We start from the raw sequence: 72089 nt of genomic DNA on the forward strand, positions 1-72089 counted from the left end.
TCCAGCTGGACCAGCATGCGGAGACCATCAAGGTCCTCGCCAAGGAGTGTAGGGATCTTCGCCAGCTGGTCTCGAAGAGGGACTCCAGCATCCACCGCCTCCGCGCCCGGATCGCCACACTGAAGGAGACTGTCGCCACCCAGGCGGAACAGCTCCAGGCACTGGAAGAGGAAGGCGAGGGAGAAGACATCCAAGGGGATGGCTACTCCTACGTGAGCAACAACAACGACTACGAGGAGGAGGAAGATGAGGATCTGGACTTCCACCAGCGCCTGCCTGCCGTGATGGATACCACCTTCCCGATCCGCATCGATGGAGAGTAGTTCCCCCTTCCTATGAGCACCTGCGTAGTATGAGTTGTATCGGTCCTTTGTATCACCCCCTTGTATCGTAGATTGTTGAAAGGGTTCTTCAAACCCTCCGGTTTGCTGGCTTGTAATATTTGCTACCTCTATAACTATGTTTATGTGTGTAATATTATAATTATTAGTATTATGTTAAGAATCAAGTGTTAAACTTTATGAAATTTCATCCAAAATGAGCCATAGACTTTTCCCTCTCGTCTCATGATCCCTATCACTGTTCAGATGGCACCTCCAACCCGCAACATGACTCAGGAGGCAATGCTGCAGATGTTGCAACAGATGTTGGCCGATAGAGAGGCTGAGAGAGCTGAACGACAAGCCAACCTAGCGGCACTTCAACAGATTGCCCAGGGAAATCAAGGCCACGGAAACCACGACCATCCAGGGTCAAAGTTGAAGAACTTCCAGAACACCAACCCACCTGTGTTTAGCAAGACCGAGGAGCCCCTGGACGCGGACGATTGGCTCCAGACCATGGAGAACAATCTTGAGGTCGCCGGAGTGGAAGAAAACGAGAAAGTACTGTTTGCCACCCATTATCTAGCGGGACCTGCCCGTGCCTGGTGGACAAGTGCCCGCGCATTGAATGCGGGGCAAATGATGACTTGGGCAGATTTCAAACTCAAGTTTAGTAAATATCATGTGCCACCGGGCTTGATCAAGAAGATGAGGGATGAGTTCAGAGAGCTGAAGCAAGGTCGTCTCACCGTGGTAGAATACCGCGACAGGTTCCTCACTCTGTCAAGGTACGCCCCGGAAGAGACGGACACCACCGAGAAGAGGAAGGAAAGGTTCTTGAATGGTCTGCATGACGAGATGCAGACGGTGCTGGTCAACATCCCTTTTGCTGACCTGGAAGCTCTTGTTGACTCCGCCATCCAGATGGAGGGGAAACTCAACCAAGCCAACGAGAACCGCAAGCGCAGAATGATGCACCAGAGTGGGCCTAGCAATACCCCCAGGTATCGCCCCAGCTCAAGTGGAGGCTTCACCCCCAGAAACAACAAGCCACCTATGCAGCACCCACGTCCGGGTTATCAGAACCGGAGTGGAGGAAACCCTAGGCCAGGAGGCCACCCCAAAAACAGCAACTACAACAACAACCTCAACAACTTCAACCGCGCTCCACCCCGAGCCCCCAACCACCACAACAACACCTCCAACACTGCTCCGCGGACTGGAAGCAACGCGGTTCCCATCACCCCCAAGGACAAGTCCACCATCACCTGTTACGAGTGCGGAGTGGTGGGGCACTACTCCAACGAGTGCCCCAAGAGACTCGCCAAGACTGCTACCAACACCTCTGGCCCTGCTCAGCAACAACGCCGCGTTGCCAACGGCAAGAAGTTCACCCCCAACAACCCGAACAACCGTAGCGGCCGCCTCTTTCACATGAGTGCGGAAGAAGCTCAGGAAGCCCCAGATGTCGTGCTGGGTATGTTCTTTGTTAATTCAATACCTGCAAGAGTGCTGTTTGATTCTGGAGCATCACATTCGTTTGTTACTGAGGATTTTGCATGCACTAGTAAAATTCAACCGATCAGTTTGAAGCATGTCATGATAGTTCAAATACCTGGTTCAACAACTAAATCTAGAAAAATTTGCAAAGATGTGCCTATCATAATCCAAGAAATAGAATTTTATGCAAATCTGATTGTTCTGGGAACCCAAGGATTGGAAGTAGTCCTGGGTATGGACTGGATGTCGAAACATCATGGACTGATTGATTGTGCCAAGAAGGCCATCACCATGACTAGTAGCACCGGAAGAATAGTCGAACATGTATCTGAGAGAATGCCCAGAAAGTTTACATGCAACCAGAGTCTAGCCAAACCCACCTTGGATCAGATCAGGGTCGTTTGTCGATATCCTGATGTATTTCCTGATGATCTACCCGGTATGCCCCCAGATCGGGATATCGAGTTTATTATCGAGTTAATCCCTGGAACCGGACCTATAGCCCAGAGAGCCTATAGTATAAACCCGGCAGAATTAGTGGAACTGAAGAAGCAACTGGATGATATGCTATTCAAAGGTTTGATTCGACCAAGTGCGTCGCCTTGGAGGTCACCGGTTTTGTTTGTAGACAAGAAGGATGGTGCAAATCATTTATGTACGGATTACCGTAAGCTTAACGATGTCATCATCAAGAACAAGTATCCGTTACCGAAGATAGAAGAGCTGTTTGATCAATTGACCGGTGCCAAAGTGTTCTCGAAGATTGATTTGAGGACAGGTTACCACCAACTGAAGATTCGTGCCACCGATATCCCCAAAACTGCCTTCACCACCTGATATGGATTGTATGAGTACAATGTCATGTCATTTGGATTAACCAATGCCCCCGCTTATTTCATGAATCTCATGAATAAGATCTTTATGAACTTCCTAGATAAGTTTGTCGTTGTTTTCATCGATGACATCCTTATCTACTCCAAGTCCGAAGAAGAACATGAGCATCACCTGGAAGTGGTCTTAGATACCCTTCGGGAGCACCAGTTGTACGCCAAGTTCAGCAAGTGTGAGTTCTGGTTAAAGGAAGTAGGATTCCTGGGTCACATCTTGTCCGCCGGAGGAATTGCCGTTGACCCCTCGAAGATCAAGACTGTTGAAGAATGGAAAGCCCCAACCACTCAGACCGAAGTCCGTGCTTTTCTCGGATTGGCGGGATATTACCGCCGATTCGTTGAAGGATTCTCGAGCATAGCAAGACCAATGACACAACTGTTGAAGAAAGATAAGAAATTTGAATGGACAACGAAGTGTGAAGAGAGTTTTCAACAACTCAAGCTTAGATTGACCACAGCCCCAATACTGATCATGCCGGACATCACCAAGCCCTTCGACGTCTATTGTGATGCATCCAAGATTGGTCTTGGATGTGTGTTGATGCAAGAAGGCAAAGTGATATCTTACCTGTCAAGACAGCTGAAGCAGCATGAACAGAACTATCCAACCCATGACTTAGAACTAGCAGCCGTGGTTTTAGCACTGAAGGTATGGCGTCATTACCTCATGGGTAATCGATGCGAGATCTATTCAGATCACAAGAGTTTGAAGTACATCTTCACCCAGAAGGAGCTGAATATGAGGCAGCGCAGATGGATAGAGCTAATCAAGGATTACGACATGGAGATTCACTACCACCCCGGCAAGGCCAATGTGGTAGCGGATGCTTTGAGTAGACTACCGTGTCAGTTGAACTCCATGTTAGCAAGCGAGCAACCTAGCCTGTTTCAAGAGTTTGAACAGTTCAGACTTGAACTTGTTAGTGAAGGATATCTCGCCAGCATTGAACTCCAACCCACCCTGATTAGTCAGATCAAGGAAGCTCAGAAAGGAAATGCCAGCATTGAGGGGATAAAAAGCCAAATAGCTGCGGGAAAGGCACCGGGATTCACCGTAGATGAAGAAGGAGTGCTATGGTATAACGGACGCCTTTGCGTTCCCTCAGATTCAGAGTTCAAGCAAGTTATTCTGAAAGAAGCCCACGACACCCTTTACTCCATTCACCCCGGAGGAACCAAGATGTACCAAGATTTGAAAGAACAATTTTGGTGGCATGGAATGAAGAGAGAAATTGGAAGCTACATAGCTAAATGTGATATCTGTCAGCGAGTCAAGGCAGAACATCAACGCCCCGCCGGACTGTTGCAACCCCTACAGATTCCCGAATGGAAGTGGGATTCTGTCGGAATGGACTTCATCACTGGACTGCCCAAATCAAGTAAAGGAAATGATTCTATCTGGGTAGTGGTCGACAGGTTGACCAAAGTCGCCCACTTCACCCCCGTCAAGACCACCTATCAAGGACCGAGGCTAGCAGAGTTATATATCTCCCGGATAGTCAGCCTGCACGGAACACCGAAGTCGATAGTATCTGATAGAGGATCCCAATTCACCTCTAGATTCTGGCAGAAAGTACATGAGGGACTCGGAACCCGATTGAATTTCAGCACAGCCTATCACCCGCAGACGGATGGACAGACTGAACGAGTAAATCAAATACTAGAAGATATGTTGAGAGCTTGTGTACTGGAGTATGGATCCAAGTGGGAAGACTGCTTGCCGTACGCAGAATTCTCGTACAACAACAGTTATCAAGCCAGTTTACAGATGGCCCCCTTTGAAGCCCTGTACGAAAGGAAATGCCGTACCCCCCTGAATTGGTCGGAAGTCGGAGAGAGTCAAGTCTTTGGACCAGATATTTTCCGTGAAGCGGAAGAGAAGGTTCACAAGATCCGCGAGTACCTCAAGACAGCCCAATAAATACAAAAGAGCTACGCCGACAAGAGACGCCGAGAGATGACCTTCGAGATCGGAGATTTCGTATATCTCAAAGTGTCCCCCCTTAAAGGAATGCAGAGATTCCAGCTTAGAGGAAAGCTTGCACCCCGATATGTCGGACCTTTCAGAGTCCTGAGTCACCGAGGAGAAGTGTCCTATCAACTGGAGTTACCGGAAGAAATGTCAGCGATACACAATGTGTTTCACATCTCGTTACTTCGGAAGTGCTTAGAAGTACCGGAATCCACAGAAGTCTTCAAGAACATCGATCATCGAGCTGTGGATATCAACTCAGACTTGACCTATCACGAAGTGCCTATTCGCATACTGGAAGAAGCCTTCAGAACCACCAGCACCCGAAGTATCAAGTTTCTGAAGATTCAATGGAGTAACCACACCGAAGAAGAAGCCACTTGGGAGAGAGAAGACTTCATGAAGACTGAGTACCCAGATCTCTTTAGTACCTAGTTTTCTTTAAGATCTCGGGACGAGATCTTTTGTAAGGGGGAAGGGTTTGTAACATCCCAAGTTTCAACAATATTAATCAAGAAAGAAAATTTCCCAAAACTCAAAATTTGCAATTAACAAAAACTTTTTCTATGCATATAGTGCCACATATAGTTTCATGCATTTGAGTGAATTCTTTTGTGCAATTGCCATGATGAGTGTTAGTATGTTGAACCATTACTATGGAACCCTAATTCAAGATCACCAAACCCTAATTTGAGAAGAAATGAAGAAAATGAGAAAAACCCATTTCTCTCTTACATACACATTATGCCAAATTGCAAATCCTCACCCTAGGCCATAATTGCTTGCTCTCTTGCTTGTAGAATACTTAGATATGATAAACTAACACAATTGCATCAATGAATCAAGAATCAAACACAAGGAAATATCAAATCCTTCATACATATGATAATGGTCATATGTCACAAAAATATTTTCTTCACTACTTTACCCCTCTGGTTTTCTTCATTCTTAAACTAAACTTGGTCAACCAAAGCCATGTCATCCAAGACCATGTCAAGGTGAGTAACTTTGATGTTGACCACCATGGCTAGAGTTGACTAGGTTGACCAGTAGCAATGTGACAAGTAGTGATGCTGAATTAAAGAGAAGATCATGTCACTTTTGCCATTTTGCAAAACAACTCCAAATTGAACAAAACCACCACCAATCCAACACACTAATTATATATTTGAGATCCACCAAAAAGAAAACCAAAATTCAAACAAAAAGTTCATGCGACCAATTAATCAAACACTTGGCAGGCATGTTTTCCAAATAGTGTTACACTCTATTATCCAATGGTTCTAAGCCTAAACCAACTTTCTCTGGTGATCATTAGCTACCTCTGGCTCCCCTTCATCAAGCTTGGTACATGCTAGGGCTTGGTAGAGTGGAAAGGTGAGGAGAAATGCCCATGCCAAGGCACACCCGGCCACCTTTGGCATCCATCTCTCTAGCCCTCCTCTCAACGCTTCCCCTTGTCCCAGAGCATCTCTGCAGCACGAGGCATCTCACCGTACACGACCCAGCAATGCCGAGCCACGGCATTGGCCAGAATGCGCGCGCCCAAAGCATGCCAGGACGTGCCAGCACGCGCGCTCACCGCGCTCTGGCCGCGCCAGTACGTCGCGCGCTCGATCGACGTCGTCCTCCCCCTGCATCCCTACCACTGCCCGAGCATCTCCTCCCCGCCCTCTACACGCTAGACACTCGCCCAGGCCTGCCCCTGCTCCGTCGCCGTCGTCCTCTTCACTTTACTGCCGCACGCCGCGCCACAGACATTGGATGCGCTCGAGCAATCCTGTCACGCTTTGGCCGCGCCAGCCACAGGTTGAGCATCGCCAGGACATCAGCTAGCCCTAGCCGTCCTCGCCTTGCCCTTTCGCTCGCCACAGAAGCCACGCCATGGCCGTTCCTTCTCAGCACCCGCGGCCACCTTCCTCCCTCTATAAATAGCGACGATCGGCACCTCCTCTCTTCACACAATCCACTCCCCTCTCCTCACCGAGCCTCCTCCCCCAATCAATTTCACCTCTCGCCGCCGGAGCCGCTCGAATCGCGAGCTCAAGTCCGCCGGAGCTCGCGGAAGCTCTGCTTCGCCTGGAGCCTCCCCGAGCGCCGCCGCTGCACCAGGCTCTTCCCCATCGACTACCACTTCTCTCCGCACCCTGCCAGACACCTGCAACGGCCTGGTACGCCCTCCGACCCCCTAGGCTCGCCGCCAGGGAGCTCGCTGCTCGTCGGAGAAGACGACGTTCACACGCTGTCGATCTCCATTCTAATCCTACGGTCTAGATTTAAAATACCGTTTCGCTGTGTTAAAACACAATGACGGGTGGCCCCCACCTCGTCAGTGCGGCCCAAGCACACCAGATGCTTGTTGGGCTGCGCAGTGAAATTAAATACCGTTTCGGCCCAGTAACGTTTCCCGCCTAAGCCCACGAATTCAAATATGGATTTATTCATATTTCAAATGTGCTGCAGATGGTTTAGTAAAATTTGAATAGTTTGAAATCTGCCAAACCAAATTTAGCAAACTTTATACCGTTGGAAAGCCCATGAAATTATCTAACAAATTCCACTGGTCCCACCTCCAATTTCAAAGTAGAATTAACCTGATAAAAATAACAAGGCAGGGACTTTGGTACTTTAAAACTTTATTTAAAATTCAACCATAATAGATTTTGAATTGATTCCAACTCTAATAAATCACAAATGATGACCTCTAATTGATTATGTAATAACATAGACATGTTGTTTGTATGATCATGGACTAGATCAAAATAAAGGGCTATGTAGTCAATTCTAGTGCAACTAATCTTGAAATTTCAAATTCAACAAATAGTATGAGAGAACCCCTCTCATTTAAATCTTGATCTTAAGTAATATAAGAAGAGGTAATGACCTTGGGTAGTCAACCTCTGATTGTATTTACTTAAATATTTTAAATCATTTATATGTTGAGTTTAAATGGCATAAGGTGTAGCACCTTATTTAATTTGTTTTCCCTCATAATAGATATGAAATGTTGACCATGGTCAACCTATATTTCATACCTTATTATTATGAGTGGAGATTAGATCTTGAAAGGATAGAATGAGAGGAAATTATGTTTCCTCCAAAAGATTAAATAACAACTCAAATGAATAATTATAATAAGAGGAAATTATTTTTCTCTTAAATAAGAAAGAACTAAGTAATTCACCATGCCTTGAATAATGTGATGATTTACTTGAGTGAACTTTGTGGTGTGTTTTAGTTAGTATACAAGATTGGTTTGGTGTTTATACCTCGTATTCGTATATAGACGCTAGTAACGAGGATTACCAAGAGGAGGAGGGCTACATTCAAGAAGAAGAGGAGAACTTTGACTCCTATCCCCACCAAGGCAAGCTAACCCTTGCTAAACACCATGATGCTAAGCTCTACAAGAGCAAAGCACCATCACCCTTTTATTTTATGTATTTACCTATCCCATGTTTTTACCTTGCAATTATTTTTGCTTATTTACTTTCAAAGTACTTTTTGAATTATGACTCACTTGGTCTAAGGTAGAACCTTATTAAGGTTAGCTTAGAGCAATTCAAAGCTAGGTAGCACCCCTCATGAAATAGTGGCTAGTGCTAATCAATTAAAATTGACAACTTTAGATGGGAACATGGTGAAGTGAAATGACTTTGAATGAATGAAAGTTGAAGGTGATTGTGACCAAGAGAAGATGGTGATTTTTGATATAACTGATGATTGGGTTTGAATGCGATACCCTTCCAATTATACAAGTACCCCCACAATACCTGATTATGGGTAGGGCTTAACCAGAAGCTTGTGTATTTTAGTATGGGTTCCCTCTAAACAAACATCATAGGGGTTACGCCGAGGCTGCCTCCGCATATGAGAAATGATGTGAATAAGAGGTGAATGTACGACCCAAGCCCTGTGCAGTTCCCGGGTTAACAGTTGGTTTTCACCGGGAGGCCAAGCTCATGGGAGAGGTGCCTATACTAGTATATATAAGTGAAAGGTTATGGTTGATGATCCGCGTACAGAGTTACAATGTTTCGGGGTTATCCTCGACGGATGTAATCAAAAGTTGTGGCACAAGAGTACAACCTCTGCAGAGTGTTAAACCTATTCGAATAGCCGTGTCCACGGTTACGGACGATTGGAAAGTCCATACTGTTCCGTTATCAGATTTTTGATCTTAAAAAGGAATGATGAATTGAAAGGTGATTTTGAGATTGAATCACAAATGATTTGTGGGAATGACACTAATGTTCCCACTTGAGTTAGTCTAGCAAATGATAAGTCTTTACTAAAGGTTTGATGAACTAAAACTTGGCTTTCTGCAAATAAACCTAGAGCTTAGTACCCCTTAATACCCCTCTTAAGTAATTACTTTAGTATTAGTTTGCGAGTACTTTAAAGTACTCATGGCTTTGCTCTGGCTATTCAAATGCCAGACTTTGAAGAGGAGCAACAGTATCCGGATGACGGACAACAAGAGGTCTACGATAACTAGGATCGTCTCCGAACGTCAAGCGTTGCCTATGGGACAGATAGTCCGCTATTACTACGCTTCCGCTACTTATGTGTGATGTTGAACAATCTATTTGTGTAATATTGGATCATGTGATCCGTGGTTGTAAAACAAGTATGTGTTGTAATAAATGATGACTCTGAACTACTTACTATTATGTCACGCAAAAATAATCTTCCTGGGATTGCGATGGATGATATAATGGGCATCTGGACATAAAAATCCGGGTGTTGACAGGGCGGCCATCACGAACCACTACTACCTCGACCTCACGCCGGAGCAGCGGATGAATCCCCGCTGGCATCCCGATAACCAACATACTTGGGACGCCTTCTTCATCAATCGGCGTGACAGGGCGCTCGCTAGGTATGAGGAGGACGGTCTGCCTCCTGGGAACTTCCACGAGGCCGGCCGTCGGCTATGGTGGTACGGCCGGACTCTGCAGAGCGTCATGGACTACATCACGGCCGGCAATATCCCCCGCCTGCGCTACCCTCAGTTCGAGCCACGAGCGCCGCCCGACGACAGCGACGACAGCAGCGACAGCAGCGACGACGACGGCGGCAACTTAGAAGGCGATGACTACCAGTACAACGGCGCCGGCTATGAAGACTACGAGTATGCATATTATACGCCTAGGCAGGAATATGACTAAATCACTCCAAATTTCATGTATCATCAGTGTGGTTTCTCGAATCAATCGAATCATTCGAAAATGGACACCAAACACATCACGGGTAATATAATTCACATGATCCATTCAATAAAGTTTGGTACAAAAAATTATTACACATCATTTCTTCCCTTGTGTCCCTGCTTGCTTACGATTGTGCCGTATCCATGGAGCATCCTCATCATTTAACTTAATGCTTGGGTCGGTGTTCACTTTGAAGGGCGGAATTTCAGCAAACATATTATAATCTTCTGACATGTCTGTCTTGTCCTCCACTCCCACGATGTTTCTTTTCCCTGAAGGAACAATGTGGCGCTTTGGATCATCGCATGATGTACTGATCGTTTTCTTATCTTTCCGTTTCCTCGGTTTGCTACTCATGTCCTTCACATAGAAAACCTGAGCGACATCTTTCGCTAGGACGAATGGTTCGTCAAGGTAACCAAGATTGTTGAAATCCACCATTGTCATTCCGTATTGCTGGTCCACCTTTACCCCACCTCCTGTTAGCTTGAACCATTTGCACCGGAACAAAGGGACCTTAAAGGAGGGTCCATAGTCAAGTTCCCATATCTCCTCTATGTAACCATAATATGTGACCTTTTGCCCATTCTTGGTTGCTGCATCAAAGCGGACACCACTGTTTTGGTTGGTGCTCTTTTTATCTTGGGCGATCGTGTAAAATGTATTCCCATTTATCTCGTACCCTTGGAAAGTCGTTATAGTCGAAGATGGTGTCTTGGCCAACATGTACAGCTGATCTCCAACATCATTGTCATTCATTAAATGTTTTCTCAACCAACTGCCGAAAGTCTCCATGTGGGCCTTCCTAATCCAGGATTCAGGCTTCCCCGGGTTGTCCGAGCGTAAAATATTCTTGTGTTTCTCAAAGTACGGAGCCACCAAGCTGGAATTGGTCAGAACTGTGTGGTGTGCTTCAGTCATAGAATGGCCGTCCATACATATCGTTGATTTCCTTCCGATCGTGCCTTTTCCACTTAGTCTCCCCTCGTGCCGCGATCGAGGAAGACCAATCGGCTTAAGGTCAGGAACAAAGTCAACACAAAACTCAATTACCTCCTCATTTCCATAGCCCTTGGCGATGCTTCCTTCTGGCCTAGCACGGTTACGAACATATTTCTTTAATACTCCCATGAACCTCTTGAAGGGGAACATATTGTGTAGAAATACAGGACCGAGAATGGAAATCTCTTCGACTAGGTGAACCAGGAGGTGCGTCATAATATTGAAGAAGGATGACGGGAACACCAACTCGAAACTGACAAGACATTGGACCACATCGTTCTGTAACCGTGGTAGAAATTCTGGATTGATTACCTTCTGAGAGATTGCATTGAGGAATGCACATAGCTTCACAATGGCTACTCGAACATTTTCCGGCAGGAGCCCCCTCAAAGCAATCGGAAGCAATTGCGTCATAATCACGTGGCAGTCGTGAGACTTCAGGTTTTGGAAATTTTTCTCCGCCATGTTTATTATTCCCTTTATATTGGACGAGAATCCAGACGGGACCTTCATACCGCTCAGGCATTCAAAAAAGATGACCTTCTCTTCTTTGGTCAGAGCGTAGCTGGCACGACCTCGAAACCATTCCGGATGCCGGTCATCAGGGTCTTTCAAACGTTGCTGGTCCTGCCGTGCTTCCTTTGTATCATTTGTCTTCCCATACACGCCCAAGAAGCTTAGGAGGTTCACGCAAATATTCTTCGTAACGTGCATCACGTCGATTGCAGAGCGGACTTCTAGGACTTTCCAATATTCTAGCTCCCAGAATATAGATTTCTTCTTCCACATGGCTGCGTGCCCGTCAGCTCCCTTCGGAACTGATTGTCCGCCAGGACCCTTTCCGAAGATGACTTTCAAATCCTTGACCATATCAAATACCTCAGCACCAGTGCGTTCCGCAGGCTTCGGCCGGTGATCTGCCTTGCCGTTCTAATGCTTGCCTTTCTTTCTTACTAGATGAATTTTCGGAAGAAATCGACGATGCCCAAGGTACACGTTCTTCTTACAATTTGGCAAATGTACACTTTCAGTCTCATTGTATCCCTTATTTGACAGTCCCGAAAGGTTACTAAGAGCAGGCCAATCGTTGATGGTTATGAAAAGCAACGCTCGTAGGTCAAATTCCTCTTCTTTGTGCTCATCCCACACACGGACACCAGGTCTTCCCCACAGCTATAAAAGTTCATCAACTAATGGCCTTAGGTACACATCGATGTCGTTGCCGGGTTGCTTCGGACCTTGGATGAGCACTGGCATCATAATGAACTTCCGCTTCATGCACAACCAAGGAGGAAGGTTGTAGATGCATAGAGTCACGGGCCAGGTGCTATGGCTGGAGCTCTGCTCGCCAAAAGGATTCATGCCATCTGTACTTAGACCAAATCTTATGTTCCTTGCGTCAGCTGCAAAATCTTTGAACTCTCTATCGATCTTTCTCCATTGTGTTCCATCTGCGGGGTGTCTCAACTCCCCGTCCGACTTATGGTCCTCTTTGTGCCACCGCAACAACTTGGCATGCTCTTTGTTCCTGAACAGACGTTTCAACCGTGGTATTATAGGAGCATACCACATCACCTTGGCGGGAACCCTCTTCCTGGGTTTCTCGCCCTCAACATCGTCACCAGGGTCATCGCCTCTGATCTTATAACGCAATGCAGTGCATACCGGACATTCATTCAAATTCTCGTATTAACCGCAGTAGAGGATGCAATCGTTGATGCATGCATGTATCTTCAGAACCTCTAAACCTAGAGGGCAGACAACCTTCTTTGCTTCATACGTACTGGCGGGCAACTCGTTATTCTTTGGAAACATATTCTTCAACATTTTCAGCAAGTTTTCAAATGCCGAGTCAGCTACACCTGCCTGTGCCTTCCATTTCAGCAAATCCAGTGTGCAGCCCAGCTTTTTCAGACCATTATCGCATCCGGGGTACAGCGACTTTCTGTGATCCTCTAACATGCGATCCAAATTCTCCCTCTTCTTTTCAGTTTCGTAGCGTCTCCGTGCATCAGCAATGGTTCGACCAAGATCATCAACGGGCTCATCACGTGCCTCTTCTTCACCTTCCCCTTCACATTCCCCTTCACCTTCAGCATCCTCCATGAAAGTATCACCGAAATGAGCAAGATAGCTTTCATCGAAGAAATCATCCCCTTCTTCATCTTCTTCCATTATAACCCCTCTTTCTCCATGCTTGGTCCAACAATTATAGCTTGGCATGAAACCGTGACGAAGCAGGTGCATGTGAACTTCTCTTGAGGAAGAGTAACCCTTCTGATTCTTACAGTCAACACATGGACAGATAACAAAACCCTTCTGCTTGTTGCATTAGCCACTACGAGGAAATCTTTCAAACCCGTAGTGAACTCGCCGGAGAGTCGGTTACCGTACATCCATTGCCGATTCATCTGCATTATTATCATATAAAATATATAATTAACCATCATGCATTTGTTAAACTAACTAACTATAAACAATAGAAATTAAACAATAAACTACACACATGCATATTTTATCAATGACACATATGAAAGGTTCAACTTGCTAACCGCGATCGAGGAGGAAAAAATAAATGAGGAAGCTCAAGTGTGGCTCCGACACTTCATATCATGTTTGTTTCATGCTCTTGGGGCATTTCATCAAACACTTTGTGTGCATAAGAGGAGCCAAAAGCAAACCTAACACCCCCTTGTGAAGTTTGTGAAGAGAAGTGGCACCAAATGACTAAGTGAGTGTGCTGAACTGGTATATATAGGGAAGGAGGTTTAGTCGCGGTTGGCCTGGCCAACCGCGACTAAAGGCCTTCGGGCAGGCCAACCGCGACTAAAGCCCCTCACGTGCACCAGCTGGCCACCGAGCGCCCTGGACCCAGGCCTTTGGTCGCGGTTCGCCTGCCGAACCGCGACTAAAGACTTCATTAGTCGCGGTTCCTACAGTTTCGCGACTAATGGGGCTAGACGGAAGCCTCGTTTTCTACAGTGTACCCAATCCATGAAGGGAAGAATAATCTTGCTGGTGGCTATAAGAGACCTGCTTTGGATGTAAGAGCATTCCTTTTTTTATTGGGTTGTGATTGGTTTCTGCTCGATGCTGCAGGAGCAATCCAACTATGGTTCAAACACCAATCTTGCAGTTAAGAAGTGACAAAAATCGAGAAGTAGATGGTTAAGTAAAAGAAAAAATCTCCATCCGAAGAGAATTCAGCTTGATTCGTAGAGGGTAAAAAAAAACTTTTCTTGGAAAAAAAAACTTCAACCGCTCCAATCTTTGACAACCTAAAAGAGAAGTCTGTCGCATTGCCGCCTCTGTCGCCTCAATCTTGGACGGCTCGACTTTCTTTGTCGGAGAGAAAAACCCCCAATTGCTCCCAGAGAAACTCCATCAATATCTTGTGTTCGCTGGATTCGGAGCCCTCGGCGGTTGGTGTCGATTCGTTACCACCGAGGAAGCGAACGATGGGCTATACTGTCGCCTCGCCGAGACGGCCTATCGATCCGATCTTCTTGAGACGACCAGCAAGGCTGCACACAAGCAAGGATAGACAGGTTGCCGGAACAGACGACACGGTGGGATCAATCTGATTTGCCATGGCATCGTTCCTGAGCTCCTAGCCGTGTGCGCTGCCATGACTTGCCTACGCGTGCTTCGCGCAGTCCGTCCCTCAACTATGAAGGATCCTGAGCCTAGCTACCTGTCACGGGCATAGCCGTGCGCGACGCCACCAGCGGACAGGAGAACATCCCGTTTGCATCATGATTGATCTCGTCTCAACCTCACGTCTCTCCTTAAGCTCAAGTTAATTTATATAGGAAACCAGGGTGTGTAAGCTAGAAAACGTACCCAATACGAAAGCTAATAGTACATCGATCTGGAGTTGTTTTCCTGCACGAGAGCTAATAGGAAACTAGTGAGGCGGACGAAGACGTATCTTAAGTTGGACGAAAGCATATTACAACGGACCAAACCAAGGAAACGTTAGCTCCTTTATTATTAGGTATAGACTAGCAAAAGTACCCGTGCGTTGCACCGGGTGAAACAAATATTCAAACGCTTCAGTAAATCATTCGTGTTGACACTTCTCTTTTTCACCGTCGTTGATTGTGGTCACGAATATATAGCTATTTGGAAACTCTTATGTGAAAAACCAATAGCTGACGTCCAACCCGCTCAAACCATAACATCCGAATCATATAAAGAAAACTCTTTTGACTCGAGTACCTTCACCCTCCTACCGATCCTCGAGAGAACTTCGTCAGTGCACCACGTCTTGCACCCATGCGCGGCCTCCCGCTTTTCGCCGGCATGGTTCTGCCCTTGTTCCTGCTCCCTGGCTCCACATTCCCATGTCCTATTTCTCTCCAACTTCATCCCTCCTCGTGCCTTGGTCAATTATTCGCTTGGCCTACATTCCTCTACTCTAGCATCAGCTCACTTTGTACCGTAGCACCTAAAAAGTGTGTTAATTAGCAAAGCAAAGCATCGCTCACGAGCCCTGCCCTAAGTCGCTCGTCTCCCGACCACTCCTTACTCGATCACCGCCATCAGGAATGAAAGCATCATGTCTCTGCTTGCCTCCCTCCTCCTCTGCTCGATCTCTCACTCGCTTCGTCCTTCTGCTAGCCCTCTTTCGCCCGAACTCCTCGTCCCTAACATCGGCCATCCTGCACGGACGTCTCTGACCAGCCTCCTGCCTCCCTCCGTCTGTCCAAGCCAGCCATGACGTTGTCAGGCTCCGCCAAGTATTCCCCTCCGACACTCCAAGTCGCCGTCGACCTCGCCTGCAAGCTCGCCCACCTTGGCCCAGGCTACAGCCAACCTGCCTCCCTGCGTGTTCGTTCGTGTGACGACACAATTCCGTTCGTGAGGTTGTTTGAGAAGGAAATAAATGAAGCGGTACAGGGGTAGATGTGCAGTATTATGGGAATTGGTGGTAGGGTAAGTCGGTCTAAAAAAATATTGAACGAAATATTTTGACAGAAATTGTTCCTTTATTATTTGCAAATCTTGCGTACCTACAAACAGTTTTTTATGATACAAATTGACTACTGGTTTATTTATCTTTATAGGAGTAAGTTGCAACATTTCATTCGATAAACAAATGAGAATGAGAAACGGAGCTACTGCTTTGAACCAATGGGACTTAATTACAGCATCAATAGACTGTTCTTTGCACCGTGGCCATCAGAACTAACATAATGCATCCTTGTCGTGTCTCTCACAAGCGTTTAATTTCTCCAACTTGAACATTCAGTATCTCCTGCCGGCTGATGTTAACTGAGTTAGTCAGCACCAAAAGAGCATTGCCTCGTATCTCTCTCTAAAATGTTCAGTTTTTTCATAATCCAACAACACTACTCCTCAAGCGTGGGCACAGCCGCACAACATCAAAACACGCAGCTGGAGGTGAGTGGTAAAATTAATGTCTAAAGTTCAGAGTTCATCTTCTCTAACTCGATCAATGCCCACATCTTTTTGGCCAAAACAGATGAGAGTAGGCACAGGTGTTTTTTGCTTCAATCCTCAATCTCCGCATAGATGTACGGAACTCTGCAGCCATACACAAGGAGCACTATCCAGTTGCAGTAAGTTCAGTACTGACCAGAGTAGATCTTGTGGAGGAGCTGCAACAAATCCAATCGATATCCAGGAGGGAAAAAATTGATCGGACTGGGCAGCCTCATCACCGACACCAGGCCCGAGCGGAGCAGCATCATGTCGAACCAGTGCGTTCATCGACACGACCAACGCTCTCTCCCAGTCTACCGATAAAGAGGGAACGGAACGGACAAATCCTTTGCAGTCTCCGATCCGGCCGGGTTGTCGGCGATGCACCATATCATCCAATATCATCCACCTTCGAATTCAAAGAAGTCTGCTTCCATGTTGGTAGTGATATGGTGCCTCCCGGCCGGCTCTGCATGTGTCCTATCACCGGCATTGTGCTCCTGCACGGCGTTGCGCAGGCCGAACAAAGCAGCTGTGTTGTACGACGCAGGATCATGTCGCTGATCAATAGCTGCGATCGGGCATGGATTCAGCCTTCAAGAAAGGCGCTGGAATAATCCATCGGCGTGGACCTTACTCGTCCACCTCAGGTCGCTGTCGCGCAGGCCCAGGCTTGCGAGCATAGCGCGGTCCAAGAAACCCTTGTTGCTGTCAGGATGCGTTCCATCTTGGAGGTCAATCCGGCGAGTAGCTAGATCTTAAGAAGACAATGCCATCATACGGTATAGGCTCAGAATCATGCTGAACTAAGCAGATCGCAGGGCCTGACGCTGCCTACTGATCTCGCAGGCCGTCCCGCTGGTGATCCCCGCGGTGCTCCTGTGGCGGCGCGGCCTCTTCGAGCAGCACGACGTCCTTCTTGTCCGCCTCCAATGTGAATACCTCCTCGTCTGGTGCCAATCGCCGGAGCAATATGATGTGAGTTTATACCATGGGCGCGGCCGCGCAGGCTGCCTGTATGTTTATACCTGACGCCAACTCGTTCAAATCCTAGTTCAGTTCGTGTAAGTCACGGTCTCCTTAACCCTTTGATAGTTTGATGTACGTGAACTTGCCTAGGCTACGACTACAACTGTGGGACTCTTTTTCACAGCAAGGTCGGATACCCGACCCAATACAACACGGCAAAACATGGGCACACAGCAATTGACACGTATGAAACTCCAATTTCACGAGCTACGGACGACGGACGACGGACGAAGCAAACCAAGAAAATCAAAACGGACCGAACCACGGAAACGCTTCTCCCTTTATTATTAGGTATAGATATAGATATAGAAGGTATAGATATAAATATAGATTCTAACGCGGGGCCGCTGCCACCTAGGATCACCATCAAGCTCCAGGACAGGAACGGACGAGTCGCACATCTACATTTTTCAGTTACCAAGCGTTTCCTCCCCAAATTGATTCCGGACGTTTTAAGGCACCATTTGATGCACCGTTTGTTGCTACTTAAGCTCCACTCTCTCCTCTTCATTTTCCCTCAAACCGCATAGACCGAGAGCCTCTAGGCTGCTCGAATTTTTGCCTCGCAATTCCGCGGTACCGTCGCAGTAAATTGTCGATTGCGGTGAGCACGGTCCATCTTTTGATCTGTAGTTTCTTCCAAACATCCTATTTCTTCCTTGCGCACATCTCAGACTTTGTTTCGTGATTTTTGGTGCACCACAGTGACGACGCCATCTTTGTTTGTGAGCATGTTCGCGGGATAGTATTCCGGCCAGTTTCCAGCGAGCGTTTCCGAACAAACCAGTCGATCTCCACGTTCCTGTCTTCGCCAATTTCTATTTGTCAAGTCAAGCGTCGTTGCCTGCTTCAGCATTACCAGGAAACATTGTCGAAGAGCAAAACCATCATCGCTGCGTCAACATGTGTTCATGTACGTGAGTTGCCCCTGGTTCATTTGTTTTTCTCATTTATTCCTTTTTTCCTCTCAACCACAGGATCTAGATCCTAAGGCTATAACTAGACCACTTAGATGAAGGGGTATGAACCAATCAGAATCAGCCAATTGTCATATCCAGTCTAATTTTCGTATATATTGGACAGAGAAACATAGAACCTTGTAAAAATCATATCTTTAGTTCCGTTCATCCAAATTTAGCAAACTTCGTGCCCCTGGATTCATAAAAACATGTAGAATACAGCAGACACATAATATTGCACTTTTACAGCATTTTTTTACACAGTTTTTGCAGAAACTCAAATAGAGTATTTTGGCCATATAAATAGTTCTACAAAATATTTTTAAGTAATTCCTTTTGCATTTAGCAGAGATTTGAACCCCCCTGTACAGTAGCATTAGAAAATAAAAATGTTACCTATACATTTAGCTTGTAGTATTTGTTTAGTGTTGTAGATCGTTTCTAATGATAGGAAATGTTTTTAATTATTAATTCAACACTAAAATTTTGCCATGGCATCATGCATATAGTTCAAAACCAGAGAACATGTTAAGTGTGTCGTTCATGTTTAATCCACATATTGCATACATATTATATTTGTGGTTGTCTACATGTTGTTATGTGTTTATGGAGTGAAAATTTTGTTTGTAGATTGTGGTTGTGTTGATTGCAACGAGTGTTTCTGCGAAGAGTGTACCAACTCCTCCTCTCACCAAGGCAACAGACACACACCAAAAGTCCCAGTTTTAATTCTTGCACCGTAGTGTTTTTATAGTAGACATGTCTGGGATTTATGCTTTTTGTCTGCTATTAAATCCTAGTAGTTTAGCTACACCACTCCTAGACTCACTTAGCTGCCATTAAATTTAGTTGTTACCTGCTATGCCATGGAAAAAGGTTTGATAGAGGTTAAGTAAAAAAACTAAGTTTAATGGATTACCTGGGTGAATGGTGGAGTTATGGAGAGGGTGGCTATATCAGGGGGCAAGACCCTGGTGCTAGTGCACACTTGCGGAAAGTCACCCAGGCTTAAAGAGATTGTAGACAAATCTTGCTCATTAGCTTCACGTACAACCACATGCTACTATGGCTCTGGCTTGACAAAGTATGTTGTATGAACCCGGATCCTAGGGGCCAGGTGGTGGTAGAGGGATACTGTAGGTGGAACGGGGCCCTTAGGGAATGGTTCGGGTGATTACACACAGAAGGTCTCGGCCACGGTCTACACCTGTCCTCTAGCAAAATGTGCATCGAGGTAGAAGGATTGACCTGGCCATGTGGGTAAAGGTGTACAACCTCTCGAGAGTGTAAAAATCTAAGTACTTAGCCGTGTCCCCGGTTATGAACAACTTGAGTGAACTAACAAGTCACTTGTTCGAAGATCCCCTCATCCCAATTTTCTTAAATAAAATCCAGTGGGTAAAAAGGGTAGGAAGGTACATTGGGGCTTTACCAATGCTACTGTTAATTTCGTACATTGGGATTTTACCAATGTTACTGCTAATTAGATTGAAAGAAAATATTTTGATAAATGATAGGGAAAAATTGGCTTTATGCAAATAAGCCTGAGCTCTACCAGCCAAATGTACACTTAAGTGTTAGGTTGCCATTTGAGTTCACTATAGTGTCATCTTGCCAATACAATTAAAATGTATTGACCATTCGTGGCTGCAACGTATCATGTTGCAGGTTTTTCAGTCGATCAGTAAGGAAACGTTAGGGGTTGCGAGTCTATCCCCAACATGCTCACCTGTGGCACATGAAGATGAAGGACTCCATGCTGTCTATGTTTATTTTTTGTAAAACTCTGATGACATGCTAACCCTGTGCTATGCAATTTGTAATCTTTTATGTAAATTCTGGATCATACGATGTAATAAAGACCTTTGTTTCTTGGTATTACATCTTGTACTTTGTGTGCTAGCGATCGATCCAGGGACTAGTACAGATATGCACAGAGATCGGCACCTTGAAAAGTGAGGTCGCTACAATTGGATCTTACTCGAAAATCCCAAACCACATAAAATATGCAAACACCTTTTAGAGGCGTCTAACTTATTTTTGCAGGGGCATGTGATGTGATATGGGGATGGTGACTATATTTGATGTATGAGATGTTCACTATTGTATTATGGTAACTGGCAGGAGCCGAATGGTTGTCTTTATTTTTGTTAAGACCTGCGTGTCTATTCATCATGTAATAGCTTTATTTCAAGTAGTTGTTATAGTTGCTATTAGTGATGGACAACCATGAAGCGGCGCCACTGACCTTGACGCCATGCTGGTGATGATGGAGATCATGTCCGTGCTTTGGAGATGGAGATCAAAAGCACAAGAAGAAATGCCATATCATATCACATATTATGAATTGCATGTGATGTTAGTCCTTTATGCATCTTATTTTGCTTAGATCGCGATGGTAACATTATAAGATGATCCCTTTCACTAAATATCAAGATAATAAATTGTTCATCCTTAGTATGCATCGTTGCTAAGACTTGTCGTTTTGAAGCATCTCGTGATGATCGGGTGTTATAGACTCTACATGTGCATACAACGGGTGCAAGCCAGATTTGTACATGCGGAAACTAAGGTTAGACTTGACGAGCCTAGCATGTACAGACATGGTCTCGGAACACGGAATACCGAAAGGTAAAGCATGAGTCATATGAATGATATGATGAACATTTTGAATGTTCGCTTTGAAACTACATCTTCTCTCGTGAAGATCGGACTTGGTGTAGTGGATTTGGTTCGTGTAATCACTAAGACAATGTGAGGGATGTTGTTTTGTGTGGGAGTTCACCTAGTTAATTTAAGAATTAAAATGAATTCAATTTATCATAAACTTAGTCTAAACTCTTTGCAAATATGTTGTAGATCATGGCGGCCCCCACCATCAATTTTAATCAGTTACCAGAGAAAGAAAAGCTTAAGAACAATGGAAGCAACTTCATGGATTGGTTCCATAATGTGAGGATTGTCCTCACTGCTGGAAACCTGCAATATGTGCTCGAAGCACTGCTAGGTCCCCCACCTTCCTTGACTGCTACCATGGATGTAAAGAATGTTTACCAGACTCGAAGGATTCACTACTCCCAAGTTCAGTGCGCCATCCTGTACGGCGTAGAGGCAGAGCTTCAAAAGCGTTTTGAAACCCACGACCCTTGTGAGATAGTTCGTGAGCTCAAAGATATCTTTGAAACTCATGCGGCTCGGAAAGCTATGAAGCCTCAAAACAATTCTTTGGCTGCATGATGGAAGAGGGAAGCTCCGTTAGCGAGCACGTGCTCAAGATTTCTGGGCACGTGAAGAAGCTCGATGACTTGGGAATTGTGATTCCTAACCAGTTGGGTATTCATCGTGTCCTCCAATCACTACCACATAGTTACAAGAACTTCGTGATGAACTACAACATACAGAACAGGAACAAAGAGTTAGTTGAACTCTTCTCCATGCTAAAATCTGCTGAGGTGGAGATACAGAAAGAGCACCAAGTGTTAATGGTCAACAAGACCACCAGTTTCAAGAAGCAGGGCAAGCCTAACAAGACGGGCAACTTCAAGAAGGGCGGCAAGAAAGGTACTGCGCCTCCTAAGAAGCCCAAGGCTAGCCCTAAGCCTGATACTGTGTGCTATTACTGCAAGGAAGAAGGGCACTGGAAGCGTAATTGCCCCAAGTACCTGGCTGATCTGAAGAGCGGCCAAGTCAAAAAGAAAGGTATATATGATGTACATGTTATTGATTTTTATCTTACTAGTAATCATAGTAGTGCCTGGGTATTTGATACCGGTTCGGTTGCTCACATTTGTAACTCGAAACAGGAGCTGCGGAATAAACAGAGACTAGCAAGGGACGAGGTGACGATGCGCGTTGGAAATGGATCCAAGGTTGATGTGATCGCTGTCGGCACGCTCCCTCTACATCTACCTTCGGGATTAGTTTTGAATCTAAATAATTGTTATCTGGTGCCTGCATTAAGCATGAACATTATATCTGGATCTTGTTTATTGCGAGACGGTTATTCGTTTAAAACAGAGAATAATGGTTGTTCTATCTATATGAGTAATATCTTTTATGGTCATGCACCTGGGATGAATGGTTTGTTCTTGTTAAATCTCGATAGTAGTGATACACATGTCCATAACATTGATGCTAAACGAATTAAATTGAATGATAATTCTACTTATATGTGGCACTGTCGTCTTGGTCATATTGGAGCGAAGCACATGAAGAAACTCCATTCCGATGGACTTCTTGAATCACTTGATTCTGAATCACTTGATAGATGCGAAGCATGTCTAATGGGTAAAATGACTAAGACTCCATTCTCTGGTATAATGGAGCGAGCTACAAACTTATTGGAAATCATACATACCGATGTATGCGGACCAATGAGTGTAGCATCACGCGGTGGTTATCGTTATGTTCTAACCTTCACCCGGATGATCTTAGTAGATATGGGTATATTTACTTTATGAAACATAAGTCCGAAACTTTCGAGAAGTTTAAGGAATTCCAAAGTGAAGTAGAAAACCACCGTAACAAGAGGATTAAATTTCTGCGCTCTGATTGCGGAAGTGAATATTTGAGTTATGAGTTTGGCATGCATTTAAAGAAATGCGGAATACTTTCGCAATTGACACCGCCGGGAACACCACAACGTAATGGTGTGTCCGAACGTCGTAATCGAACTCTCTTAGATATGGTTCGGTCTATGATGTCTCTTACCGATTTGCCTTTACCATTTTAGGGTTATGCTTTAGAGACAGCCGCATTGACTTTAAATAGGGCGCCATCTAAATCCGTTGAAATGACACCGTATGAATTACGGTTTGGTAAGAAACCTAAGCTGTCGTTCCTTAAAATTTGGGGCTGTTAGGCTTATGTAAAGAAGTTACAACCTGACAAACTTGAACCCAAAGAGGAGAAATACGTCTTCATAGGATACCCTAAGGAAACTATTGGGTATACCTTCTATCACAGATCCGAAGGCAAAGTTTTCGTTGCCAAGAACGGATCCTTTCTTGAGAAGTAGTTTCTCTCGAAAGAAGTGTCTGGAAGGGAATTAGAACTCGACGAGGTTATTGAACCTTCTCTCGAACTTGAGAGTAGCGCAACACTGGAAGATGTTCCTGTGCCGCCTGCACCGATAAGAGAGGAAGCAAATGATGATGATCATGAAACTTCGAACGAAGTTACTACTGAACCTCGCAGGTCGACGAGGGTAACTACCACTCTTGATTGGTATGACCCCTGTCTAAATGTCATGATTGTGGATAACAATGATGAAGACCCTGCGATGTATGAGGAAGCAATGATGAGCCCAGATTCCAACAAATGGCAAGAGGCCATGAAATCCGAAATGGGATCCATGTATGATAACCAAGTATGTACTTTGGTAGACTTACCTGATAGCCGCAAGGCTGTCGAGAATAAATGGATCTATGATGACCCACAAGTATAGGGGGTGTATCGTAGTATTTTCGATAAATAAGAGTGTCGAACCCAACGAGGAGCAGAAGGTGTTGACAAGCAGTTTCGATGAAGGATTCACTGTAAATGCTCACAGACAAGTATTCAGGGGTTTTTGATATAGCAGATGAATAAAGTACAAGTAAGTAAAATGCGAGAGAAATAATTGCAGCGAGTGGCCCAATCCTTTTTAGCACAAAGTACAAGCTGGTTTGTTTACTTATATCGACCAAACGTTCTTGAGGACACACGGGAATTTAGTCTAGTGCTTTCGCTTCATATAGCTGATTAATCTTCATTGTTATGATAAGTGTTGTGTGGGTGAACCTATGCTAATCCACCGCCCTTCCTAGGACTAATACATACTTGCGATTATACCCCTTGCAAGCATCCGCAACTACAAGAAAGTAATTAAGATAAATCTAACCACAGCCTTAAACTCTGAGATCCTGCTATCCCTCCTGCATCGATATACCAACGGGGGTTTAGGTTTCTGTCACTCCGGCAACCCCGCAATTGGCAAATGAGTACAAGATGTATTCCCCTAGGCCCATAAAGGTGAAGTATCATGTAGTCGACGTTCACATGACACCACTAGAAGAATAACACCACAACTTAAATATCATATATAACATTGAATATTACCCAACATAATTCACTACTAACATTTAGACTTTACCCTTGTCCTCAAGAACTAAACGAACTACTCACGAGACATCATATGGAACATGATCAGAGGTGATATGATGATGAATAACAATCTGAACATAAACCTTTGGTTCAATGGTTTCACTCAATAGCATCAATAATAGGTAGAAATCAATACCGGGAGAGTTTCCCCTATCAAACAATCAAGATCCAACCCTAATTGTTACAGCGGTGACGAGGTGCAGCGGTGGAGATGGCGGTGATGATGATGGAGATGATGGTGATGATGATCCCAATGATGTCCAGCTCGATGGCGGTGACGATGGCGTCGGTTTCCCCCTCCGGGAGGGAATTTCCCCGGCAGATTTCAGCTTGCCGGAGAGCTCTTTTCTCTCTGGTGTTTTCCGCCCCGCAGAGGCGGCTGTGACTCTTCGCGACTATCCTCCGGAGCTTAGGTTTTCGGGACTAAGAAATACGCGAAGGAGAGGAGGCCAGAGAGGGCTGTGGGCCCCCTCCCCACAAGGCGGCGCGGCCAGGCCTGGGCCCGCGCCGGCCTATGGGGGGGCCCATGGCGGCCCTCCTCGGCTCCTCCTTTTGGCTATCTCCGTCTTCTGGAAAAATAGGATTTTCTGTATAATTTCCGTCAATTGTTGATCTTCCGAAATATTGCATTCTGACGGTGCTTTTTCCAGCAGAATCCTGACTCCGGTGCGCGATTCTCCAATAATCATGAAACATGCAAAATAGATGAAATAACATAAGTATCATCTCTAAATATGAAATATAACAATGAATAACAGTAAATTATGATATAAAATAGTGATGCAAAATGGACGTATCAATCTACAAAAGAAAAACAGATGCTGATGGTAATATTACTGTCTATAAAGCTCGACTTGTTGCGAAAGGGTTCCGACAAATTCAAGGAGTTGACTACGATGAGACTTTCTCACCTGTAGCGAAGCTAAAGTCTGTGATGATTTTGTTGGCAATAGCTGCATTTTTCAATTATGAAATTTGGCAGATGGATGTCAAAACGGCGTTCTTTAATGGTGACATTGAGGAAGAGTTGTATATGGTACAACCCAAAGGTTTTGTCGATCCTAAAATTGCTGACAAGGTATGCAAACTTCGGCATTCCATTTGTGGACTGAAGTAAGCATCCCAGAGTTGGAACCGATGCTTTGATAAGGTGATCAAAGACTTTGGATTTATACAGACTCATGGTCAGGATTGTATTTACAACAAAGTGAGTGGGAGATCTGTAGCATTCCTAATATTATATGTAGATGACATATTGTTGATTGCGAATGATGTAGAACTTCTAAGCAGTGTTAAAGGTTATTTGAATAAGTGTTTTTCAATGAAAGACCTTGGAGAAGCAACATATATTTTAGGCATCAAGATTTATAGAGATAGATCAAGACGCCTAATAGGGCTTTCACAGAGTACATACCTGGACAAGATTCTAAAAAAGTTTAGAATGGATGAAAAAGCAAGAAAGGGTTCTTGCCCATGTTGCCAGGTAAGATCTTGAGTAAAACTCAAGGTCCGACTACAGCAGAAGAAAGAGAAATGATGAACAAGATAACCTATGCTTCGGCAGTAGGCTCTATCATGTATGCCATGCTGTGTACTAGACAGGATATCGCACATGCTGTTAGTTTGACCAACAGATATCAAAGTGATCCAGGAATGGAACACTGGACATCGGTCAAGAATATCCTGGAGTACTTGAAAAGTACTAAGGATATGTTTCTTTGTTATGGAGGTGACCAAGAGCTCGTTGTAACCAGTTACACCGATGCTAGTTGGAACACTGATCCAGATGACTCTAAGTCTCAATCTTGGTACGTGTTTATTTTGAATGGTGCTGCAGTAAGCTGGATGAGTGCTAAGCAGAGCGTGGTGGCGAAGTCTTCAACTGAATCTAAATACATAGCGGCTTCGGAAGCTTCATCGGAAGTGATATGGATGAAGAGGTTCATTACTGAGCTTGGTGTGGTTCCTAGTGCATTGGACCCATTGACCATCTATTGTGATAACATAGGTGCCATAGCCAATGCACAAGAGCCAAGGTCGCACAAGAAGCTGAAGCATATCAAGCTGCGTTTTCATGTGATTCATGAGTATGCCAAAAATGGTGACATAAAGATTTGCAAAGTACACACAGATCTAAATGTGGCGGATCTGTTGACTAAAGCTCTCCCTAGAGCAAAACATGACCTACACCAGAACGCCATGGGTGTTAGGTACACTACCACGTAATCTAGATTATTGACTCTAGTGCAAGTGGGAGACTGTTGGAGATATGCCCAAGAGGCAATAATAAAGTGGTTATTATTATATCTTTGTGTTTATGACAAATGTTTGCATCCCATGCTATAATTGCATTAACCGGAAACATTAATACTTGTGTGTTATGTAAACAGAAAAGAGTCCCTAGTAAGCCTCTTGTTAAACTAGCGTGTTGATTATTAGATGATCATGGTTTCCTGATCATGAACATTGGATGTTGTTAATAAGAAGGTTATGGCATTGAGTGAATGATATAATGGACACACCCATAATAAGCATAGCATAAGATCAAGTCATTAAGTTCATCTTGCTATAGACTTTCGATACATAGTTACCTAGTCCTTCGACCATGAGATCATGTAAATCACTTATGCCAGATGGGTACTTTGATTACATCAAACACCACTGCGTAAATGGGTGGTTATAACGATGGGATTAAGTATTCGGAAAGTACAAGTTGAGGCATATGGTTCAAGAGTGGAATTTGTCCATCCCGATGACGAATAGATATGCTCTGGGCCCTCTCTGTGGAATGTCGTCTAATTAGCTTGCAAGCATGTGACAAGGTCACAAGAGATGACATACCACGGTACGAGTAAAGAGCGTTTGTTGGTAACGAGGTTGAACTAGGTATGGAGATACCGATGATCAAACCTCGGTCAAGTAAAGTATCGCGTGACAATGGGAATCGGTATCGTATGTTAATGGTTCAATCGATCACTGAGTTATCGCTGAATGTGTGGGAGACATTATGGATCTTCAGGTCCCACTATTGGTTATTAGTCGGAGAGGAGTCTCGATCATGTCCGCATAGTTCACGAACCGTTGGGTGACGCGCTTAAGGTTCGATGTTGTATAGTAGCTTTGGAATATGAGATGGAGACCGAATATTGTTCGGAGTCTCGGATGGGATCCAGGACATCACGAGGAGGTCCGGAATGGTCTGGAGAATAAGATTATTATAAGAGAAATTGATTTCTAGGTTTCAGAAAAGTTCGGGATTTTTTCGGTGGAAGACCGGGAAGGTTCTAGAAGGTTCCGGGGGTCCACTAGTGGGCCCACGACCCTAGAAGGGCGAACATGAGCCTAGGGGGTGCAGCCTAGCCCTGATGGGCCAGGCGCACAGCCCCTCAAGGCCTAAGTCGGCCAACCCACTAGTGTTTCCCAAAACCCTACGGGGGATCAACTTGGGGGGAAGAAAACTCCCCCCTCCTTGGCCACCGGCCCTAGCCCTAGATGGCGCGTGGGAGCGGGGCACGCCAACCAACCCCCCCCCCCCCCTATATAAAGAGGGGAGGGGGAAGGGGCGCACCCCACCCTTAACCCTCTGGCCACCCCCGCTCTTCCTCCACCATACACCTGTTCCGGCTTGGCGAAGCCCTGCAGGTTTTCTCCTCCACCACCACCACCACGCCGTCGTGCTGCTGGGATTCAGAGGAGAGCTACCACACCTCCGCTGACATAGGCATCCCAAATGGGCCTGCCGAAGATGGTACCCGGGGTTTACTGGAGGCCCAATACCCGAAGAATAAGAAGATTCGGGAGCCCAAGATTTACTAAGGAAAGATAGAGTTGTAATAGGAAGTGTTGTTTGTAATCTGGCGGGACGAGTTAGAAACCGTCCCGGACTCTGTAAACTTGTATAGCACGAATCCCTCGGCTTCACCTCATATATAAGGGGGAGTCGAGGGACAAAAGAGGAACCCGAATCATTGTCTGCAAATCCTAGTTTTCACAATCGTCGAGTACTTTTCGGCTGAAACCTTCGAGATCTACTTACCCTCTACTTCTAACTAAACCCTAGCCTACAATCCATAGGCATTGACAAGTTAATCCCTTGTCATCCGCTGCCTGCTGGAACAGGGAGAGGAAGGACTTCGTCGACACCGTACGCACGACCGAGTATGGAAGTGCTGCCGGATTGCAGCACCGGGACGATCGACTACATCAACAACGAGATCTGATCTCGTAAGGCTTTGGATCTTCAAGGGTTAGTCTCTTAGTCTTTCTCGTTGCTTCGATCTTCATAGATTAGATCTTGCCTTCTCCTAGATTGGATCTTGGATTTGTTCTTATTCGCGGTAGAATTTTTTTGTTTTCCATGCAACGAACCCATCACAACACCTGCTCAAGGTCGACCCCAACTTCTCCATTGCTCATCTTTCTCATGTACCTTCCCAAATTTTTATACTTATTCAAACTTATAACTAATAACTATAATGGATGAAGTTATTTACAATTTTTAAGGACCCAAAGGTGTGCTCAAACTAAATATTATGTGAAAGCATATGGAGCACACCACAAAACTTGAAACCATTGACTTTTAAGCCTAACCATCTTCCTATGCATTGGCATTTTATATATAAATATGTGACATCAGCTATGTGGTATCCAATGCATGTAATAATCAGTAGCTTGCATTTTTAATGACATAGAAGTATAAAGAGGGCTCTTATTTCTTCTTGACGAGGTATCAACTCGTCAACACCTACAGATTGTAGACCTAGGGTTTCATGGAAGTAGAGGGCAAGTAGAACTCGAAGGTGGTCAGGCGAACGAAGGAAACCAACTAGAAAGAAAACGGTGGCTAGGGTTTACAATGATCGATCCTTTCTCCGACCTCGGCTCCACCCCTATATAGGAGGTGTAGCTGAGGTTTCGTGATGTACAAGTATACATAGTTCGTTCCCTGTTGGGCCTTTCCGTACATTGTTACAAGATATTCTATATTTACTATAGCGCCTTGGGCCTCATATTTTCGACTCCATGGGCTTCGTAATCTTCGGGTCCATGGGTCTTCGACTCCATGGGCTCAGGCATAGAATCGGGTGGAATCTCCGAACCTTTTTTTGAGAATTGACAGCAGGAGAGTCTCCTACTGTATCATTTTATTAAAGGATATTTTTACAAGAAGCTTACATATGTACTTTCTCAAATGCTTTATTTGAGGCTGGTTAACTGGTACCTGATCCATCAGATGAAGCAGCCTTCGAACTTCATTTCTTTCTTTCTCAAATGCTTCAACTCCATGAAGACGCTATATCTATTTGACATCTATATTGCACAGGGATATTGGTAAATGAGGCTGGTTTATCTGATGAAGCAGGTACCAGTTAATTGCTCTTGTGGAAAATCCACATAAACCTACTTCAAGTTCGAGTCCCTAGACTCGAACTCGAACTTGGGATACTAGCATAATTCAGGACGTGCTGTTTTAGGACTTACCGAAAACTGAATTCCAGCTAAGTTATCAGGTACCCAACGCGTCTGCTAGTACTTTCTTCACATCTGTTGATGTGGATAAAAGTGGGAGAGTGCATTCGGGTGCGATGCCACGCCACACAGGATGGATCCTGGGGTCTTATCTTCGTGACCCTTTTACGAGTCACGGCATTCAGAGTTTTTACCGCCGCGGATGGGCTCTGAGAATATATTGTCGAGTGCCTTTGTTCGGCTGATGGAGTGCTCCATTTCTTCGAGTTGCACCATTCCTTTGGGTTACTATATTTTATTGAATAAGATCTTGACCCTCCTGATGGGAGTACATGACGAGTTTGTAAAACTCAAAGATGTCTACCCACTACCGAAATTCTTCGGATTCATCTATATTAACTTGCTATATTGCTTTTTCTATATTGATAAATTCCTTCGGGTGCGCGACCAGCGCTCCCCATGGGAGTAGCCCTCGAGGCTACAGCTGAGTGTTTGCACTTGGGTGTAGGCTCAACTTGCTTTTCATCGACTCCATATTTTTCCACTATCTTGTATATTATCAGGAGTGTTCTTTGGTTAGGCAGCGACGATCGATCGAGTGTATGTGGTGATCTTCACGAAATCGCAAGGATTTTATACTTGATTGTCGATGTTGTATTGTGATCCAAATTCATATACTAAAGGGAGGCTAACTTCTGACGAGCGGAGCGAGGCCCGTCGCCGGAGGCTTGGGCCGAAGGTATGTTCGCGAGAGGACAAAACACATTGATATCAAGTACCATTATGTTCGCGACATTGTTGCTCAAGGTAAACTGAAGGTATGCAAGATAAGTACTCATGATAATCCTGCTTATATGATAACAAAGCCAGTTCCTGTTTTCATGTTTGAGCTTTGCTCGAGCTTGGTTGGTATAACTGTTTAGCCCAAGTGGTTGTTGGCGCCAGCAAGTGTTTTTCTTTGTTGTTCAGGAGATTGTTGAAGTTCATGCTACAAGATGGAATTTGTCTCAAGGTGGAGTTTGTTGTATTGTGATCCAAATTCATATACTAAAGGGAGGCTAACTTCTGACGAGCGGAGCGAGGCCCGTCGCCGGAGGCTTGGGCCGTAGCGGTACGTTCGTTGGCACCGCCTATATATACATCTTGTAAGCCGCCGGCTAGGGGTTATCAGATTATAAGATATCCCACGGCGTTTGTAAACACTCCTCGATATAGTGAAGTTTTGCTGGCTGGCGCCCGTGGTTTTTTCCCCTTCTGTGTTGGAAGCGGTTTTCCACGTTAAATCTTGTGTCCCCTGCGTGTGTTCTTGTTTCGTTCTTCATTATTTGCTTGTCGCTTTTTATAACAGTCGATGTTAACACGATTACATTTGATGAGTGTGAACTGGTAAAATGTACTCCCTCCGGTCCGATATTCTGGGCTCCTTGTAAAAAACTATTTGTTCCAAAATACCTAAGAAATAAGGCATGCTTTTATTTAATTTCCTTATTAATTGCCTTCTAGATTTACTCCTAGCCACAACACATGCTTCTCTCTCCTTTTTCCTAGGTTGTGTGAAAAGGTTTCTTTGCATGAGGTGGACCAAAATGATGCTTCAGTTGCCCACCTTAATAGCCATACTTAATAAAAAAAATCAAAATGGCATGCTAATTGGTGGAGTTATACGGGAAAACGAGACTCAAATTAGTCAATAGTTTTGCACCTTGATCGTAGTGCTATTCCTAATAAGTCCGGAATACCGGACCAGAGGGAGTAATGTGAATCAACAACAAAATTGAATGGAGATTTTCGATTGGCACCTTTTCTCGAATTAAACGGTGAGGTGGTTCCGATGCTCAACGCAGTTCCCGCGAACATAATTGCACACGATGAAACTTTTCCAGCCGTTTGCTATTACATCTCTCACACAAGGCACACCTAGGAAAATCATGTGCGACCCGACACATGGCATTTGGTAGTCCATGCCTAAGTCGGAATTTATGAACATGATAGTCAGCGGCCTCCATTGAAACAAAGCACTACATTAAGTAAAAAGTTGGAGTAATCATATGTACGGTTGAAGATACTTCCTCCGGACCGGATTAACCGGCGTACTAGAAAAATCCCATTGACCAAGGTAAACGTTGATTGGAAGAGAAAACTGAAGATTTTCGGAGTTAATTGAGGGTGTTAATTACGGGAGGGACGCGCAAAGCAGATGAAACCAAAGGTCTGCGCCTGTGCTAATTAAATCGGAATTAAATGATACACGCCTAAACCAGCTGTGGAAAAAGAAACTGCATGGTGAGCAGATGGGGCCGGTTAATCTGGTCCGGAGGGAGTAATATATATAGTGTACGACTTTTGCAACATTAATATGTTAACTAATGAAGTATCTTTAGTCGGAACACATACGAAGCATATATGGGTGGGCGAGCGGCGACAAGACATCGGGAAACTAAAAAACGGAATCGCGAAATTTCTGACACAATTAAAGGCTAATAAATCATTTGAAAATATTTATCGTTAGCAAACGGTCTCCTCACAGTAAATCGTGTACGTATTTTTGTACATGCTACTAAATAATTGGCCGTTTGCTATCTTCTCGCGATGCGGGCGGCTCGGAGTTGGCAAACGTTAAGCTTTTTCGGTGGTAAGCATCATGCTGCACCTTACTAATTAGAATTGGGTTGGTTACAACAGGAAGGCTTCCATGAGATGGTCAAAAATGTATGGAGCAGACCTGTACGAGCGTCCTCTCCGATAATAAGGTGGAACAAAAAGATGCGTTTGTTACGCAGTCACCTTACTGGATGGGCACGTCAGATAACAGGCATTCTTAAAAAAGAAAAGCTAAGGCTTTCAACCGTTATTGATGGTTTAGAAGCTTTGGCTGAGATGAGGCCCCTTTCTACGCAAGAGATTGAACTAAAAAATCAATTAAATGCTGAGATTGCGAGATTACTCCGCGAGGAGGAAATCAAATGGTACCAAAGGTCTAAAAGCCAGTTCATCCTTGAAGGAGATTCGAATACAAGATACTTTCATAGCATTGCCAATGGCAGGCATAGGAAGAAACGTATTCATACTCTCATTCAGGACGAAGGTATCATTGAAGGTCAGGAACATCTTAAGGCTTACATTACCAGTTATTATAAAGATCTGTTTGGAGCTCCAGAGGAAGGATCCTTCTCTTTGGATGAATCCCGAACGGATGATATACCCCAAGTGTCTATGGAGGAGAATAACCTTCTTACTGCTCAATACTCTGAAGAGGAGGTAAGAAGGGCCGTTTTCCAAATGGAACACAACAAAGCTCCAGGTCCGGATGGTTTCCTAGCTGAATTCTATCAAATCTTTTGGGACACTATTAAATCGGACCTTCTTGCTTTATTCAGCTGTCTTCACGACGGACAACTAGAGTTATTTCGTCTAAATTTTGGAGAGATAATTTTGTTACCGAAAGTTAATGAGGTGGAAAGGATACAACAATACAGACCCATATGCCTTCTTAATGTCAGTTTCAAAATCTTCACGAAAGTGGCCACTATTAGACTAAACTCAGTTGCGGATCATGTAGTTCGACCTTCTCAGACTTCTTTAATGCAAGGGAGAAATATCCTGGATGGGGTGGTCACCTTGCACGAAACGGTCCATGAATTACATACCAAAAAGTTGAATGATGTTATTTTAAAGCTTCATTTTGAGAAAGGATATGATAAAGTGAAATGGTCTTTTCTCGGCCAGACACTCCATATGAAAGGCTTCTCTGTTGAATGATGAGCTTTGATTAATTCCTTTGTGTCTGGGGGTAGTGTAGCTATCAAAGTCAATGACGATATTGGTAAATACTTTCAAACACTAAAATGTCTTAGACAGGGTGATCCCTTATCACCAATGCTATTTAACATAGTAGCTGATATGCTTGCCATTATGATTGAACGTGCTAAGATGGAAGGCCTGATTGAAGGGGTAGTCCCACATCTTGTGGATGGGGGGACTTTCTATTCTTCAGTACGCTGACGATACAATTCTTTTCATGGAACACGACCTTGTGAAAGCCACAAACCTGAAATTGATTATTTCGGCGTTTGAGCAATTATTAGGTCTAAAAATTAACTTCCATAAAAATGAATTGTTTTGTTTCGGTGAGGCGCTGGATGAAGTCCACGCTTACCCCGAGTTGTTCGGTTGTGGGCAGGGCCAGTTTCCAATGAGGTATTTGGGTATTCCGGTTCATTTTCGGAGACTCACGATTGCCGAATGGAAATTAGTCGAGGAAAGACTTCAGAAACGTCTTAGCAGTTGGAAAGGAAAATTATTATCCATCGGAGGAAGATTGATTCTAATTAATTCAGTACTAACGAATCTGGTACTGCATATGGTTTCATTCTTCCTCTTGCCGAAAGGAGTCTTAAAAAAACTAGACTACTACCGGTCAAGATTCTTTTGGCAGGGAGATAACGAGAAGAAGAAATATCGATTGACAAAATGTAGTGTTGTTTGCTTTCCTAAAGACCAAGGAGGACTGGGTATTCACGACCTAGAGGTCAAGAATACTACTCTCCTAGGTAAGTGGCTGTTCAGGCTGCTTACGGAGGAAGGGACCTGGCAAACAATGCTTAAAAGGAAATATATTGGCACAAAAGCATTATCACAGGTTACTTGGAAACCAGGTGATTCTCAATTTTTGGCTGGGCTAATGGCAACGAAGAATCATTTCTTCCGTCATGGTACATTTTCTATTAATGATGGATCGGAAATTCGTTTCTGGGAGGATAGGTGGCTTGATGGCACACCACTCCGAGAACAATATCCTGCTTTGTATTCTATAGTGCGTTACAAAAGTGAGACCATCGCTAAGGTGATGGACAATTCTCCTCCAAATGTAACGTTCCGTAGGGATTTGTCAGGACAGAGGTTGTTGGACTGGAACGCCTTACTTCAACGTTTGGCGAATGTTCATCTACAACCTGGTCATGACGAATTTCGTTGGAATCTACATGAGAATGGTAAATTTTCGGTAACTTCCATGTACAATGCACTTATTCATCCGGATTTACCAATCGATACACCTAATAACAATAAACTTTGGAAGTTAAAAATCCCTTTGCGGATAAAGGTATTTGGATGGTACCTCCGAAAAAGCGTTATTCTCACCAAAGATAATCTAGCTAAGCGGAATTGACAAGGGAGTAAACAATGTGCTTTCTGTCACCAGGAGGAGACAATAAAGCACTTGTTTTTCCATTGCAGGTTCGCTAGGTCTATATGGTCAGTCATCCAGTTAGCTTCCAGCTTGTATTAGCCACGTAGTGTTACCAATATCTTTGGGAATTGGCTAAATGGCATTGATCCTAGGTTCAAGAAGCATATTAGGGTGGGAGCGATTGCCATTATTTGGTCGCTTTGGCTATGTAGAAATGATAAATTGTTTAATGGTACTAATTCTTCTCTGTTGCAGGTTATATACCGGTGTACCAACACCCTCCGCTTATGGTCGTCGCCCAGCGTGTGGAGCACCGAGACCTGTTTACGGAGGTCTGTTCACGGTTGGAAGCTACGGCGAGAGATACTTTTTCCCTACATGGATGGCAGCATAATCTAAGGATCGAAGCTCCTCCAGTTTAGGCGTCTTTACAATTTCTCGATATGATATGTAATCTCGCCTTTTATTTTGGTGTCAAGACTAAACAACGGCTGTGTGCATCTTAGATATGCAGAGGTCGGGTATAATGGCTTAAAACTCTTAAGTAATAAAGCGCCCCTTATCGAAAAAAAAGCATCATGCTGCACAGCACACCAAAAGAGCCTTTTATGTTCCATGGGGGCCTTGAAATTGGTACTAGCCAGAAAGATATTGCTACAAGTTGTATTCTGTGATATGGACATGAGAATCCATAATCAGTTTCGGGCAGGGCTCTTATATGTGCAAACGAGTGTCTCTCTAGACACTTTTTATGGAGGACCAGGTACCTTAAAAAATATCTACAATATGGCGTATAAATTCAAAATTGGAAGTTCCATAGAATCTGACAGACAAGTAAAAATATACTTTTATTCAACATTTCAATAGATTAATTCAACATTAACTTTGCGTGAAAGATTTATTAAATATTTAGTGTGTGGCATTCTCAATGTGGCCACTGACCATTTGGATGCTAATGCTGCGGTATACATCCTCAATCTCCCTCTTCTTGTCAATGATGTCGTTGGTGCTAAGCTCCTTGTTTTCAAGCCACTTTGTATGCCAATCAGCCATCTTCTGGAGATCCTTGATTCTGTATGGTAGTTCCTTGATAGTGCCCTTGGGTGCTTGTATGATTTCCCTGTGGTCCTTATCCTTGGCTTTCTCGGCCAATGAATGCCCTTCTTGTTCTCGAGTTGGATCCGTGTGATAGAGCAATATTGCAGCTGCTGAGTCCTCGAGATTCTTCATATTGTCGCTAATAAGTAACAATAAATTCTGAATGTCGTTCCGTGCTTTTACATTCTCAATTTGGCTGCTGATGAAGTGGTATTCACTCTCAGTACGCCTCTTCACGTCAATAATGTCGCTGGTGGAGAGCTTCTTGTTTTGAAGCCACTTTGTAGTCCCATCAGCTAACTCCTGGAGCTTCCTGACACTGTCCAGTAGTTTCTTGATAGTGTCCTTGTCTGCTTGTATCATTTTCCTTTTGTCCTTATTCTGGGACTTCTGGGGCCGTAAACCTCCAAGGATTCCATGATTTTCTTTTTCCTGTTCTCGAGTTGGCTCTGGGTGATGGTGCAATCTTGCAGCTGAGTCCACTAAATTCTTCATATTGTTGCTAATAGTGAACAACAAATTCTGAATGTCCTTCCGTGCTTGTATGTTCTCAATCTGGCTGCTAATGCTGTTGTAGTCACCCTCAATCTCGTTCTTCCGGTAAATAATGTCGCTGGTGGTAAGCTTCTTGTTTTCAAGCCACTGTGTAGTCTCATCAGCTATCACCTGAAGATTCTTGATTCTGTCTGCTAGTTTCTTAACAGTGTCCTTCTGCGCTTGTAACATTTCTGCTAGTTTCTTAACAGTGTCCTTCTGCGCTTGTAACATTTTCATGGTGTCCTTAGCCTGGGCGTCGGGCTTGTGTGTTTGTACTTTGGAGTTCCTTGTCCTTGAATATGTGTCTTGGAATCGTGGAGTTTCTTTTTCTTGTTCTTGAGGTGCCTCCGGGTGACCGGGCAATCTTGCAGCAGAGTCTTCAAGATTCATCATATTGTTGCCAATTGTGAACAACAAATTCTGAATGTCGTTCCGTGCTTGTACATTCTTCTTGTGCTCCTCATCCTGGTCCTTGTACTTCTGGACATCCTTGACCATTCTCTGCATCTCCTGCTTGCTAAAACGCCCCGGCTGGTTGATGATGGTTTTCCGACCCTCCTTGTATTGTGCCAAGATCGAGAGGATCCCGTCTGGGTCAATATCCAAGACCAGCTTGGCTTTAGGCTCCAATGCGATGCAGAACTTGTTTGCCATTGCCCTGTCATCCTCGTACACCGTGATGTCCACGCTGCACCGGTCGTCCTTAACTCTGACGAATGCTGGTGTCTCCTTACTTACGGGGATTGTGGTGTACTTCTCAATCACCTCACACATGACTCCTTCCAGTATGCCAATGCCCAGTGAGAAGGGCGTGATGTCGATGACCTCCGGCAGGATGCATGATGTTTGTATTCCTGTGGGAACGCCCCTGAGGATGGCGGCCTCGACGGCCAGCAGGCTTGCGGCCTGGACGGTGGCTCCGTATGCAACAGCCTCGTCGGCATTGATGTTCCTGCAAAGCTCCTTTCCGTTGAAGAAGCGCTCAAGGAGCTGCCGCACGTGGGGGATACGTGTGCATCCCCCGACGAGCACAACATCGTCCACTTGCCTCTTGTCCATCTTGGCGCCTGCCAAGCACTTCTCAACGGGCTCCATGCATCTGCCGAAGAGGTCCTCGTTGAGCTCCTTGAACTTGTCGCGGCTGATGCCGGAGCGGAAGTCGATGCCCTCAAAAAGGGCGTCGACCTCCACCGTGGTATGAGGGTTGGTGGAGAGCCTCCTCTTGGCTTCTTCGCATGATCTCCGTAGACGCCCGAGTGCCTTCTTGTTGTCGCTGATATCCTTCTGGTTCTTCTGCTTAAATTCTTTAACGAAATGGACAACCATGTTGTTGGTGAAATCCTCCCCACCAAGGTGAGTGTCCCCCGCGGTAGCCTTGACGTGCAACTCACCTTTCTTCACAAGGACGAGCGATACGTCGAGCGTTCCACCGCCCAAGTCATACACGACCACAATGCTCTGCTCGTTGTCGTAGCTCCACTTCCTGTTGTGGTTGTAAGTGATGGCCGCCGCGCTAGGCTCGTTGATGATGCGCATGCCAGTGAGGCCGGCGATGGCGCCCGCATCCATGGTGGCCTGGCGCTGGGAGCTGTTGAAGTAGGCTGGGACGGTGACCACAGCTTGCTTGATGGTCGTTCCAGATCCAAGGTAGGCCTCTGCTGCCTCTTTCATCTTGACTAGCACCATGGCTGAAATCTCCTCCGCGGAGAACTCCTTCATCTCGCCATGGTAACTCACGCTGATCAAGGGCGGCTTGTTGCCGTCCGCCACAACCCCAAACGGCCAATACTTGGCATCGCTCTCCACTGACGCATCAGAGGAACTCCGGCCCATAAGCCGCTTCACATCTACATGTACAAGTATGATGGTTTGTTAATTAGATGTTGGGTAAAATTGACTAGTGAGCACCATATCGTGCTATGGTTAATCAGCTCGTGGTCCTACTTTCCAATAATGCTTGACTTGTTCAAGAGAACAAAATACAGAAAATGGACAGAAGAAGGTTGTTATACTTACCGAAGACGGTGTTCGCTGCGTTACTTGCGACCTGGTTGTTGGCCCCCTCGCCGATGAGCCTCTCGCCGTCGGTGAAGGCGACGCACGACGGCGTTGTGCGGTTGCCCTGGTCGTTGGGGACGATCTCCACACGACCATCCCGCCAGACTCCGACGCACGAGTAGGTCGTGCCGAGATCGATTCCGATCACTGACCACCTCTCTTTCCTGCCGTGCCTATTCGACATTACTAGCGTAGCCAAATATTATAAACAGGGAACCAGATAAGGAGGTCTAAGTTATGTGTTGCGGCAGGGCTCGAATTTATAGGCACAACCACGAGGGCCAGTTCTCTAATGCTCAACTCACCGGAATGGCGAGGGTCAAGGCAACGTGTGACTGCATTATTACAAATAAGAAATCGGGCATCGACTTCCGCTACGACATCAGCCGCCATTTTGTAACTACAAACCATTCTACGACCAGCTGTGCCGAGGTCAAACTGTTATGAATCTAACCACTTGTATCTGGCTGATACTAACTACCCCTATTATTCCCAACCCATAACTCCTACCAACCCTAACCGCTCCGGGGAAAATGCCGCCGTCGGTCAGGCCACCCTCCTCGACTGGTCTCAGCACGGCGCCGCCGCTAGAGGAGTCGCCGGGGAAAGCTCGCGCGGCACGGCGCGGTGGGGTTCCTGCCAGCGCATCTTTGGTGTAGGAGGGAAGCACCCGATTCTTCTTCGACGAATGAGGTGGTTTGTGGTGGCGGCCGGTATGCATTAGCGGTGGCGGGTGGGTAGCAGTTGGCCCAATCTGGGCCCATCGGGCCCGAAGGGCCACGGTGGCGCGCCTGTTTGCATGCCGACCTGCACGTGGTCGACGATCTGATGCGTTGCCCATTCCACATTGGCACCGGGGAGGTGGCCCGGGCATGGCAGCGGCAGCCTTCTCCTGCCGAAGGGGGACTGCCAGGTTGGGCCCTGTGTGGGGGGTTGATTCAGTTGATAAAAATTTTGGGGTGTCGTCGCAGCTGGTGAAAACTGAGCCTCAACCTCGGTCTTGGTGGATAATGACAACGTTGCTTTGTGTCGCTACCTCTTTGGATCGTCTATGCTGGTCTAGTCACTTCACTCAGGATGCTCCAGGGGAAACCCTAGACCCGTGTCTCCTAGATCGGACGATGGCGCCCCCTCGCATCATTACTCCTGATGAAGGCATCGTTTTTGGAGCAGACGTCGGCTGGACTTGTCAGGAGGTGGATAGCTAGATCAGTGGTTTTCTATTATGTCGATATGACGATGATTCTTGGCAGGATGGTGCAGCGGAGCCTTGGTGACCGACTTGCCGACATAGATTAGAACTCCGTAGTTAGTTAGGTCTGTACTCCATTGAATCCTAAGTATTGGGGCCTTTATAAGACGGCCTAGGGAATCATTTAGGGCACAAGATACTCTTGAGATTACTAGGGTAACACCTACCGCTGGCGCACCTAATTTAGCTATCGCCGCTCCGTGCGTCGGCGGTAACACACCGGTGGTAACGTGTTACCGCTAACGCACCAACTGGTCCTCAAGTGATAAAGGAGTTATCGCCGACGCACTGGCCTAATGCGTCTGCGGTATTGATATCCTCATTGCACCCAGAGTCCCAGACCCCCAAAATCATGCGTCGGTGGTACATAATTAAATAAACAGAAAAAAGCAGGCCACGTGGGCTTGCCAGGTCTGACCAAAATCATTACATGACTGAAATAAAAAAAGAAACGCTGGCTTTCAATCGGGGGATTAGCGTTCTGATCATCCTCCTTCCGCGCTTGAGCGAGAGCTGTGTGTGGGTCCCTCAACATTCGGCTTTCTCCCCATATCCTCTAGCGACGCACCTCTCCTGACCCATCTCGAGTTCCGACTCGACATCGGATTCCTATCCCCGCCCACCCCTTCGCACGCCACCGAATCTCCGCCGCTGCTCACCACCACACGCGTCGCCAGGTCTCCGCCACGTGCACACCCTATCGTGCGATGCCTGCCCTCCCCATATCTGCCCGACTTGCTTCACCATAGCCCAGAGAGCTTTCCTGCACCGCGTGCTCCTCCCCTAGGGGACGTGGCCTGCTGCTGCTCCCATCTCTCCTGACGCGGGAGCTCCTCTCTCGTCTCTGCTCTTGAGGACGGCGACCATGGATGCGACGGAGGATGGAAAGGGTTGTCTCCCACCTTGAGTTGAAGCCAGTGATGGCGGACAGACGTGCTACATCTGCGGCAAGTGTTCGATGCATCAGCCACGGCTGACCATGACCACATGATGCGTCGGTGGAGACACAGTGCGGCCCAATTCTGCAAAGATCTCACCAAAAAAATGTGATGGTACAATTGTCGAGGGTACGCCTCGGCAATGCCCTCCGATTGGGGCTTAGGGTTGATGGAATCCTGTAAGCTGACACGAGACATCGGTTCACAGACAAGCGGGGAGAGCGATTTACCCAGGTTCGGGGCCCTCGATGAGGTAAAACCCTTACGTCCTGCCTGTCTGATCTTGATTATGAAAATATCGGATTACAATGGGGTGCTGAAGGTTTCGGCTGAGATCTCGTCGAGAGGCTAAGTGTTGCGGCGACCTAGCTCTAGACTTCTTGTGGCTAAAGTTGCTAAGATTGATTGTCCCCTCGGCAGCCCCTCTCCTGGCCTTTATATAGGAGGCCAGGTCTCAAGAGGTCTAACCGAGTACGACTGGACTTACAATGGTTCTAGCTCTAGACTTTCCTTATTCGGCTCCTTCCTTGTCTTGTCCGCCAAGGAATCTTCTGCTGCGCCATCCAAGTGGCCTGCCTTGCCATCGAGTACCTTCATGGGCCTCGAGTTAGGTTGTACAAGATAGGGCAATGTCGGTTACCCGAAGGGTAATGCCCACGTCAGTAGCCCCCGAGTGTCTAGCCGAAGATGGTTCGGGTAGAGACTAAAGCATGCCTCCACCTAATTTTCTTCTCCTTGATTGTTCTTGTCCATCTTGTATCAGCATCATCTTTTTCTATCGGGTGCGCGTCCTGCGCTCCCGATGGGAGTAGCCCCCGAGTCTACGTACGGATGCTTGCAATCCGTGCGTAGACTCAAGTTGTACCACTCGAATGTTTTGCTCTGCCGAAGTTTTTCTGCAAGTCTTCATGGGTCATCCGATATATTTGCACTAAGGCTTGTATTCTTCGATGAGTTTTCCGCGCGTAAGGGATAATGAGTAACGTGCCCAACTTTTGCTGGTTAACTGCCGATGGCAAAACAACGTCACCCTACACAGAATCAAGTCCCCGGGCATGATCCTGGAGTGCAAAAAAGTTCTGTCGGGTGCGCGTCAAGCGCTCCCGATGGGAGTAGCCCCGAGTCTGGATGCGGGCGCTTGCAACCGGGTGCAGACTCGAGCTGAGCATTCCATCCTTTTCTTCAATTGTTTCTTCACACGAATATCTTCGAGTCCTTAAGTTATCGGGTGCGCGCCCTGCGCTCCCGATGGGAGTAGCCCCCCGAGTCTAGGTACGGATGCTTGCAATCCGTGCGTAGACTCAAGTGTGACCATCCGATGATTCTTCGTTTTCTTTCGACTGCTCACGACAGTCTCTACGACGTCACTGATGACGTATCGCTGCTGTGGTTTGACTGACAAGACTTGACCTAACGGGCCCACCTTAGTTCTGCGCAGGCAGTTTTTAGGAAGTGACCAGTGCACGCGCACCGACCGAGGCGTTTCCTCGATTTTCGCGCGTCGTGGGAATAATGGACCACCGGTTCCGTTCTTCTCTTAGAGGCCACGTGTACAGCCAGATCTGATCCACCTCCCACGATGCCTGTGAAGTTATGGCCACGATCTTGCATCAATTTTTACGGCATAAAATAGAGGGCCTCCTTGCTTTTACTTTTCACGCCTCCTACTGCTCATCTTCTCGCCCATCCTTTCCTGTCACCTCTGTTCTTCCCTCAAGATTTTCACGCGCCATGGGCAAAAAGAAGAGCACCAGCGCCTTAGACGCGGCCAAAGTCAGCCGCGATTGGAGCGCCTCCGCCATTTCCAATCGTGATGTGAATAGGCTGCGAGCCCTCGGCCTTATCTCCTCGTCTGGCGATGACATCCATCTTCCAGGTGTCGTTTCTCGCCCAAGGCCTCCGAAGGGCTTCACTGTTATGTTTGCCGCTTTCTTATTTCGTGGTCTCTCTCTTCCTGCCCACGAGTTTCTCCGTTCCCTTCTTTTCTTCTACGGGATTCAGCTCTGGCAGCTGACCCCAAACTCCATTCTCCACCTTTCTATCTTCATCACCGTCTGTGAATCCTTCCTCGGCATTGACCCTCACTAGGGTCTTTGGAGGAAGATCTTCTACGTGAAGCGTCATAACGACAGCAATGGCCCCCCTGTCGTCGGTGGCGTTGGCTTTGTTGTCAGGAAGGAGGTCGACTACTTCGACTACCCGATGAAGGAATCCGTCTAGGGCTGGCGCAACAAATGATTTTATCTACGAGACCCCTCGGTGCCTGGGCGGCACTCGAATCTCCCTCCTTTTGAAGATGTCCTGATAGCTCAGCCGAAGAAGTCCTGGCAAAACGCCCTTTCTCCCGAAGAGAGGGCGATAGCTGACAGGCTGTTCAACCAGGTCGTCGTCTTGAAGAACACGGGAGGCTTGACTATGTGCGGCACTGAGGTAGTCTCAGTGTTCCTACAACGTCGAGTGCAGCCGCTAATGTCTCGACCCCACCAATTGTGGCTTTATACTGGCAAGGACGACAAGTCAAGGGTCAAATCTGCCGACCTGTCGGCTGATGAACTCCGAGATGAAGTCCGCCGCCTGACGTGCCTCAGTATGAAGGCCAACATTGTCTTGACATCGGCTCGTCCCCCTTATGATCTAGACCATCTTCCGACTGAGGTAACTATTGCGTTTTCTTACTTGCTATTGTTGTTTCTTTCTTCGTTGTGCTCTACAAACTTTCTTCTCTCGATAGGACTCTGTCGTTGCTCAATGCTAGCCTCCTACACCCGAAAGCGGTGTGGAACCAGAGGATGACGATGATGACTCCGAGGAGACCGAGGACGTCCAACAGGTCCTTGAGGACAGCGATGTCCAAGAGGATGAGGCTGCCGAGGATGATGCCTTCATCAGGAGCAGGCGACGTAAGCAGATAAACGAAGCTTTTATTACAACAGCTGAATCAAGTCCTAGCGGACAAGATAATGATGCCGTTGGAACTACTCCGCCTTCTCCTGCTAAGAAAGGTTCGACAGGCTTTTTCGCTGTCGAAGATGACCTGGACCTGTGAGCATCTATAGCCCTTTGTGACTTATCCTTTGTTGTTTTGTATGCTAATCATCTACTCTACTTAAGCAGCTCTGATGATGATGATGTTCCTCTCGCAAAGAGGGCCAAATTATCCTTTGAGAGAACGGCATCAGCTAAGGAGCCGAATCATTCTCCCGCCAAGTCGACGCCGCCCCCACGAACGACTGTAGAGAAGATTCCAATGTCGAAGGTGTAGGATAACGTTGCATAGAAAACAAAAATTTTCCTACCGCGAACACGAAATCCAAGCCAAGATGCAATCTAGAAGACGGTAGCAACGAGGGGATTATCGAGTCTCACCCTTGAAGAGATTCCAAAGCCTACAAGATGAGGCTCTTGTTGATGCGGTAGACGTTCACTTGCCACTTGCAAAAGCGCGTAGAAGATCTTGATCACGGCGCCACGAACGGGCAGCACCTCCGTACTCGGTCACACGTTCGGTTGTTGATGAAGACGACGTCCACCTCCCGTTCCAGCGGGCAGCGGAAGTAGTAGCTCCTCTTGAATCCGACAGCACGACGGCGTGGTGTCGGTGGCGGTGGAGAACTCCGGCGGAGCTTTGCTAAGCGTGCGGGAGTTTATGGAGGAGAAGGGGGCGGCTAGGGTTTGGGAGGGGGTGGCCGGCCACTCAAGGGGGGCGGCCAGGTTGTGGTCTTGGGGTGGCCGGCCCCCTCCCCTTGGCCCCTCATTATATAGGTGGAACCCCAAGTGTTGGTCTCCAAGTCTTCGAATAAGACCCGAACCAAAAACCTTCCATATGGTGGGGAAACCTACCCAAGCTAGGACTCCCACTAGAGGTGGGAGTTCCACCTCCCATATGGGGGGGTGGCCGGCCCCCTAAGGGGGAGTCCACTTGGGACTCCTCCCCCACTAGGGTTGGCCGGCCATGGAGGTGGAGTCCCATGTGGACTCCACCTTCCTTGGTGGTTTCTTCCGGACTTTTCTAGAACCTTCTAGAACCTTCCATAGAACCTTCCGCGTCATTTTAATTCACATAAAATGACATCCTATATATGAATCTTATTCTCCGGACCATTCCGGAACTCCTCGTGATGTCCGGGATCTCATCCGGGACTCCGAACAAATATTCGAACTCCATTCCATATTCAAGTTCTACCATTTCAACATCCATCTTTAAGTGTGTCACCCTACGGTTCGTGAACTATGCGGACATGGTTGAGTACTCACTCCGACCAATAACCAATAGCGGGATCTGGAGATCCATAATGGCTCCCACATATTCAACGATGACTTTAGTGATCGAATGAACCATTCACATACGATACCAATTCCCTTTGTCACGCGATATTTTACTTGTCCGAGGTTTGATCATCGGTATCACTCTATACCTTGTTCAACCTCGTCTCCTGACAAGTACTCTTTACTCGTATCGTGGTATGTGGTCTCTTATGAACTTATTCATATGCTTGCAAGACATTAGACGACATTCCACCGAGAGGGCCCAGAGTATATCTATCCGTCATCTGGATGGACAAATCCCACTATTGATCCATATGCCTCAACTCATACTTTCCTGATACTTAATCCCACCTTTATAACCACCCATTTACGCAGTGGCGTTTGGTGTAATCAAAGTACCTTTCCGGTATAAGTGATTTACATGATCTCATGGTCATAAGGACTAGGTAACTATGTATTGAAAGCTTATAGCAAATAACTAAATGACGTGATCTTATGCTACGCTTAATTGGGTGTGTCCATCACATCATTCATATAATGATACAACCTTGTTATTAATAACATCCAATGTTCATGATTATGAAACTAATCATCCATTAATCAACAAGCTAGTGAAGAGGCATACTAGGGACTCTTTGTTGTTCACATATCACACATGTATCAATGTTTCAGTTAATACAATTATAGCATGGTATATAAACATTTATCATAAACATAAAGATATATAATAACCACTTTTATTATTGCCTCTTGGGCATATCTCCAACAGTATCCCACTTGCACTAGAGTCAATAATCTAGATTACATTGTAAGGTACCTAACACCCATGGCATTCTGGTGTTGGTCATGCTTTGCCCTAGGGAGAGCTTTAGTCAACGGATCTGCTACATTCAGATCAGTGTGTACTTTGCAAATCTTTACTTCTCCATCTTCGATGTACTCGCGAATCGAGTGGTAACGCAGCTTGATATGCTTCAGCCTCTTGTGTGACCTTGGCTCTTGTGCATTGGCGATGGCACCCATGTTATCACAGTAAATGATTAATGGGTCCAATGCACTAGGAACCACACCGAGCTCTACAATGAACCTCTTCATCCATACCGCTTCGATGAAGCCTCACGAAGCCGCTATGTACTCTGATTCTGTTGAAGATTTCGCCACCGTGCACTGCTTCGAGCTTGCCCAGCTTACTGCAGCACCATTCAATATAAACGCGTACCCAGACTGTGACTTAGAGTCATCAGGATCAGTGTTCCAACTTGCATCGGTGTAACTTGTTACAACGAGCTCTTGGTCACCTCCATAACAAAGAAACATATCCTTTGTTCTTTTCAAGTACTTCAGGATATTCTTGACCGCTGTCTAGTGTTCCATTCCTGGATCACTTTGATATCTGCTAGTCAAACTAACAGCATGTGCTATATCCGGTCTAGTACATAGCATGGCATACATGATAGAGCCTACTGCCGAGGCATAGGGGATCTGACTCATCCTTTCTCTTTCTTCTGCCGTAGCCGGACCTTGAGTCTTACTCAAGACCTTGCCTGGTAACATAGGTAAGAATCCTTTCTTACTTTCGTCCATTCTAAACTTCTTTAGAATCTTGTCCAGGTATGTACTCTGTGATAGCCCTATTAGGCGTCTTGATCTATCTCTATAAATCTTGATGCCTAATATGTACGATGCTTCACCAAGGTCTTTCATTGAAAAACTATTATTCAAATAACCTTTAACACTGCTTAATAGTTCTATATCATTCCCGATCAATAATATGTCATCTACATACAATATCAGGAATGCTACAGAGCTCCCACTCACTTTCTTGTAAATGCAAGCCTCTTCATCGTCTCTGATGAAATCAAAACTCTTTGACTATTTCATCTGGTGAAGATTCCAACTCCGTGATACTCACTTCATCTAATTGAAGTTTGTATACCTATCTAGTATTCCATGGACCAGCAAAACTCTTGGTTGTATCTTGTATACACCTTTAATACATACTTCTGATAAGTAATGTATTTTGCCATCCTACTAACATATCTCATAAAAGAAATATGTAGTGATTACTAGAATAATCCACATAGACTATAAGCATTGCTACGGAAGATCTAATCTTATCATAGTCAACTCTTTGAACTTTGTCGTAATCAACTTTTCGACAGGTCAAGCTTCTTCAAGGATATTTCATCCAAGTCCATCAATTTTATAGATCCATTTACTTTCAAAAAATATTCATCTATTTTGGATTTCATGGCGTATTGCCATTTTAACGGAGTCAGGGCCCATCATAACTTCTTTGTTTGTAGTTGGTTTATCATTGTTCAAAATCAATCCTTTGTCCACAAATCATTTATTTGATCACAAAGTAAACCATACCTACAAGGTTCAATATGTATTTCGATCTCCATGGCTAAAACACTTTGTAGTCATGGGAGCCATGATCGTTGTGACCGCTTCCGGAACCAATTTTCCGATGCTGCGCTACTCTGATCATTATGCTCAGGTTCATAAACCTTGTCAAGTTCTATTGTCCTCCCACTCAAATACTTCGCTAGAAAACAATTTCTTGGAAATAAGCAAGTAACATTAACAAACATTTTTGTTGTTTAGTTCATAGTGGAAAGAATTCCCAATCAATTCTTTGGGATAACCAAAAAAGACATTCATCCGATTTTGGTTTAGACCAAAATTTAAAGAAAGGACTATTAGGGTTTATACCCATGCCATAACCTGTATGGTGTCATTTCAACGGATCATGATGATGCTCTATTTAGTGTAAAAGCGGTAGTCTCTAAAGCATAATCCACAAAAAATATAATGGCATTAATATTTTATCTCATCATTGACCCAACAAGGTTTGGATACATCTCTCGGATACTTCATCATCACTATGATACTCCAAGAAACGTGAGTTGTAGAACAATTTCATAACTCTCTTAGATGTTCGCTAAAACTAGTAATTCAAATATTTCCACTATGATCCAATCATAGATATTTGACTTTTCTATTACGATGATTTCCACTTCATGCTGAAATTTATTTGAATCTATTCAAAAGTTTCAAACTTCTTCCTTATCGAATATATCCACATATGTATACTCAATTCATTGTTTGAAGTTTTCATGAAGTAGAAGAATCTCCCGCACACAACTATGTCCAGTGAACCACATACATCATCATGTATGTTTTCACTAAGTTAGTTGCCCGTTCAACTCTTTGATCAACTCATGTGGATCGTGGTGCTCAAAACGTGTTTGAAGATCGGCTTCCAGACTGCATAGGATGGCACACTGTACTTGAGAGTACCGAGTTTTCTGAGTCGCGTAAACATTCTTTACTTCATCGGATTCTGTTTCTGCAGGAGGGTCACCTAGCGGTGCATCAAGCACATATTGCAGATTTCCGCCAGCGAGGAAAATCCTCACATGACGGAACCAGTCGGTGAAGTTGCTACCGTTGCTCTTAAGCTTTTCTTTCTCTAGGAACTGGTTAAAATTGATTGGGGACGCCATATCTACAACATATATTTGCAATAGTTTAGACTAATGTTTATGACAAATTGAGTTCAAATTTTAATTCAACATAATTAAAAATCTAGATGAACTCCCACTCAAAACAATATCCCTCGCATTGTCTTAGTGATCACACGAACCAAATCCACCGCACCTAAGTCCGATCATCACGAGACAAGGTGTGATTTCAATGGCGAACACTCAAAGTGTTCATCATATCAACCATATGATTCATGCTCTACCTTTCGGTATCACGTGTTCCGAGACCATGTCTGTACATGCTAGGCTCGTCAAGGCCACCTTAGTATCTGCATGTGCAAAACTGTCTTGCACCCGTTGTATGCACTTGTTGATTCTATCACACCCGATCATCACGAGATGCTTCGAAACGACAAGTCTTGGCAACGGTGCTACTAAGGATGAACACTTCATTATGTTGAGATTTTAGTGAGGGATCATCTTATAATGCTACCGTCGCGATCTAAGCAAAATAAGATGCATAAAAGGATTAACATCACATGCAGTTCATATGTGATATGATATGGCCCTTTTGTCTTTGCGCCTTTGATCTTCATCTCCAAAGCACGGACATGATCTCCATCATCTTCGGGCATGATCTCCATCATCGTCGGCGTAGCGTCAAGGTCAATGGCGCCGTCTTCATGATTGTTTACTTCATGTAGCAACTATTACAACTACTTTGAAATACTACTCAACATGAAATTTAAAGACAACCATAAGGCTCCTGCCGGTTGCCACAATACAATAATGATCATCTCATACATATTCATCATCACATTATGGCCATATCACATCACCAAACCCTGCAAAAACAAGTTAGACGTCTCTAATTTGGTTTGCATATTTTACGTGGTTTAGGGTTTTCGATAGAGATCTAATCTACCTACGAACATGAACCACAACGGTGATACTAGTGTTGTCAATAGAAGAGTAAATTGAATCTTCACTATAGTAGGAGAGACAGACACCCACAAAGCCACTTATGCAATACAAGTTGCATGTCGAGCGTGGAGCAAATCTCATGAACGCGGTCATGTAAAGTTAGCCCGAGCCGCTTCATCCCACTATGCCACAAAGATGCAAAGTACTAAAACTAAAGACAACATAAGCATCAACGCCCACAAACCATGGTGTTCTACTCGTGCAACCATCTATGCATAGACACGGCTCTGATACCACTGTAGGATAACGTTGCATAGAAAACAAAAAATTTCCTACCGCGAACACGAAATCCAAGCCAAGATGCAATCTAGAAGACGGTAGCAACGAGGGGATTATCGAGTCTCACCCTTGAAGAGATTCCAAAGCCTACAAGATGAGGCTCTTATTGCTGCGGTAGACGTTCACTTGCCACTTGCAAAAGGGCGTAGAAGATCTTGATCACGGCGCCACGAACGGGCAGCACCTCCGTACTCGGTCACACGTTCGGTTGTTGATGAAGACGACATCCACCTCCCGTTCCAGCGGGCAGCGGAAGTAGTAGCTCCTCTTGAATCCGACAGCACGACGGCGTGGTGTCGGTGGCGGTGGAGAACTCCGGCGGAGCTTTGCTAAGCGTGCGGGAGTTTATGGAGGAGAGGGGGCGGCTAGGGTTTGGGAGGGGGTGGCCGGCCACTCAAGGGGGGCGGCTAGGTTGTGGTCTTGGGGTGGCTGGCCCCCTCCCCTTGGCCCCTCATTATATAGGTGGAACCCCAAGTGTTGGTCTCCAAGTCTTCGAATAAGACCCGAACCAAAAACCTTCCATATGGTGGGGAAACCTACCCAAGCTAGGACTCCCACTAGAGGTGGGAGTTCCACCTCCCATATGGGGGGGTGGCCGGCCCCCTAAGGGGGAGTCCACTTGGGACTCCTCCCCCACTAGGGTTGGCCGGCCATGGAGGTGGAGTCCCATGTGGACTCCACCTTTCTTGGTGGTTTTTTCCGGACTTTTCTAGAACCTTCTAGAGCCTTCCATAGAACCTTCCGCGTCATTTTAATTCACATAAAATGACATCCTATATATGAATCTTATTCTCCGGACCATTCCAGAACTCCTCGTGATGTCCGGGATCTCATCCGGGACTCCGGACAAATATTCGAACTCCATTCCATATTCAAGTTCTAGCATTTCAACATCCAACTTTAAGTGTGTCACCCTACGGTTCGCGAACTATGCGGACATGGTTGAGTACTCACTCCGACCAATAACCAATAGCGGGATCTGGAGATCCATAATGGCTCCCACATATTCAACGATGACTTTAGTGATCGAATGGACCATTCACATACGATACCAATTCCCTTTGTCACGCGATATTTTACTTGTCCGAGGTTTGATCATCGGTATCACTCTATACCTTGTTCAACCTCGTCTCCTGACAAGTACTCTTTACTCGTACCGTGGTATGTGGTCTCTTATGAACTTATTCATATGCTTGCAAGACATTAGACGACATTCCACCGAGAGGGCCCAGAGTATATCTATCCATCATCTGGATGGACAAATCCCACTGTTGATCCATATGCCTCAAATCATACTTTCCGGATACTTAATCCCACCTTTATAACCACCCATTTACGCAGTGGCGTTTGGTGTAATCAAAGTACCTTTCCGGTATAAGTGATTTACATGATCTCATGGTCATAAGGACTAGGTAACTATGTATTGAAAGCTTATAGAAAATAACTAAATGACGTGATCTTATGCTACGCTTAATTGGGTGTGTCCATTACATCATTCATATAATGATATAACCTTGTTATTAATAACATCCAATGTTCATGATTATGAAACTAATCATCCATTAATCAACAAGCTAGTGAAGAGGCATACTAGGGACTCTTTGTTGTTCACATATCACACATGTATCAATGTTTCAGTTAATATAATTATAGCATGGTATATAAACATTTATCATAAACATAAATATATATAATAACCACTTTTATTATTGCCTCTTGGGCATATCTCCAACAGAAGGTTATTCCTTCTGACGACGCTCCCACCTCGTCGGCTGCTCGCGATCACGTAAGTGTTTTATTTATCTTGATTTCTTTCTCGCTTCGCCGAGCTTTCTTCATCCAACAGAGTCTTCTTGGTTTTCTTCGTTGCAGCCGATTTATGCCACAGTTGATGCTGTGGTAGACTTCGCTGAGTAGTTCACCCGACTGGAGTCTAAAAACGCTCAGCTTCGGAAGACCGTCAAAACTTCGGCTGATCATGTGCTGGAGGTCAACAGGCTTGCCACCGATGCCAAAAACGAAAATGTCTTGCTGAAGGAAGAGTTGAAGAAGCTGAAGCGACATATGAAGGATGAACAAGATGCCAAGCGCGAAGCTGCAGCTGCAGCCGACAAGAAGGAAGGCGTCCTCCGTGAATCCATCACGAATTTATTGGGTAAAGTTCTTGGCATATAGCTCCTCTTCCAGCATTTCCTTTCTGGTTGTTGATCTGTCCTCTTTCAGAGGCTGCCGATATAACCATCACTCGGGCGAGCATGCTTCAGGAGGATTCTACATCTGACGCCCTTTCTCTCGCCGCTGAGTCCAACGTCCAATTTCTTGGACTTCTGCAGAAGACTAAAGGAGCATTGTCGAAGCTATACTCGATGATTTTCCCAAAGGTGAAGCAGGACAAGACTCTTGGCGAGATGGCAGATGCTTTCCTCGTCGACTCTTCTGAGCCTGTAGAGGTATTGAAACGTTGTTCCCGCTTGTTTGGGGCGGTTCTTACTTTCCAGCTGCTGATGGGCCATGGGATGGGGTCTGACTTAGAGAGGTTGTCTAAGGCATTGCCCGTGGACGCCGACAATCATCTATTCAACCTTGAACCCTTCAAACGATCGGCAGTGACATGTGCTAATCAGCTCCTCAAATTGGTTGATGAAGCAAAGACCAAGTCTGCGCCTGAAGCTGCCCCTGGCTCGTCATCAGCACTTCCTTGAATGCTTGCTCTATTAATTGTAATTAAGACCTGACGCATTTTGACTTGGCCCTATTTTATTTTGGCTCTGTAGCTAGTTTGAACAATCTTTTGAATGTAACATATACACTCCAGCGCTCCCGATGGGAGATTTATGTTAATGCTATTCTGAACTGGAAGTTGTACTGCAGATTCCTTCATCTTCTTCCCGTGCCGAACATTTTCCAAATTCTTCGATTAGCGACGAATCTGTCCTTGTTCGTCATTTACGTGACCAAGTGTCTCGTTTGAATAAAGATATTACCTCCCTTCACGCGATGGCAGCGTTGGTGAAGAAGAAAAGTGAAATAGCAACTGCCATTGAACAACATGCTCTCGATCATCTTCATATCGCTACCGAAAGTTTGGGCTGTAAGTGTTAACCCATCTTTTGATTTCTGACGGAGCTTGGATGTTCCTTTAACTGATATTCGTTCCTTTACAGTCGTATCTTCAGATAAATCTAAGGAGAACAGGAAGATCCATGAAAAGGTCGAGGCAATGACTGACGTTGCTCACCCGAAACACGATTTATGGTCTGATAGCGTGTAAACACACGTCCGTTGGGAACCCCAAGAGGAAGGTGTGATGCGTATAGAAGCAAGTTTTCCCTCAGTAAGAAACCAAGGTTTATCGAACCAGTAGGAGCCAAGAAGCACGTTGAAGGTTGATGGCGGCGAGATGTAGTGCGGCGCAACACCAGGGATTCCGGCGCCAACGTGGAACCTGCACAACACAACCAAAGTACTTTGCCCCAACGAAACAGTGAGGTTGTCAATCTCACCGGCTTGCTGTAACAAAGGATTAGATGTATAGTGTGGATGATGATTGTTTGCAGAGAACAGTAGAACAAGTATTGCAGTAGATTGTATTCGATGTAAAAGAATGGACCGGGGTCCACAGTTCACTAGAGGTGTCTCTCCCATAAGATAAATAGCATGTTGGGTGAACAAATTACAGTTGGGAAATTGACAAATAGAGAGGGCATGACAATGCACATACATGACATCATGAGTAGTGTGAGATTTAATTGGGCATTACGACAAAGTACATAGACCGCTATCCAGCATGCATCTATGCCTAAAAAGTCCACTTTCAGGTTATCATCCGAACCCCTTCCAGTATTAAGTTGCAAACAACAGACAATTGCATTAAGTATGGTGCGTAATGTAATCAATAACTACATCCTCGGACATAGCATCAATGTTTTATCCCTAGTGGCAATAGCACATCCACAACCTTAGAACTTTCTGTCACATCGTCCTGCATTTAATGGAGGCATGAACCCACTATCGAGCATAAGTACTCCCTCTTGGAGTTAAGAGTAAAAACTTGGCCAGAGCCTCTACTAATAACGGAGAGCATGCAAGATCATAAACAACACATAGGTAATAGATTGATAATCAACATAACATAGTATTCTCTATCCATCGGATCCCAACAAACACAACATATAGCATTACAGATAGATGATCTTGATCATGTTAGGCAGCTCACAAGATCCGACAATGAAGCACATAAGGAGAAGACAACCATCTAGCTACTGCTATGGACCCATAGTCCAGGGGTGAACTACTCACTCATCACTCCGGAGGCGACCATGGCGGTGTAGAGTCCTCCGGGAGTTGATTCCCCTCTCCGGCAGGGTGCCGGAGGCGATCTCCTGAATCCCCCGAGATGGGATTGGCGGCGGCGGCGTCTCTGGAAGGTTTTCCGTATCGTGGCTCTCGGTACTGGGGGTTTCGCGATGAAGACTATATGTAGGCGGAAGGGAAGGTCAGGGGGCCACACGGGGGCCCCACACGCTAGGGCCGCGCGGCCACCCGTGGGCCGCGCCGCCCTAGTGTGGCGGCGCCCCGTGGCCCCACTTCGTCTTCCCTTCGGTCTTCTGGAAGCTTCGTGGCAAAATAGGCCCCTGGGCGTTGATTTCGTCCAATTCCGAGAATATTTCCTTACTAGGATTTCTGAAACCAAAAACAATGAAAAACAAGAATCGGCTCTTCGGCATCTCGTTAATAGGTTAGTGCCGGAAAATGCATAAATATGACATAAAGTATGCATAAAACATGTAGATATCATCAATAATGTGGCATGGAACATAAGAAATTATCGATACGTCGGAGACGTATCATGGTCGCATCGTCCGAAGGCTATTATCGTGGCGAAGTTCGAACATCGGGCAGAGAAGGTGCACTACTACTTTGATAAATTCCACGCTCATCTCACGATGGTTTGGAAGACTTTGTTCCCTCTGGATCAAGCACCAGAGACTCTGTCTGCTTTGTTTACCCGATTCAAGTCTCCTGAGAAGATTCGACTGCTGGTGCGGAAAGAGCTCCTGGCTGGTGCTGAACTTGCCTTTGCTTCAGTACTGGCATGTCATCCATCTTTATACTTGAAGGCCATAGCAAACACCAAGAGAAGTTTAGACCAATATTATGATATCGCTAGAGGTCCTGCATATACGATCATCTCACGGATGGAGACAGGTATCGAGAGAGATCTGAGGGCCCAAGGGAACCAGGGAGCCCCGTCGTGAATGTAATAACCTTGTACCTGCATAAGGTTGTTTTGCATAAATTCAACGTGTGCTTTGCACATCATGTAGTTCTGGCGAATTTGTTAATTCGATTGATAATTTATTGTCGAGGGCGGCTGAGTGATCAGTTCAACCTGCTCTCCCGATGACTTCGTTGTAATTTTCAAATTTATTGCGAAGTCGTTATGTAAGTTTTGTAAGAGCGATACCCGTGGACTTAATCGAGGGAATTAAACGCTTGGCTTCGTCACACGGTGCACCGGTTTGAGCCTTATTTTGTGATAGTATAACCATCGACTGCAGCACTCGCGTATTTTCTCGAGGCTTGGATTGGTTGTTTTGTGTGTCATTAATCTTAGCTCCCGCTGAGAGTATTTAATTAATGACACTGCGCGAACGTGTTTTTGGCCTGCGCTCCCAATGGGAGTAAGAGCCAATGACAGGGGCCCCGAACGATTTGTTCGGATGATGAGGCCTGGATCAAGAAAAAAGGTAGAAAAACCTGATTAGAATTTTATTCATAATGCGAAAGCAATCTTAAGGGCTGTCGAATAATAAAAATAATTGTATCCTATGTATAGAACCGTTGCAACTGTGCGATGTTCCATGGATTCTCAACGTCTTTTCCTGAAGTTGGGTTTTTGAGCCGATATGCTCCTCCTGGTATCACTTAAGTGACGATGTATGGTCCTTCCCATGGAGATTCGAGTTTCAAGGGTCTCTCCTGCTTCAGCAGCAGTACCATATCCCCAACATTAAAGCTTCGACTGCGTATTCGTCGGCTGTGATAATTTCTCAACGCCTGCTGGTTTACCGTTGTTCTTGCCAAAACAATATATCGAGCTTCGTCAAGGAGGTCCACAGCATCCTGCAGTGCGATGTTGGAAGAGGATTCCGTGTATGCTGTCACCCGAGGAGCTTCGAACCGAACGTCGGCTGGCAGAACTGCTTCGACTCCATGTACCAAGAAGAACGGGGTGTATTGGGTCGACCTGTTAGGTGTAGTACGCAAACTCCAAAGTACAGATGGTAATTCCTCGACCCAGGCTCCAGCCGCACCTGTAAGGCGTTTCTTGAGGCCATCCCCTATTAGACCATTGATCCTTTCCACCTGGCCGTTGGTCTGTGGGTTGGCCACTGATGCAAATTTTAGTTTGATTCCTCAGTCATCACAAAATTTTCGAAACTCTTTGGAAGCAAAGTTGGATCCGTTGTCTGTGATGATAATGTGAGGCATACAAAATCGACAGGTTATTCCCCTGAAGAACTGAACTGCTGTTTCGGCTTTCTGGTTTCGAACGGGTACTGCCTCGATCCACTTGGTGAACTTGTCGACTGTGACCAGTAGGTACGTGTGTCCTCCAGGCGACGACCTTGGCATTGGTCCAACTTGGTCGAGTCCCCATTGAGCAAAGGGCCACGCTAAAGGTATTGTCATCAGATCTGTCGCAGGAGCGTGTGGTTTTGGTGAGAAGCGCTGGCAGGGGTCACACTTCATGACCAGATCTCGAGCATCCGATGCCGCCGTTGGCCAGTAAAATTCTGCCCTGAAGGCTTTGATACGTCCCCGACGTATCCATAATTTCTGTTGTTCCATGCTTGTTTTATGACAATACTTACATGTTTTGCTTGCACTTTATAATGTTTTTATGCGTTTTCCGGAACTAACCTATTAACAAGATGCCACAGTGCCAGTTCCTGTTTTCTGCTGTTTTTGGTTCCAGAAAGGCTGTTTGGGCAATATTCTCGGAATTGGACGAAATCAACGCCAAACCTCCTATTTTTCCCGGAAGGCTCCAGAACACCGAAGAAGAGTCGGAGAGGGGCCAGAGGGCCACCACACCATAAGGCGGCGCGGCCTGGCCTGGGCCCGCACCAGCCTATGGTGAGGAGCCCCCAGGCGCCCCCTTGCGCCGCCTCTTCGCCCATTTAACCCCTTTCGACCTAAAAGCGCGATACCAATTGACGAAACTCCAGAAAAGTTACTGTGGCGCCGCCGCCATCGCGAAACTCCAATTCGGGGGACAGAAGTCTCTGTTCCGGCACCCTGCCGGGATGGGGAAGTGCCCCCGGAAGCCATCTCCATCAATGCCATCGCCTCCATCATGCTCCGTGAGTAGTTCCCCCATGGACTACGGGTTCTAGCTGTAGCTAGTTGGTATTCTCTCCCCCATGTACTTCAATACAATGATCTCATGAGCTGCCTTACATGATTGAGATTCATCTGATGTAATCGGTGTTGTGTTTGTCGGGATCCGATGGATGATACATTATGATTAGTCTATCTATAAAGTTTGTGAAGTTATTGTTGCTGCAATCTTGTTATGCTTAATGCTTGTCACTAGGGCCCGAGTGGCATGATCTTAGATTTGAGCTCTATACTTATTGCTTAGATTGTATCTACAAGTTGTATGCACATGTCACTGTCCGGAACCAAAGGCCCCGAAGTGACAGAAATCGGGACAACCGGAGGGGATGGCGGTGATGTGAGGGACACATGTTTTCACGGAGTGTTAATGCTTTGCTCCGGTACTCTATTAAAAGGAGTACCTTAATATCCAGTAGTTTCCCTTGAGGCCCTGGCCAGCCACCTACTGGTAGGACAATAGATGTTGTGCAAGTTTCTCATTGCGAGCACGTACGACTAAATATGGAAAACATGCCTACATGATTAATGAATTGATGTTCTTTCTTAATGCCTTATCAATCCTATCAATTGCCCAACTGTAATTTGTTCACCCAACACTTGTCACTTGTTATTGGAGAGTTGCCACTAGTGTAGATAGCTGGGAACCCCGGTCCATCTTTCATCATCATATACTCGTTCTACATGTCATTGGAAGTAGTATCAACTATCTTCTCGTGCCATTACCTCTGTGTTACTATTACTTTCATTGTGTTATCATGTTACTACTACTCTCATATTACTGCTACTTTCACATCACCCCTGTTACTAGTGCTTTTCCAGGTGCAGCTGAATTGACAACTCAGTTGTTAAGGCTTATAAGTATTCTTTACCTCCCCTTGTGTCGAATCAATAAATTTGGGTTTTACTTCCCTCGAAGACTATCGCGATCCACTATACTTGTGGGTTATCAAGACTGTTTTCTGGCGCCGTTGCCGGGGAGGCATAGCTCTACTCATAAGTTCACCTGGGGAGTACACTCTACCTCTTCTCTGCTTTTATTTTGTTTTATTTTGTTTTGCTTAGTTTTCTTTTGTCTAGTTTATTTGTGTTTAGTTTATTTCTGTCTAGTTTTATTTTGCTTAGTTTACTTTTGTCTAGTTTATTTTTATCTTGTTTTAATTTTCTCATATACCCAAAAATCCATAAAAATTTGAAAAACATAAAAATTAAAAACTGCTGTTATGGGAGAACCAACAACCTACTTGGAGCTTATAGAATGTTATAATAATTATAGAGAATCAAGAACTGGTAAAATAATGAGTGCTATGATAGAAAAATTGAATACAATGGCTAGAATCTTGCTTAGACGCCATGATATAAACTGTTGCTCTAAAGAGGACACTAAACATCTTAAATTTCAATGTGGCTTTAGTGAGGAATTTTTAATTAAGAACTATAATCGGAATTGCTATATTCATTATGGGTTCGAAGAGGTAGAACAATTTGTCTTATTTATGGGAGCCTCCGAGATAGAATCCTTCATGGTTGAGAATTATGAAACTTGTGCTATCTGTAAGGACCTTAAAGATTATGTCTCTACTATCCTTAATTCTTGCATAGAATGCTACAGTAGGAATCCTTATATCCTTGATTATAAAGAGAGACACATTAATGCACAAGAATGCACTCACAATTTGCAGGAACCGGTAGAAGAAGAAATTGATGAACCTGAAAGCTCATTGGATGAAAAAGAAGAGGAGAGCGACGAACAAAAGGAGGAAGAATGGATTAGCTACCCATGCCAACCTTCCAATGAGAGTAACTCTTTACCTCTTACACTATTTGATTGTCCTCCATGCTTACCGAAAAAGGTTGAATGTTATGTTCCTGTAGATTCTCCTGAAATATTACCTATGAGTAAAACTTGTGAGAATAATTATGCTACTGTTATTTATGATAATCCATGCTACTTTGATAAATCTTATGATAATGCTTTGTTTGTGCCTGATGTCGAAATGCATGGTACTAAAGAACTTTGCTTGGCAAATGTTTATGATAAAGCTCTAGATGATGGTCCTATGTTACTTGATAATATTAATTGTACTACTAATGAAAATGGGATTGGAGAGTTCTTGACATTATCTATGTGTCCCATATCTCTTGAGATTGATCATTCATCCTGTTATATTATTGATAAGAGTGAGTTTGAAAGTTTGGATCCCACTATTTTTGAGTTTGATAAAAATTATGTGTTGGGAAATCATGAAAATTATGCTGCATGTGATAGTTATATTGTTGAGTTTGTTCATGAAGCTACTGAAAATTATTATGAGAGAGGAAAATATGGTTGTAGAAATTGCATGGTACTAGAACACCTCTCTATATGCTTAAAATTTTGAAGTTACACTTGTTCTATCTTCCTATGCTTGTTACTTTGCTTTTCATGAACTTGTTTATTTACAAGATTCCTTTTCATAGGAAGCATGTTAGGCTTAAATGTGTTTTGAATTTGCCTCTTGATGCTCTCTTTTGCTTCAAATACTATTTCTTGCGAGTGCATCATTAAAACTGCTGAGCCCATCTTAACGGCTATAAAGAAAGCAACTTCTTAGGAGATAACCCATGTGTTATTTTGCTACAGTACTTTGTTTTATATTTGTGTCTTGGAAGTTGTTTACTACTGTAGCAACCGCTCCTTATCTTAGTTTTGTGTTTTGTTGTGCCAAGTGAAGCCTCTAATCGAAGGTTGATACTAGATTTGGATTTCTGCGCAGAAACAGATTTCTATCTGTCACGAATCTGGGCTGTTTTCTCTGTAGAAAAATCAGAAAAATATGCCAATTTACGTGCGTGTTCCTCAGATATGTACGCAACTTTTATTAGTTTTGAGTTTTCTGATTTGAGCAAAGGAAGTATTTATTTAAAATTTGTCTTTACTGGCTGTTCTATTTTGGCAGATTCTGTCTCTTTTTTTTGCATTGTCTCTTGTGGACTTTAAGCGAGGTTTTCTAGACGTGGAGAGCTGTAGCTAATGTTTTATTGAGTTCTTGCAATGTGCCACTACAGGACCAAGGTGGATTCAAATTTTTTGAGTACTAACCCCTCTAATGAAGTTTATGAGAAGTTTGGTGTGAAGGAAGTTTTCAAGGGTCAAGAGAGGAGGATGATATATGATCAAGAAGAGTGAAAAGTCTAAGCTTGGGGATGCCCCCGTGGTTCATCCCTGCATATTTCAAGAAGACTCAAGCGTCTAAGCTTGGGGATGCCCAAAGCATCCCCTTCTTCATCAACTTATCAGGTTCCTCCCCTGAAACTATATTTTTATTCGGTCACATCATATGTGCTTTACTTGGAGCGTCTGTGTGCTTTTATTTTCGTTTGTTTATGTTTGAATAAGATCGGATCCTAGCAATCCTTGTTTGGGAGAGAGACACGCTCCGCTTTTTCATATGAACGCTTGTTCTTCGTTTTACTTTTAATATTCAATGATAAAAGTTGGAAGCTACAATACTTATTGTTTGGTTGGAAGAAGAAAATGCCTCATATGTATTGGATAATTTGACACTTGGCAATTGTTTTGAGCTCTCAAGTAGATCATAAGTTTTTGCATGTAGTTTAAACCTATTAGTGGAGAACTACCGTAAAGCTTGTTAAAATTGGTTTGCATAATTGATCTCTCTTAAGGTCTAGATATTTTCTGGTAAAAGTGTTTGAGCAACAAGGAAGACAGTGTAGAGTATTATAATGCTTGCAATATGTTCTTATGTAAGTTTTGCTGTACCGGTTCATTCTTGTGTTTGCTTCAAACAACCTTGCTAGCCTAAGCCTTGTATCGAGAGGGAATACTTCTCGTGCATCCAAAATCCTTGAGCCAAAACCTATGCCATTTGTGTCCACCATACCTACCTACTACATGGTATTTTCTGCCATTCCAAGTAAATACTTCATGTGCTACCTTTAAACAATTCAAAATTTACTATCTCTTATTTGTGTCAATGTTTTATAGGTCATGAGGAAGTATGTGGTGTTTTATCTTTCAATCTTGTTGGGCAGCTTTCACCAATGGACTAGTGGCTTCATCCGCTTATCCAATAATTTTGCAAAAAGAGCTGGCGCGGGGTTCCCAGCCCCCAATTAATTAACTTCATTAATAATTCTCTTCACATGTTTTGCTCTGATTCATCAGTAAGCAACTTAATTTTGCAAATAGACACTCCTCCATGGTATGCGATTGTTGGAAGGCACCCGAGGATTCGGTTAGCCATGGCTTGTGTAAGCAAAGGTTGGGGGGAGTGTCACCCATAAATAAAACTAAAGTACATGTGTAAACAAAAGAGAAGAGGGATGATCTACCTTGCTGGTAGAGATAACGTCCTTCATGGGAGCCGCTCTTTGAAAGTCTGTTTAGCAAGGGGGTTAGAGTGCCCACTACCATTCGTTGACAACAACAAACACCTCTCAAAACTTTACTTTTATGCTCTCTATATGATTTCAAAAACTTAAAAAGCTCTAGCACATGATTTAATCCCTGCTTCCCTCTGCGAAGGGCCTTTCTTTTACTTTATGTTGAGTCAGTTTACCTACTTCCTTCCATCTTAGAAGCAAACACTTGTGTGAACTGTGCATTGATTCTTACATACTTGCTTATTGCACTTATTATTCTACTTTGTGTTGACAATTATCCATGAGATATGCATGTTGAAAGTTGGAAGCAATTGCTGAAACTTAAATCTTCCTCTGTGTTGCTTCAATGCCTTTACTTTGAACTTATTGCTTTATGAGTTAACTCTTGTGCAAGACTTTTGATGCTTGTCTTGAAAGTACTATTCATGAAAAGTTTTGCTATATGTTATCTATTTGTTAGCAACTATAGATCATTGCCTTGAGTCACTTCATTCATTTCATATGCTTTGTAATAGTATGATCAAGGTTATGTAAGTAGCATGTCACTACAGAAATTATTCTTTTTATCGTTTACCTGCTCGGGACGAGCAGGAACTAAGCTTGGGGATGCTGATACGTCCCCGACGTATCCATAATTTCTGTTGTTCCATGCTTGTTTTATGACAATACTTACATGTTTTGCTTGCACTTTATAATGTTTTTATGCGTTTTCCGGAACTAACCTATTAACAAGATGCCACAGTGCCAGTTCCTGTTTTCTGCTGTTTTTGGTTCCAGAAAGGCTGTTTGGGCAATATTCTCGGAATTGGACGAAATCAACGCCAAACCTCCTATTTTTCCCGGAAGGCTCCAGAACACCGAAGAAGAGTCGGAGAGGGGCCAGAGGGCCACCACACCATAAGGCGGCGCGGCCTGGCCTGGGCCCGCGCCAGCCTATGGTGAGGAGCCCCCAGGAGCCCCCTTGCGCCGCCTCTTCGCCTATTTAACCCCTTTCGACCTAAAAACGCGATACCAATTGACGAAACTCCAGAAAAGTTACTGTGGCGCCGCCGCCATCGCGAAACTCCAATTCGGGGGACAGAAGTCTCTGTTCTGGCACCCTGCCGGGATAGGGAAGTGCCCCCGGAAGCCATCTCCATCAACGCCATCGCCTCCATCATGCTCCGTGAGTAGTTCCCCCATGGACTACGGGTTCTAGCTGTAGCTAGTTGGTATTCTCTCCCCCATGTACTTCAATACAATGATCTCATGAGCTGCCTTACATGATTGAGATTCATCTGATGTAATCGGTGTTGTGTTTGTCGGGATCCGATGGATGATACATTATGATTAGTCTATCTATAAAGTTTGTGAAGTTATTGTTGCTGCAATCTTGTTATGCTTAATGCTTGTCACTAGGGCCCGAGTGGCATGATCTTAGATTTGAGCTCTATACTTATTGCTTAGATTGTATCTACAAGTTGTATGCACATGTCACTGTCCGGAACCAAAGGCCCCGAAGTGATGTAAATCGGGACAACCGGAGGGGATGGCGGTGATGTGAGGGACACATGTTTTCACGGAGTGTTAATGCTTTGCTCCGGTACTCTATTAAAAGGAGTACCTTAATATCCAGTAGTTTCCCTTGAGGCTCGGCTGCCACCGGCTGGTAGGACAATAGATGTTGTGCAAGTTTCTCATTGCGAGCACGTACGACTAAATATGGAAAACATGCCTACATGATTAATGAATTGATGTTCTTTCTTAATGCCTTATCAATCCTATCAATTGCCCAACTGTAATTTGTTCACCCAACACTTGTCACTTGTTATTGGAGAGTTGCCACTAGTGTAGATAGCTGGGAACCCCGGTCCATCTTTCATCATCATATACTCGTTCTACATGTCATTGGAAGTAGTATCAACTATCTTCTCGTGCCATTACTGACAAGGTATCAACTTGTCAATGCCTATGGATTGTAGGCTAGGGTTTAGTTGGAAGTAGAGGGTAAGTAGATCTCGAAGGTTTCAGCCGAAAAGTACTCGACGATTATGAAAACTAAGGTTTGTAGACAATGATTCGATCCTTTCTTCGTCCCTCGACTCCCCCTTTATATAGGAGGTGGAGCCGAGGGATTCGTGCTATACAAGTTACAGAGTCCGGGACGGTTTCTAACTCATCCCGCCAGATTACAAATAACACTTCCTATTACAACTCTTGACTTTCCTTGATATATCTTGGGCTCCCGAATCTTCTTATTCTTCGGGTAGTGGGCCTTCAGTAAACCCCGGGTACTATTATTGATAGGATTGATACGGATAAAGGTAGCAGAGCGCAGTCTTTGGCGATGCCACGCCCAGCAGAACGGATCTGGGGTCTTACCTTCGCAAATTTGCGGCATTCAGAAATTGATCGCAACTTCGGCATTCTGAGAATACATTGTCGAGTGCTTTTCCGGCTGTTGGAATGGCACATTTTATCGAGTTAATTTTGACTTATATTGTTCTCCCGATGGGAGTATATGTAGAGTTAATTATAACTCGAAATATACTCTCTTGCTTTTCTATTTTTCCTTTGTTAATTTCATCGGGCACGCGAACAGCGTTCCCGATGGGAGTAGCCCCCGAGGCTACAACCAAGAACTTGTGCTTGGTTGTAGGCTCAACATTTTAGTCCACCTTGTCGCTATATTGTCATTATTTCCCAATATGATCTCTTTCTTCTTCTTTTTTTATCTCTCGGGTGCGCGAACAGCGCTCCCGATGGGAGTAGCCCCCGAGGCTACAGCCAAGGACTTGTGCTTGGTTGTAGGCTCCCGCAATTTCTATATTGCCATACTCGAAATTTTACTTTTTGTCGAAGTAGCCCCCGAGCATTTGGGCAAAAACTTGTATTTGATCAAAGGCTCCCGAAGTATTTAATAATTCTCCCTGTCGCCAATCTTCTTTTATTTTCCTTGTCGACATGCTTCCCTTAACCAAATTTACTTCATTCCTGTTGAATAGTCGTGATTTTTCTGCCCTGTGGGTCCATTGCTTCCACCACGTTGACACGTCGTGCAAGTGGGGGACACACGTCCTCCGCTTTTTCTGGCGCACGTACGGTAACGCCTATCTCAGTAAAAATACCTTTTTACCCTTGTATCTAGGAGATCTTTTTTCACCACACGATTTCTTCATCCAACGGCGCACTGCTTCACCCGATTCTTATATAAACCTTTCTTCAACCTCCGTTCATCCCCTCGCTTGCGCCGCTCATCTGTTCCTCTTCGCAAAAGCTTCCCCTGCGCCCAACTCTCTCTGATCATCCGCACTCACGAGCATTGCTCTGCCCATTGCCGTTGATGCCACCGCGCACGCGACTCACTCGCCACAGTACCCCGGAATCCAAGATGGCCGCCGAGGATCTTGAGTGGGAGAGATCCAAAATCTCCAACCAAGACACAAACATGCTGAAGAGGCTTGGCCTCATGAAGAAGGAGGACGCCATCCGCTTTCCCAGCGAAGAAAGCTACCCCAAACCTCCAATGGAGTACCGGGTTAGTTTTGTTGATCACCTTATCCGTGGTCTTTCGACCCCAATTCACGATTTCCTCCGCGGCCTTCTTTTCGTTTATGGGATTCAACTGCACCAGTTGACCCCCAATTCCATCCTTCACATTTCTATTTTCATCACACTTTGCGAATGCTTCCTCGGAATCCCTCCCAATTGGGCTCTGTGGAAACGCATTTTCTGCCTCCGCCGCAATGGCTCCCACAACGTCACTTATAACATAGGTGGCGTTGTTATCTGTGTTCGTACTGATGTCGATTATTTCGACGTCAAATTTCCTGATTCTGTCCAAGGATGGCGCAAAAAGTGGCTTTACATTCACGAAGAAAGCGCCAACTCCGTTGAACACAACATAGTTCCTTTCGACGGAAGTGCCAGAATTCAGCGACGCCGCTCCTGGGATGCCGAAGCTTCTGAGGAAGAGAAAAAGGCGACAGAGGCACTCATGTCTCGTATTCGTCAGCTTCAAAACACTCGAGGCAAAGAGCTGTCTGGTGTTCAAATCACTGCCTACTTCCTTAGGATTAGAGTGCAGCCTCTTCAGGCTCGCAAAAATCCCCTTTGGACGTATTCTGGTAAAAATGACGCCAACAGAATCTCCGGTGATCTTTCCACCAAGGACTTGGAAAAGTTGATTCGAAGACTTTCTCGCCTGGGCAAAGATCCAATTCCTTCCTCTTGTCACGTGGAGCCGTACAGCTCCGCCAATCCGCTCCCCGAGGTATTTTGTCTTCCCGAGTTTTTATCTTGTTCTGCACTTTCTCTGCATCTCGTTGTATTGTTATCTCTTTAATTTTCCTTTGGTCACTATTTTTTACAGAACCATCCTACGATGACCTCCCTTCCTCCTCTTCCGGAGGGTGGAGAAGTCGAAGAACAGGCCATCGTTGCCGAAGATACTCAAGGTTCTTCTATTCCTGAAAGTGAAGTCGCGGGTTCTCACAAATCTGCGGCTTCTCACGAAAAAGAAGTTGAGTCTGAAGCCAGTGAGTCGACACAATCCCTTCCTCCTGCTATTTCTCCAAGGAACAAAAGGAAAAGGACTGATGCCGAGGATTCTGGCACCTCTAAGGCTGAAGAAGTTGTTCCTTCTCATCCGAAGGCAACTTACGATCCTTATGTTGAATCCCTCGTCAGCTCGTAAGTCGTCTTTATTTCTCCCTTTTTTTTTTTTTTTTTTTTTTTTTGTACTCGAAATATTTATCTTGTCTTGCTTTTTATGCTGCCGATTTTTTGATCAACAGTGATGACGAGGAAGAAGTACCAACTACTGACGTGGCTCCTCGGACAAGCACGTCACGTACTGTACTTGCTTCAGACACGCTAGTTGAAGGAGAAGAAACCTCGCCTCCTCAACAAAACGTCGTCACCACTACTCCACCATCAAGCCCCCTTGCTCCTTCACCAAAAAGGACAAGGGTTGAAAAGATTGTTGAACCTGCCCCTCGGTTAGGCGGTTAAGTCGACTCTGCTCTTAGATGATGTAAGCTTGTCGACATCTATATTTTCCTTATTTTGTTTTTTCACACCTTTTCTCTTTTTCATGCCGATGTTTCTCTTGCTGTGTTCACCTTGAACAGCCTATGATCAAAGATCTTCTCCGCATCGGTTCCCAATTTATTGGATACCGTGAATATGCTAATAGAGCCGAAGGTAACGACTTTTATACTTGCTGTTTTTCCTTGATTTTTTACTCCTGTTGCTTTTCGCGATTTTGATCTTTCTTCTCTCTCTTTTCCATATCTCGACAGAGAAACTTGCAGAGGCCAACGAACGCGCCGACGCACTTGCTCGAAAACTTGAGCAGAGTGAGGCGGCTCGCAAAAAAGCCGAACTCGCTGCTAGCAAAGCCAAGGCCGAAGCTGATGAAGCCAAGGCGAAAGCTGCTGGTGTCGAGGAACTGCAGAAAAAACTTGAGGATGCTACAGCTGCCTTAGATGAGCACAAAGCTGCGCAAGCTTCTCGTGAAGAAGGAATCCTCAAGCGCCTGAAAACTCAGAGTCGCCGCACTTTCAGTAATTTTGCTGATCCCTTCTATTTTTATGAGAATCGTTGTTTCTTGTCTTTTCACTAATGCTTTGTTTCCTTGACAGCCCAAACAAACCAGGATTTTGATCTGACGAATCCTGTCAATGACCCTGTCCTTGACGCACTTTCCTATCTGGAGCTTCATGGATCCGAGATTCGTGAAGGTGTGTCGAATGCTAGCGCAGTGTTGTCGGCATTGTTCCCCTACTTCTTCCCGAAGAAAGAGGAGCCTGCGACTTTCCTCAACCTTGCCAAGATGTTCAATACACCGGAAGACCTTGGACTGAAGATGCGCCAAGAAAATATGAAAATTGCTGTCGAAAGCACTGTCGCTTTGGTTGCTGACAGTCAACAGGCTGTTGATTGGACGAAAGTTGGCGACACCGAGCAGATAGAGCAATCAAGATGGAGGTCGTTGATTAAGGCAGCCAAGCCCAACACGAAGAAGATCTTGGCCTATCTCGGGATCAAGCCAGCGTCGACTCCTAGCTCATCAAGGCCGGAGGTCTAGTTGCATGCCTCTTTATTTTTCTTTCTATGTTTCTTTTGCTCTTGTCGCCAAAGTAGCCATTTGGCGACACGTACTTCCTTAGCTCCACTGTAATGCCTTTGTAATTATTCCAAGAGATCAATGAAAACTCTATCTTTGCTTGTTGTTTGATGTTGCCTTGTTTAAATTTCAGTTGATATTTGATAACTATACTCCATCTTCCGCTCCTTCCGATGTTTCGCCTTCTTCTTCTCGCGCGAGGAGAACTTTTGCTGATACTGTACCTGTCGACGATACCTTGTCGCAAGAACTGGATGAGCTTCGACAGCAACTTCAGTATGCGAAGAAGCAAACACTTGTGATGATGGAGCAATCTCGTAAGTCATCTGAAGCCGAAAAAGTTGCTCTTCAGCAAGCTCGCGAGGCCGTGGCTGCTAAGGAAATTGCTGCTTCCGAGGCTGAAAAGGCAACCACTCGAGAGAATTTCATGCTCGAATTAATGAATGAAGCCAGTGCAGATATGTCGGGTATGCTTGCTTCATCCTCCGATATCTTTCATCCTCATGCTATGTCTCTTAAAGGTTTCCCCTTCGTTGTTTTGATAGGTTCCTTTACTGATGCTACTGCCGAGGAAGAGAGGGTAAATGCTAGGACGAACCTCCTTGTTAACCTTTCCCTGGACCATGGTTCTTTGTTTTGGGCTACCCCAGAGAGGACCCGACAAATTGTCAGATTCCAAGATCGCACCTCTCAAACTCGCGATTTCCTTGACTTCTGTACCAAGACCTTGTCCATGGTTTACAACTCCATGTTTCCTCGGAACGTCCAACCAAAAACTCTCCCTGAATTGATGGAAAGATTCAAGGATGCTCGCAGTATCCATGATTTTGTCAAAGCTCAACTGGTAGCTGGCGCCAGATTTGCTCTTATCATGCTCCAGATCTGCCACTCAAATCTTGACCTTACCCAAGTTGTCGCAAAAGTTCATCAAAAGGTACAACGTCGAAGAGTTGGTGTTGACAGGATTAACACGAAGGTTACGCCTATAGCCGAAGAAATGATTGAGGACCTTCTTCGGATGGACGCCGACTTTTTTGCCGATGGCCATTATGCCGATTTTCTTGGTGCTGCTCCTGAAGAAAACAGAGTTACTCTTGATGACATATTGAATCAAGACTAGTTATTTTCCTCTTGTAGATACTTCTTCTTTGTAATCCATGACTATATTGTAAAGCAATCATTATATTTCTCTGTTCGTCTAGCCCCCGAGTGTTTCGGTGACTCTTTACTGTATTTATATATTTGCGAGGTTTTGAACCAAGGCATTTATATATTTATGGCGAATATGAATCCCCGAGCTTCTTTATTGAGTACTATTTTGTATTTTTACTGACTCACGAGGTATTTTAATACCAAGGCAAGGTTTTTTCTTTTTTGATGGACTATATTGAAATTCGTCGGAGCAAAGACTTTGAACATGTCGATAAAGAGAAAGGTATATTGACACTATCTTTATTATATTGCAGCACCGCGAGCCCGCCTCATTAAAAACCTTCTCCGGCCCCACTCGGTGCCCCGAAAAAGGAAAAGAGTGCGTCTGAAAACTCGCGGGCGTTTCAGTATATTGAAGTTTTACAAGGACTATATTTCGACTCTAGGCGTAGAACCGCCTGAGTTGCGCCACGTTCCAGGGGTTTGGCTCCTCCACCCCTGTCTTCTTGTCCTTTATCCTGTATGCTCCTCCTCCGATTACTTCCATGACAATGTAAGGGCCAAGCCATGGTGACTCGAGTTTTTCATGACTTTTTTGCGTGAGCCGGAGAACTAGGTCTCCCACCTGAAAAGATCTTGGCCGCAAACGTCGACTGTGGTAATTCTTCAAGTCCTGTTGGTATTTGGTTACCCGAGACAATACTTCGTCTCGGGCTTCGTCGAGTGCGTCCACGTCATCTTCTAGTGCTTTTCTCGACACTTCTTCGTCATATTCGACGACACGTGGAGAGTTGTGCTCTATCTCGATTGGTAGTACTGCTTCTGCTCCATGAACCAAGAAAAACGGAGTTTCCTGTGTTGCTGTGTTTGGTGTTGTTCGGATGCTCCACAACACACTTGGTAGTTCTTCTGGCCAGGTATGTCGAGCTTTTTCCAGTGGTCCTATCAAGCGTTTCTTGATGCCATTGCAGATTATACCATTGGCTTTCTCGACTTGCCCATTGGTTTGAGGATGTGCAACTGACGCAAAGTGCAACTTGATACCCACCTCTTCGCAATAATCTTTGAATTCGTGGGATGTGAAGTTACTGCCGTTGTCTGTGACGATGCTGTGGGGCACTCCAAATCTGAAAACGAGGCCTTTTATGAATTTTACTGCGGATGCTCCGTCTGGTGAATTTATCGGCTTCGCTTCTATCCACTTTGTAAATTTGTCGACAGCTACTAGCATATACTCCTTTCCTCCTGGCCAGGATTTGTGTAACTTGCCCACCATATCAAGTCCCCATTGAGCAAAGGGCCATGACAATGGTATTGGTGCTAGCTCTGCTGCTGGAGAGTGAGGTTTTGCGGCAAACCTTTGACACGCGTCACAAGTTCTTACTATGTCCTTGGCGTCCTCGATTGCTGTCAACCAGTAGAATCCTGCCCGAAAGACCTTGGCTGCAATAGCTCGACTACTCGCGTGGTGGCCACATATTCCTTCGTGTACGTCCTTCAGAATTATTCTTCCTTCTTCGGGTGTAACACACCTTTGCAAGACGCCTGAAATACTTCGCTTATACAATTCTCCTTTGACCACCGTGAAAGCTTTGGAGCGTCGAATTACTCGTCTTGCCTCAACTGGATCATCGGGTATTTCTTTCCTGAGGATGTATGATATGTACGGCTGCATCCACGGTGTCTGTATCACCATAACCAGGTCCTGATCTTCTTCTTCTTCCTCTTGCTTTTCCTTGGTAGCCCCCGAGGGTTTCTTCTCCTTCTTTTTTGATTTTGTTGATTTGGTGGACCTCTCTGTTATCTCTTCCTGAATCACACTGGCGGGACCGCAAGGCATTGCGACCCGATGTTTGCAAGAACGTCGGCTTCGTCGTTGCTCAATCTGCTAATATGATTTACTTCGCATCCATCGAACAACTTCTCGAGCTCGTTGTACACCTCCTTGTACGCCATCATGCTATCATTGACTGCGTCACATTGGTTCATAACTTGCTGAGCCACCAACTGTGAGTCGCCAAAGATTTTTAGTCGAGTTGCACCGCAGGCTTTCGCCATCTTCATCCCGTGTATGAGAGCCTCATATTCTGCTTCATTGTTAGATGCGTTAGGGAACGTCATCCGAAGGATGTACTTTAACTTGTCGCCTTCAGGTGATATGAGTACTACTCCTGCGCCAGCTCCTTCTAGTCTTTTGGACCCGTCAAAGTTCATGGTCCAGGTTCTCGACAAATCCGAGGTCCCGTATTTTGCAACTCCATCCACTCTGCGATGAAGTCCGGCAGTATTTGCGACTTTATTGCTTTTCTTTTTCATACGTGATGTCCCGAGGGAAAGTTCTATTCCCCAAAGGGAGACACGACCCGTAGCTTCTGGGTTGTTCAAGATATTTGACAAGGGAGCTTCGTTGACCACTATGATCGGATGTGCCGAAAAATAGTGGCGCAATTTTCGTGCGTCGTGAACACTCCATATGCTATCTTTTGGTACTGAGGATACCTTTGTTTTGAGGGCGATAAAACTTCGCTAACGAAGTATATCGGCCTCTCGCACGCCGTGGAGTTTTCCTTCTTCTTCCCTTTCAACAACTAGCACCGTGCTCACCACTTGGGGCGTGGCTGCGATATACAGCAGAGAGGTTCCCTTTCTTTGGCGCCACCAAACTTGGTGGTGTGGAGATTCTGCGCTTCACCGCCTCGAACGCTCTGGCGGCTTCTTCGTTCCACTTTGGAATTTATCTCCTTGCTTTATCAAAGCGTAAAATGGTAACGCTGTTTCACCCAGCCTAGCGACGAATCTGCTTTCAAAGCTGCGACTCGCCCAGTTAGCTGTTGTATTTCTTTCAACTTTGTTGGCTTCCTCATTGTTACGATAGCTTGTATTTTATCGGGATTTGCTTCGATCCCTCTTGCTGAAACTAGAAACCCCGAAGTTCTCCACCGACGCCGAAAGAACACTTCGTCGGGTTCAGTTTGAGGCAGAACTTATCAAGGTTGTC

At 45.1% G+C, this 72089-nt stretch overlaps 1 protein-coding gene across 1 annotated transcript; it reads right to left on the reverse strand.

The window, feature by feature from the left end:
- Window positions 1–35988: 35988 nt before the first annotated feature.
- Window positions 35989–39029, reverse strand: LOC127291759 (heat shock 70 kDa protein 18-like). Its single transcript, XM_051321075.2, has 2 exons — window positions 38789–39029; window positions 35989–38619 (listed from the first exon to the last, which is right to left on the reverse strand). The coding sequence occupies exons 1-2, from the start codon at window positions 39012–39014 to the stop codon at window positions 36047–36049; spliced, it is 2799 nt and encodes a 932-aa protein (XP_051177035.1). The 5' UTR covers window positions 39015–39029; the 3' UTR covers window positions 35989–36046.
- Window positions 39030–72089: the final 33060 nt, after the last annotated feature.

Source organism: Lolium perenne, chromosome 4 (assembly GCF_019359855.2).
Source record: "Lolium perenne isolate Kyuss_39 chromosome 4, Kyuss_2.0, whole genome shotgun sequence".
Taxonomy (NCBI): Eukaryota; Viridiplantae; Streptophyta; class Magnoliopsida; order Poales; family Poaceae; genus Lolium; species Lolium perenne.

Coding starts and splice junctions, on each gene's coding strand:
- LOC127291759 (XM_051321075.2), bottom strand. CDS start 39,014: ATGTCGAATAGGCACGGCAGGAAAGAGAGGTGGTCAGTGATCGGAATC. Junction 38,620..38,788: donor CGCAGCGAACACCGTCTTCG/GTAAGTATAACA, acceptor TTGTACATGTAG/ATGTGAAGCGGCTTATGGGC.